Genomic DNA, 72089 nt, shown 5'->3' with positions numbered 1-72089 from the left:
GACAGATCTTGCACCAGTGAGACCTCTAGTGATCTAAAGGGATGACACCAACTGGCAAGCTAAGCAATAGTGGAGAGACCACCTTAAATGTCCATTCCTGATAATGAACTTGATATCTATAGCCATCTTAGAACCTTCATCCAGTGACTGATGGAAGCAGAGGCAAACACCCACAGTTAAACTCTGAACTGAATCTATGGAACCCAGTGACAGAGAGAGAGGAACGATGAGCAAATTGGCAAACAATGGGCTGGAAAACCAGCAGAGACAGCTGATCTGAGCAAGGGAGAGCTCTTGAACCCCAGACTGACAGCTGGGAGGACAGTATGGGACTGATCCAGACCCCCTGACTGTGAGAGTCAGTGAGAAGGCCTGGGCAACCTATGGGGCCCTGAGCAGTAGATCAGTGTTTATCCCTGGCTTACAAATAGATTCGTGTGTCCATAAAACAAAGAGGGGTGCTCTCTCAGCCTGGACTCTTAGGGGAGAGCCTGGAACCTGCCCTGAGTGAAATGAAAGACTCTAGATATACCCCGTGTGGAAAAAAGTGGGGATGGGGAGGGAAGCTGGGGATGATGGGGGGTGCAGGAGGAGGGGAGGGAGAGGGAACTGGGATTGACATATGAAACAAGCTATTTAAAATTAAATTTAAAAAAACACAGTCTGAAGGAATGCTGGAAATAGAAAAACTGGGGAAAAGGTCAGGTACTACAGACGCAAGCATAACCAACAGAATAAATGAGATGGAAGAGAGAATCTCAGGTGTTGAAGACACACAAGGAGGAATAGATTCATCAATCAAAGAAACTCTGAAGTCCAAGAAATCCCTAACACAAAATATCCAAGAAATATGGGACACTGTGAAAAGACCAAACCTAAGAGTAATAGGTATAGAAGAAGGTGAAGAAACCCAACTCAAAGGGACAGAAAACATGTTCAATAAAACCATAGAAGACAACTTTCCCAACCTAAAGAAAGACATGCCAATGAAGGTACTAGAAGCTTACAGAACACCAAATAGAGTGGATCATAAAAAAGTCCCCTCACCACATAATAATCAAAACCCCAAGCATACAAAATCAAGAAAGAATACTTAGGCAGCTAAGGAAAAAGGTCAAATAACATATAAAGGCAAACCTATAAGAATTATACCTGACTTCTCAATGGAAACTCTGAAAGCCAGAAGGTCCTGGATAGATATTCTGTGAACACTAAGAGACTATGGATGCCAGGACAGACTACTATACCCAAAAAAAACTTTCAATCACTATACATGGAGAAAACAAGATATTTCATCACAAACCCAGATTTAAATAATATGTATCCACTAACCCAGTCCTACAGAAAGTTCTGGAAGGAAAACTCCAGTCCAAAGATATTAACTACAACCAGAAAAGCATAGGAAATACATAACACCACTTTACCAATACCCAAAAGAGAAAAGGGGTGGAAATCCACATACAATTCCAAAACAAACGAAGACACAACTAAGAAAGAGAACTTCAGACAAATTTCCCTCATGAACATTGATGCAAAAATACTCAATGAAATACTGGCAAATCGGATCCAAGAACACATCAGAAAACTCATCCACCATGATCAAGTAGGCTTCATTCCAGGGATGCAGGGATGGTTCAACATATGAAAATCTATCAATGTAATCCACCATAGAAACAAGCTGAGAAACAAAAATCACATGATCATCTCACTAGATGCTCAAAAAGCCTTTGACAAAAATCCAGCACCCCTTCATGATAAAGGTCCTTTGACAAAATCCAGCACCCCTTCACGATAAAGGTCTTGGAGAGATCCAGGATAACAGGAACATACCTAAACATCATAAAAGCTATATACAGCAAACCAACAGCCAACATCAAACTGAATGGATAGAAACTCAAGGCAATCTTCTAAGATCAGGAACAAGACACGGGTGTCCCCTCTCCCCATACCTCTTAGATATTGTACTTGAAGTTCTAGCTAAAGCAATAAGACAACAAAGGAGATCAAGGGGATACAAATTGGAAAGGAAGAAGTCAAATGTTCACTATTTGCAGATGATGTGATAGTTTACATAAGTGACCCAAAGAACTCTACCAGGGAACTCTTATAGCTGATTAACATCTTCAACAAAGTGGCAGTATGGAGATTCCTCAGGAAAATGAGAATCAATCTACCACACGATCCAGCAATTCCACTCTTAGAAATATACCCAAAAGATGCCCATTCATACAACAAGGATGTCTGTTCCACTATGTTCATACAGCATTATATGTAATAGCTAGATCCTGGAAGCAACCTAGATGCCCCACAACTGAAGAGTGGACAGAGAAAATGTGGTACATTTACACAATGGTGTGCTATTCAGCAGAAAAAAAACAACGGAATCTTGAAATTTGCAGGCAAATGGATGGCACTAGAAGAAACCATCATGAGTGAGGTAACCCAGTCACAAAAAGACAAACATGGTATGTACTCACTCATATATGGATTTTAGACATGGATCATGGGAGTGTCAGCCTACATTCCCAGTGCCAGTGAGTCTGGGAAACAGGGAGGCTCCCAAGAGATATGCATTATACCCCAGAGAAGTGGAAAGAGGCAAGATCTCCTGAGCAGATTGGGAACATGAGGGGAGAACAGAGGGTACCAGGAAAAAGAGAGGGGGTAATAGGAGGGTAGAAGGAGGACATTGGGGAGCAGGAAGGCTGAGTCGGGGTAAGAATAGAGAGACCAGGATGAGAGATACCATAATAGTTGGAGTCATTATAGCTTTGAGGAGAGAGCTGACACTAGTGAGATTCCCAGATATGTACAAGGATAACACCAACTGGAAAACTAAGCAATAGCAGAGAGACTACAGTAATAGCTCCTACCTGATGATAAGGTTGGTGACTACCTTATGTGACATCCTAGAATCTTCATCCAGTGACTGATGGAAGCAGAGACAGATACTCACAACTGAACACTGAACTGACCCCCTGGAACCCAGTAACAGAGATGGAGGAGTGATGAGTAAGGCGGTCAAGACCATGCTGGTAAAACCCACAAAGACAGCTGACTGGAAAGGGGAAGTTGTTGAACCCCAGACTTTTGACTAAAATGCCAACAGGGGACTGATCCAGAATCCATGACTGTAGTGTCAGTGAGGAGGCCTCAGAAATCTCTGGGGCTTTAGGTAGTAGACTAGTTTTCACCATGGCATACAAATGAACTTTGGGAGCCCATTCCACATGGAGGGATGCTCTCTCAGCCTGGACTCATGGGGAAGGGCCTAGGTCCTGCCCTGGATGAAATGACAGACTCTGGAGTGATATAACCTGGTAATGAAATTCAGCTTCACTCTCCACAGAGGAAAAGCCCATAAAGAGACAACCATGTTCCATATCTGTAAAGGCCAAACGGTGCTACAGGAAGAGATGTCATTAATTCATGGGAGTAGTTCTTGTCCCTCCTAAGAGCATTCATTGAATCACATGACAGAATTTCTTTTAAATATAAAGATAAGTAGCTTAAACCTAATCCTCAAAATCAGAAGTAGCCAGTAGTTTCATGAGCAAAATGGCAACATATTTTTAGCAATACATTAGAAGCTTAGTCAGCAGTGAGCACTGAAGAAAACAAGGAAGTCACACACTAATCTCCCACAGTGGCCCAGGCTCTAAGCCACAACGGTATAGAAATTCATGTTGGCTTTTGTTAACTTACATTCTACAACTACAGAATATCAGGAGTGAGATATTTATGTTAGTAAATTAACAGATATGTCAAAATTTTATATATTTGAAGACAAAGTAAGATGAAAAATGCAATATATTACTTGAACAAATAAGACAATATTGGTGGTCTGTTAGTAATAAAAATGTGTTTGATGTTTCAAAAATCATACATTATAGACTCTGATATTCGATGGCTAGATTCAAATGGTTGTTAATTTTAAAAATACACAAACATTCCCAGTGCCAGTGAGTCTAAGGGTATTTGATAGTTTATACTGGTTGTCAGTTTGGCAAGACCTAGACACACCTGTGATATGCCATCCCAAAAAAGTGGCATTTTCAGGAAGTCTTCAGAAACCTTGTGCTATGAACACTTGCACACCTGACTTCTTCAGACCATGACAAAGTGAGATACATAGGAGACTGTAGTGTGGAACTTCTACACACAAATTATAGACAAAAGTCAGATAGTCACAATCTGTGTTCGTGACACTCTAGAAAACCACAGCAAAATCAAATGTATTCCACACAAAATGTCAAATTATAGGCATAGTTTTTATAGGTAAGAAACATGTTGCTTGCAATCTAGGAAATCCTAGGACATGGGTCGTTTATCCAAGTGACAGACGCCAGTGCTACCTCCATAAGTGATGTGTACCTAAGCCATAGCAGTCTGATGTTGATGCAGCAGGCCTCTGACACACTCTTATTTTTCTCTTAAATCTTTTTCCAATTTCAAATACTATGTTTTCAAACCACGGAGACTAGAGATGTCTGAAGATGAACATCACTAATTAGAAACAAAGATCAGAGTGGTAATTGACCCTTTTCCCAATAGTGTCTTGTAGATGGATGATGCTAATACTGGGAAATAACTCTTACATCATCCCAAAGGTACCCTCTGAGCAAGAAGGCTTTGCTCTGTGAAACAGCACTCAGAAGTATCTCCTGAACAAAGGGGCCTTCTTCCACAGCCCCCAAAATACAAACCTTCAGTTTCGCCCATAAGATCAAAGTTCTTGTTACCCTGCCTTGCCCAGATTCCAAATCCTTACAGATTTTATCTTAGCAAAGCTAGCATGCATCAGGTCACCAGTTCTTTCCTATTTACTATCAGAAAAACCCGAAATGTTGACTCATTCTGATTCTTACATTCAATTTATAAAAAGCTGGCTACAAATCATATACTTAAAGAGCATTTAGCTGGTGCCAACTATAAGCCAGACAGTGCTGCATGCTATGAAAATAATAAGATTTGAAAGCACAGAAAACCTTCTAAACAACACATAGGCCTTCGCTGTGTTGATAGTGTTAGGCCAGGAAGCAGATAAACAAATGTTGCCATAAATACATGGAGTGGAATAATGTAAGTCCTAGTGACAGACACACACAGCTAAGGGACTACCCTGTGCTGGTAGAAGAAGAACTTCTGAGGAGGGTGGCTTCAGCACATGCCTTAAAGCTCACATAAGAGTGGCCTAGTCACTGAAATTAGAAACAAAGGCTACAGCAGGAATATAGAAAGCAAGGCATAGAGTGGTTTTAAACTAAATGGAATTAGATCCACTAGCAGGAAGCTGATCACACAAATCCTATAAGCTACTTTAAGCATTTCCATCTTCAAAGAAAAAGCCACTGGAGGAGAGGGACATCATTAGATTTGCATTTGAGTGAGATCTCTGGGTTCTCATGAAGCACCCAGTTGGAGAAGCCCCAAAATGGAAGTTACAGAAAACCTCATTGGGATGGTTTGCCCTCTCCTAGACAGGCTTTCCATTTAATTTATGCAAATCAATAACATTTTTAATATAAAGTTTCATATGTCATAGAGTTTCTTGCTATTAGGCAGCCTCACATCAGAGATGGGGTCTCTCTTATGTAACTCAATGCTTCCAAATGGCCTGAGAGCATATGTACTAGGTAACCCTCCTACAGTCCCCTGGATGGACCTGGCACAGGCTGAAGAATATCTGCCTCTATTCCACAGCTCACCTCATCACCTTCTAAATGGTATTTCAACAACAACAAAAAGCCAGAGTGTTCTGCTAATCTGTGTCTTTTTTGTCATTGTTTTGTTTTTTGAGAAAGGGTTTCCCTTTGCAACAGCCCTGGCTGTCCTAGAACTCACTCTGTAGACCACAGGCTGTCCTCAACTTACAGAGATCCTCCTGCCTCTGCATCTCAAGAGCTGGGATTAAAGTCATGGACCACCCTGCCCAAATAATGTATGTCTTTTCAACCCTAACTCCGAAAGCTTCCAGGGAGAAAACGTGAGAATTGCTTTGTGCTGACACAGAATAAAATTCTTGACCCCGCTCACCAGGAACTTTTCCCTCCATTGACTAATTCTCTGCTTAATGTCATGCCTCCACTTCAAAAGCAGATTATTTCCAAAAAAGGAAAATACTGTTCAGCACCAACCCTTGTCCTAGCTCCTGAGACAGCCTACCTTCATGTTACAGCTTAAAATCTGGCACCAACTTCCTGTCATTGTGACGGTGATGCTACCATAGATCCTACAATGTCAGAGATTGTGTTAAATGTCTGTGAGGAAATTAGACATGATTTCAGTTCCAGCTCTGCAGATGTGTTTCTCTCTGATATAACACAAAACCATTATTAATATGCTATGAAAGGAGACATCTTCAGGACACTTAGTGGAAGGCCTTTAAGGGGCAACCCTTTTGAAACCATCCTTCAGAAAGACACCATGCATTTGCTGTACAAAACCCATGAAATTCACAAACACTGCCACACAACAGCAGAGCGACTGTTCCAGTATTTCCCCCAAAAGTATCTTCGCTTTTGATGATTATGGAAGTCTTATGTTTTAAACTTCCTGCCAACAATGTGGCTTTTAGTTGCCTTGGACTGAGGACAAATTGTATTATAATGTATGTTGACAGTTTAATAACACAGGTTACCATCCTTGGTGTACTTTATGATGTAATACATCCCAGTGGGTGTCTCTGGAGAATAAGGCTATGATTTCCAAAGCACAGAAAAGTCAATAAACTAAAGCGGTCTCAGTCAGACTTCTGCCTTCTGTGGATTTTGGATGTGTTCCTAAAAATTAAATGGGTGTTACCCTTCGAAAATATTTTCCTGGCATGATTTTTTCTGTTTTTCTTCTCAAGCTATAGATTGTAAGAGTGGAATGGTACAATTCTTATTAAATTGTATGTTAAAAATGTAAAAAGCATTTCTTAATACAATAAACAGGTATTTTTTCAGGTCTCAGAGGTAAAATTCCACTACTATAAAAAGCTGCAATTGTGGTTTTCAAAAAGCTCATTAAATATTTAGATCTTTTAGAGCTCAAGTGTTTTCTGTCGAGTTTAAAACACATTTAGACTAATTATTTCTAATGTTTTGACCATTGTATAAATATATGTAGGATTAAGCAGCTAACAGCATAAAACAAAGTAGTAAGTCGTATGAACAGAATTCTTATAATTACTGTTGGATTTTCCTTTCACCACGATATTGTCAATGAAAACAAAATGACAATATGCTACATTTTTTAAGGCACTATAAAACATCGTTACCAAATGAACTGGTTCTACACACACATAGCACTTTAAGTGATCTTGTTTCCAGTGTGATTGCATCTATATGGCCATTTAAAAAAAGAACAGATTTCAGTGTAATAAAGTCAGTAGGATTCTAGGATGGACAATTGCCTGGACATTTAATGACTTATAGAAAGGAAAGCATACTATAATATTCCTAAAAGAAACAATCTTCCCATCTCAGTTTCTAAAAAGACTCAGTAATTTTGTTATCCTCCCCTAACTAAAGTAAAATAGAATTTAGAGGAAATATTCATAAATCACCATGTTTTGGAAGTACTACCCTTCATTACTATCCCCCCAATGATTTATCTTTATCTTATGTACATTGGTGTTTTGTCTGCACATATGTCTGTGTGAGGGCATCATCAGATCATGTAGATCTGGAATTACAGTCATGAGCTGCCATATAGGTGCTGGGATTTGAACCCATATCCTCTGGAAGAGCAGACCACTGAGCCATCTTTCCAGCCCCCAGGTTCAGTTCCCCTTCTCTTAAAATAAACAGAAAAAACACAAACTAAAAAAATACACAAGGTAACTTTCTTAACCTAAAAGCAATTTTATTAAATACTGTCTATGTTGCACGCTGTATAAAATATTTTACTTAGTCTCCCAAATGACCATTCCGCCAAATTTCCTTCTAAATATTTATGCTTGTCACCATAGACCTGGTCTGCTCTCAGTCTTTGTCAGAGAAGCTTCTTCTTGCACCAGGCAGCAGTCAATGAAGAGATGTATGATTTCCCAAAGCATGAAAAATAAGAGACCCAGTGTACAGCTCTAAACAGGGCATCTTGATGCATTCCACCACTATCAAAGCAGAACAGAGAGAACACTGCAGAAGAGGTGGGGAGAATATAAGGGCAAGAAGAAGGGGAGGAGTCGTGTGAAATGTTGCCCTCTGAACAGTACATGGCCATTGTACTCATAAACTTACAGGCGCCTGGGTCTACCAGCTTAAGAACAAGCCAAGCAAAATCCCAACATTGACGGGGTAGATGACCTCCAGGCCCCAGCCCATTCTGAGGAACTGTTGGCAGTGGACAGTTGCTGGGAGGGAGAATCACTGTCGGTAACGGAAGAGAGTCAGGAAAACTGTCTACTTGAGATCATAAACGGAGAAGTCTGGCAAAGAGCTAATTGAAACAGTACCTCAGAAGGTGGTTCAGTCAGCCTTTCCCCACTTGGAAGACATTGATATTGACTGTAACAACCCATCTACTGTTGTCCCATTGAAAATTACTACAAACTGATGTGAGAAATGCTACACGGATATAAATTCTGCTTATTGTTTAAGAACTATAATATGCACTTATCTGGGAAATTCATATTAAAATTCATGAGCACTCACTCTGAATGGAGCCATGTCCCTGCTTCCCAACAACTCCACATTGCCACTCTGGAAATCCTAGGCTGCTGCAAACACTTCCTTGCTTTTATCATTCTTACTATACTTTTTAATACCAAGTCAGAGTCGAATGATCTGTATACTCACAGCAAATATCCATAAAACGGGTGCTTTAGCTTTGCCAAAGCCCCCCAAAAGCTGAGCACTCAAGATGTATGAACTGAATTGGTGTCTTGACTATAAGGCTCAAGTCAATTGGAAAAAAAAAGTTATTGCCCTTGAATTCTGGCCCACATTGATGTTTCTGTTTCCAATGTCATTGTTGCTTTTTCTAATTTTTTGGCCTACAGTTCGTGTGCGTTCCTCCTCCCAGGGGCTCCGCCAACCAGGCCTAGTTGGAAGAACTCCCAGTCGAGAGCAAAGGTCTGAGGATTATTGAAGTGGTTTTCTTTTTAATCACTTATAAAAACAGAGGCACAGCCAATCACAAGCCATGCAATTTTCTCCAAATCACTGGGTCTTGAAATTCCCTGAAGAAACCCAAAATCAGCTCTTTCCCAACAATGTGGTATTTTGAGCTTTCTCTCAGGCCTGGAGAACCTTACAGCCTTGGGGAGAAGAGGAAGACAGGAAAAAAATACTGCTTGAACACGTTAATAAAGCAGAGAACTTAGCAACACTGTTACGCTTGGGCAGAGCACATGGTTGTATGGCTACTCTGTTCCTGCTTTATTTCCTGGTTGACAAAGCTAAGAGCACTCTCCATTCCTTTCCCTCATCACCCTCTGATTTTTCTTCCACAGGCTTTGCAATCAGAAAGTGTTCCACGAAATCTAAATTGGGAACAGAAGAGACTGAGCTAAATCGGATTGCATTGGTCCTTACCACAATTCGATTAACTAGTATTTGAATAAACACTCTCCAGGCAATTGCAAAATTAAGGAGGCAAAGAAGCACTAAAGGAGGTGATGTTGTGGTTTCAGAGCACCAACTGGGTAGCATTTTGCCAGACCCCTCAAAAACATAAAAAAAGGGAAGCAGCAAAAGTTCATGTGAGCCACACAAATGATTGTTTATTGTGTGTTTGTAACTCTCGAGATTTTAGTTCATGCTCATCCTAAGTGACCCTTCTCCGCTTGAAATAAAACAGTCCAAAACCCAGACAACATGTTTTTCAGATTCAGTCGGCTCAGAGCCAGCCACAAGGAAGCCATTTTAACTCCGAGATGTCGATGTTATCTCTCTTCCTCTGAGGCATGCACCAAATGCTAGGAAAGTAGTGTGCACACAGAGAGACCCTGCAGGGCACACCAGGCTTTCCCTTTATGCCTCAGTGCAACACACTATGAGTGGTAGCAACTTCACTAATCTATGTGTCATTGGATTGGTACATGTCCCTACTGGTTTCTTGATGTATCTCAGTGCCTTCCCCTTTAAGTTGTGCTGTTTCCATGTTCTAAATCTGCATCTGGCTCCTCCACATATCTTTCCCCAGAACTAGACTAGAGCCAGTTCCGGAGACCTATTTTTCTGTTCTCTTCTAAGTGAAGTCTTTGAGTCACAGCACGTGTTGTCTCAGGTCACACTGCGAGGTTCTGAAGATACCCTGAGAAACTGTTAGCTCAACTGCATATTTAAACTAGAGGAGGAGAATTTAGAATCCATCCTACAGCTTCGTCAATATGCAAAGTCCAACTGACTATTTGTCAGTAAGGATCCAAAATGTCGTCTGCAAGACTCGAAGTCCTTAAGAACCTTTTAAAGAAATGTTGCATGCATAATTAAAAGATGTGTATTTGACCTTGAAACAATGAAAGATGTGGATTAAAAAGAATCCATCCATATTCTAACATCTCCTATTCACTAAGACAGGATTTCTGTTCAGTAAAAGAAGTTGATGCAATTGTTAATGAGAGAGCCAAAGCACCCCACCAGTAGCTCATGTGTCCGTTCCAACGTTTTTTATTTATGATGTTTTATTTGTACTTGTATTCTCTAGAGACCAGGGAAACAACAAAATTCCAGAAAGCAAAAGCAGAATGACACACACGACTTTTCCCAGTAGGTAATTCAAATGAATTGGTACTATCTTCTGAATGGAAATGAAATGCACATTCATCTATCTAAGCCTTAGCTCATGGTTGAGTGATTTCAAGTGAAATGCAATCTTTAATGGAAGAGAAAGAGCCACCAGTCGCTATATGGATGACATTAGTCAACTGAATAGCGAGGGCCAAACTGTGAATTTGTGACAATTTCCTTGCTCACAGTGGCTATGAGAAAAATAAGAAACTGATTGAATCACAATCACAAGAGCCATTGTGAAGCCCTAAATATATAATTGGCAGGGTTGCTGTAAGTTAAAAGTGCTAATCTCTAGTACACATCGGCTCTGGCTTGCCTTGTCTTGTTAGGTAAACAAAATGTGTCTTGCCTGTCATTGCCATAAAATATTAATGCACTGGAAGTCTCTAAACCATGCTAAGCATAAGGCCTATTATCACACTTAAGAGCAAAGCAATCTAATAAATCGCTGGCTGTATAAAAACTAAGTCAGCTGGCGGAGGCAGTAATCTCCCCAAGGGATAGTAAGAGCCTCATCTTCCAATGCGGCAGCTGCAGTTGCAGAGAAATGAGGCTTCTCCTGTTCAGCAAAAATGCATTTGTGCTGAATTCTGTTATTTAAACTCTAATGGAATCATTAGGATTGTCCGTACATTATGAGTAATAGAAAAATTAACTAAGAAAACCATCTACAGTGCTGTCCTAGAGAGGACAGAATGTTTTCATTAGGTATATTTTTAATGAGCTAAATATGATAGGAAACCAGGCTGCTTATTTCAAATACATTTTCTGAAAGAGTTTGAATGCTGCCTCATTCTTTAATCACCATCCATGAATGTTGAGTACTGGGCTGATATCCCTAATTGAAAGGAATTCACTTGTGCAGCCCTGGTATCAGGTCCTCCAGGCAGTAAATAAACACAAATGAAATCTCATTGCTCTACATTTTAGAAACAATCCTAAAGTCATTGTTGGGCTGCTATTTTATATGACACCTAAGAGATATCCAAAAACTTTAAGAATGAGATATACCTTTCTCAACTCGCTCAGCATGCACTGAACTAAATAAATCAGTATTCTTCTAATACTAGAGAAGATGGGCAGATACACTCTTGAAAATACAACAAGTAGTCAGGTGCATGCCTTTTGTCTCAACACGCAGAAGGCTGAGGCAGGAGGATCTCTGTGAGTTTTAAGCAACTGACTCCACCACATAGTAAGCTCCAGACCAGCCAGAGCTACATAGTAAAGAAAAAACACTACAGTGACAAGTAGTTTTAAATATTTCATTTACTTTTCACAATAATTCAGTAATGTAAATACTTCTCAAAAGTGAAGAAATAGCTAAATTCCTCATAATCAACCAGGTATTAACATGAACCACCAGAGCCTGAACCAGGGGAAATAGACAGTGAATTGATTTTTTTCCTACAGAAATCTGAAAAGAATTTAGAGTACTTACAGTGACTGTTATCCAAAGATACTAATCTAAGGTGATATGATTAATTAATGGAATGTGCCTCCCATAGAAGGTCCAGTAACAAGATGCTGAAGATCTACATATGTGAAAATATGAAATTAAAAAAACTTCTTTAATTAGAAGTTATATTAGAAAGTGAAAATATATTAAAATTAAAAATGAAGATAAACACATTTTTGATGCATATTGAATTGCAGCCTTGAAATTTACATAACACACACACAAATTAAGGGAGTCTCAGTTAAGGAACATGTTCCTTATGTAAAATTTATGGTGACAACTTTGTAAGACCACATAACTTTCTCTATGTTAACAGTTACTTCAGTGTCATAAAACTAAACAAAGTTGTCATTATAATTAGACATGCATTCCTTCATCTCTTAGGAAGAACTGAATCACAGAGCTGTCAAAGGATGTCTGAATGTCACATGTACATTATGGTGCTGGTTTACCTCTCTGAGTTCCTCATCCTGCTCAGCCAACAAGTGTGCACTGAGGTTCATTCAACATAGCATGAATAGTTACAAAAGCAATTAAAATCCAGCATCTGACTGTCCTTAAAGTGTCCACACATTTTTAAGAAATGAGAAAGCATAAAGTAATGCATTCACATTGGTGATTGAGATTTTTGTGGTGATATATTAACTATGATTTAATGAAATATCAGAATGCAAAGCCAGCTACTATACATGCTCAGGAGACAGAGACAGGTGAATCACTGTTAGTACAAGGTCACACTGAGCTACATGAAATTGATCCAGTCTAAAAGAGAAACAGCTCATACAACGGTGATCTCAGCACTTGGAATCCCACACCATTAATCCCAGGATTTGAGAGATATAAAAGGAAGAAGCAAATGCTCTCACATGGGAATTAGTCTCCAGTCATGTTGAGGAGAGGCAACACTCTGGAATTGAAGTCTGAGGTTTGGTGGAGACACGATCACCCATTTCAGATTGAGGTAGAGGTAAGAGCTAGTGGCTTGCTGCTTTGTTTCTCTGATCTTCAACCTCAAACTTGAACTCCAATATCTGTCCTTGGGTTTTTATTTTTCCTGTTACAAACGATATAGTCAATGATGGGTAGGATGTAAACGACATACTTCTTAAATTTCTAAAATCTAATCTAATTGAGACCCCCAAATTCTGTTTGCCACTGATACCTGGAAAGGCATCATTGACCATACAAGTTCCCCCACTCCCATTCTCTTGGTCCCAAGAAAAGAGCAGAGTACATTGAACCTTAGAAGATAGTGTTCTCTTTATGCTACGGCTCATTCCTTCATACTCTGCATTGTCTGACAATTCTATCATCCACCTTCCCCTCTGATCTTGGTGGGGCTTCCAGAGGCTAACATACTCACAATGTCTTAAGAGAGGGTATTATATGTAAATGAGATCATTATCTACCTCCCTCATCCCCTAAACATACACCACATGCTTGGTTGCATCATTTCTTCTCTATTGAGAACAGCCATCAGTAAGAATAACTGTTCTCGGAGGAATCTCCATACTGTTTTCTAAAGTGGCTGTACAAGCTGGCACTCCCACCAGGAGTGGAGGAGTGTTTCCCTTTCTCCACAACCTCTCCAGCATAAACTGTCATTGGTATTTTTGGTTTTAGCCATTCTGACAGGAGTAAGATGGTATCTCAGATTTGTACTTCCCTGATGGCTAATGATGTTGAGCACTATCTTATATGTCTTTCAGCTATTTTAGACTCCTCTATTGAAAATTCTCCATTTAGTTCTGTACTCTACTTTTTAATTGGATCCCTCGGTGTTTTGAAGACTAGCTTCTTGAGTTCTTTGTAAATTTTGGAGCTCAGTCCTCTGTCAGATATGGGGTTAGTGAATATCTTTTCCCATTCTGTGGGCTGCTGTTTTTGTCCGGTTAAGAGATCCTATTTATTGATTGTCGATCTCAGTGTCTATGCTACTGGGTCTACGTTCAGGAAGCAGTCTCTTTTACCAATTCATTCAAGGGTACTTCCCACTTTCTCTTCTAAGAAGTTGAGTGTGGCTGGATTTATGTTGAGGTCTTTGACCCATTTGGACTTAAGTTTTGTGCATGGCGATAGACATGGATCTATCTGCAGTCTTCTACATGTCAACTTCCAGTTATGCCAGCAACATTTGTTGAAGATGCTTTCTTTTTTCCATTGTATAGCTTTAGATTCTTTATCAAAGATCAGGTGTTCATGGGTCCAATGGTTAATATCAGGGTGTTCAATTCGGATTCCATTTGTCTACCTGTCTATTTCTGTGCCAATACCAAGCTGTTTTCATTACTATAGATCTACATTGGAGTTTGAAGTCAGGGATGGTGATGCCTCCTGAAGTTCTTTTATTTCATGGGGTTGTTTAGGCTATCCTGGGTCTTTTGTTTTTCCATATAAAGTTGAGAATCCTCCTGAGTGGATTGGGAACACAGGGGGAGTGAGGGAAAGAGAGAGCTGGGAGAAAAAGAGGGGGAGAAGAAAAGGGGAGAGGAGGACATGGGGGAGCAGGAAGGTTGAGTCATGGGAAAAATAGAGGAGAGCAGATATAAGCTACCATAATAGAGGTAGTCACTATAGGTTTGAGGAGAGATCTGGAACTAGGGAGATTTCCAGAGATCTACAAAGATGACACCAACTCATTATCTAAGCAATAGTGGAGAGGTTACTTTAAATGCCCTTCCCCAATAATGAGATTGTTGACTACCTTATATGCCATCCTAGAGCCTTCATCCAGTGCCTGATGGAAGCAGAGGTAGATACCCACAGCTAAACACTGAACTGAACTTCTGGAACCCAGTTGCAGAGAGGGAGGAATGATGATCAATGGTGTCAAGACCAGGCTGGTGAAACCCACAGAGACAGCTGACCTGAACAAGGGGGGCTCATGGACTCCAGACTGATAGCCAAGAGGCCAGCATGGGACTGATCCAGACCCCCTAAATTTGGGTGTCAGTGAGGAGGCCTCAGCAATCTATGGATTAGAATTTATCCCTCGTGTAAGAATAGACCTTGGTATTTCTCATCCTTCTCTCCTCTCCTCTTTTCCTGCTCTCCAGTGTCCTCTCCCATCCTTTACTCCCCCAGAGGGAGCCATTATAAGTTGGAGGAGAGATCTGGCACTAGTGTGATCTTCTCAGATCTACAATAATGACACCAACTGGCATTAAGGCTACCTTAAATGTCCTCCCGTGATAATGAGATTGATGACTACCTTATATGCCATCCAAGAACCCTCATCCAGTGGCTGAAGGAAATAGAGGCAGATACCCACAGCTAAAAACCAAACTGATCTCCTGGAACCCAGTTGCAAAGAGAAGTGATGAGCAAAGGAATCAAGACCAGGGTGATAAAACCCACAGAGGCAGCTGACCTAAACAAGGGGGAATGCATGGACACCAAACTGATGCCTGAGAAGCCAGCATGGGACTGAACCAGACACCCCTTCCCCAGAACCTGGGTGTCAGAGAAGAGGCCTTGGAAATCTATGGGACCTTGGAGTAGATCAGTATTTATTCCTAGCATACAAATAGACTCTGGTAGCCCATTGCACATGGAGGGATGCTTTCTCAGCCTGGACACATGGGGGAGGACCTAGGCCCTACCCGGGATGATATGACAGACTCTGAAAATCCCTCATGGAAGCCTTTACCCTCCCTGGGGAGCGGAGGGGGGATGAAGTGGGGTGGGGACCTGGGAGGATTGGGGGGCCAGGGGAGGAGGAGAGGGAGAGGGAACTGAAAGTAACATGTGTAAAAAGTTACATTAAAAAAAAAAGAATGGACCTTGGGAGCCCATTCCACATGGAGGGATGCTCTCTCAGCCTAGACACATGGGGGAAGGCCTAGGCCCTGCCCAGGATGATATGACAGACTCCGGAGATCCCCCAGGGGGGAGGGGAGGAGGGGAGGGAGAGGGAGCTGGGATTGACATGTGAAGCAAGCTTGTTTCTAAGTGGAAAAAATACATAAAAGCCATAATTTACTTATATCCAAAATCAAAAAAAAAAAAGAAACGAAAAAAGAACTGTTCTCTTATAAACCATGAATAAGACCCAGTATTTCCTGGTTGATTGGTTCTTTTAATAGTTGAGTATAATAACATAGAAATGGCTCATGGAGTCAGACTTTGAACAGAGAACCAGTGAACACCTGTTGACTCATTCTGGGAGGTGAAAATATCCATTCAAGAAAGATGAACTAGTTTCCTGTCTCCAAGGACAAAACTAATAATTTTACACTCAGAACATGAACAGTGTGATTCATTTGGTGTGTTCCATGCTTTTCAATTATCAGCTCCTTTCTTTGTTACTCTTATAACACGTGCTCAAAGGGATGCAGGTAAATCATGTTCCGTGACTTTTAACTATGCCATGCTTTTCCGTAGGCTCATTTCCATTGTGCAATACTTCCTCACATAAACTAAAAGCCCTTGGTGTTGATGACTCAGTTCCTGTCACACCATTTCCATGAATTAATTTCAAACATTTCTAAGCATAGTAACCTCTTACTCTGCTTCACCATTAAGTTGGAATACTCGTATCCTATTAAAAATCAGAGAAATGTTGCACAAATAACATTACAGCTATATATAAATTAACTGAGGTTCTACTGTGGGTTTACTGTCCCATCTTATCCATAGATTATCTCCTTGATGACAGGCATTATTTTGATTTATATCTGTGTTCCTGATGCCATATAGTGTCAGTGTTGGGACACATAGAATGACAAGACTGAGCCCCTCCAAGACCCCAACCCAGCGAGCCCAGCTTCAGGTGAGATTGGGTCTCTGGCTGGGACCGCCCGCCCATCACCCATCCCCCTCCATCTTCGGGGCCGCTCCCAGGTTCCAGAAGAGCCACCCACACAGGAAAGAGATCAGCCCCTCCAAGACCCCAACCCAGCGAGCCCAGCTTCAGGTGAGATTGGGTCTCCAGCTGGGACCGCCTGCCCATCACCCATCCCCCTCCATCTTCGGGGCCGCCCCCGGCTGCCAGAAGAGCTGCCCACACAGGAAAGAGATCAGCCCCTCCAAGACCCCAACCCCAGGGAGCCCAGCTTCAGGTGAGATTGGGTCTCCAGCGGGGACCGCCTGCCCATCACCCATCCCCCCACGATCTTCTGGGCTGCTCCCGGCATCCAGAAGAGCCGCCCACACAGGAAAGAGATCAGCCCCTCCAAGACCCCAACTCCAGGGAGCCCAGCTTCAGCCCGCAGTAAGGAAGGAGACCAGTGGAGACAGAAAGACCCCACCAGCACCCACTGGAAGAAGAGATGGGAAGAAGACAGAATAAGAGATCACTCAGCAATAGAAACACCAACATGACCCCACCAGAATCCAGGGATCCAACACCAGCAAGTCCCGAAAAGCACTACATAGATGAAGAAGAGGAGACAGACCTTAAAAATTATTTCATGAAGATGATGGAGAGCCTCAAAGAAGAAACGAGGAAATCCCTTAAAGAAATAGAAGAAAAAACAAACAAAAAAATCCATGAAATGGGGGAAAAATTCAAGAAATAAACAAATCTCTCAAAGAATCTAAAGAGCACCAAGAAAAAACAACCAAGAAAATTAAGGAAACAGCTCAAACAGTTGAAGGATTGAAAGCTGAAATAGAAACGATAAAGAAAACACAGAATGAAGGGATGCTGGAAATAGAAAAGCTCGGTAAACGGTCTGGAACTACAGATGCAAGTATCACCAATAGAATACAAGAGATAGAAGAGAGAATCTCAGGTGTTGAAGACTCATTAGAGGATATAGAGTCGTCAACCAAAGAAAATCTCAAAACCAACAAATCCTTAACACAAAATATCCAGGAAATATGGGACACCGTGAAGAAGCCAAACCTGAGAATAATAGGTATAGAAGAAGGTGAAGAACTTCAACTTAAAGGTACAGAAAACATATTCAACAAAATCATAGAAGAAAACTTCCCTAACCTAAAGAAAGATATGCCTATGAAAGTACAAGAATCTTACAGAACACCAAATAGGCTTGACCAGAAAAAGAAGTCACCTTGCCATATAATAATCAAAACATCAAACCTACAGAGCAAAGAGAAAATATTAAGAGCAGCTAAAGAAAAAGGCCAAGTAACATACAAAGGCAGACCTATCCGAATTACACCTGACTTCTCAATGGAAACGATGAAAGCCAGAAGATCCTGGTCAGATGTCCTACAAACGCTAAGGGAACAAGGATGCCAGCCCAGACTACTATATCCAGCAAAGCTCTCAATTACCATAGATGGAGAAAACAAAATATTCCATGACAAAGCCAGATTTAAACAATACGTATCCATGAATCCAGCTCTACAGAAAATGCTAGAAGGAAAACCTAGAGCCAAGGAAGATAACTACATTCACAAAGACACAGGCAATATATAATCATACTTTACAAAACACTAAAAGAAAAAGGGAGGAGAAACAACACAAAATAACTTCACTAACAATAAATCAAGCGCAAACAAGGATCACCAATCAATGGTCATTAATATCCCTCAATGTCAACGGCCTCAACTTGCCTATAAAAAGACACAGACTAGCAGAATGGATACGAAGACAGAACCCTTCCTTCTGCTGCACACAAGAAACACATCTCAACAACAAAGACAGACGTTATCTCAGAGGAAAGGGCTGGGAAAAGATCTTCCAATCAAACGGCCCCAAGAAACAAGCGGGCGTAGCAATCCTAATATCTAACAAATTAGACTTCAAATTAAAATCAATCAAAAGAGATGAAGAAGGGCACTTCATATTCATCAAAGGAAAAATACATCAAGACGAAGTCTCGATTTTAAACATCTACGCCCCAAATACAAAGGCACCTACATTCGTGAAAGAAACATTACTAAAGCTCAAAATGCACATAAAATCTCACACACTAATAGTAGGAGACTTCAACACTCTGCTCTCACCGCTAGACAGGACCTCCAGACAGAAACTTAACAAAGAAACAAAAGAATTAATAGAAGTTATGACCCAACTGGGTTTAACAGACATCTATAGAACATTCCATCCAAATACAAAGGGATATACCTTCTTCTCGGCACCACATGGAACCTTCTCTAAAATTGACCACATAATAGGAAACATACCAAATCTCCACAGATACAAAAAAATTGGAATAACTCCCTGCATCTTATCAGACCACCATGCATTAACATTAGAATTCAACAATAACACAAATCGCAGAAACCCTACAAACTCATGGAGATTGAACAATGCACAATTGCACCATCCCTGGGTAAAGGAACAAATAAAAAAAGAAATTAAAGACTTCCTCGATTTCAATGAGAATGAAGACACAACATACACAAACTTATGGGACACTTTGAAAGCAGTGCTGAGAGGAAAGTTTATACCACTAAGTGCCCACATGAAAAAACTGGAGAACAGTCATACTAGAGAATTAATAGCACAGCTGAATGTTCTAGAACAAAAAGAAGCAAACTCCCCCAGGAGGAGCAGACGCCAGGAAATAATCAAATTGAGGGCTGAAATCAATCAAGCAGAAACCAGGAAAACACTGAGAAGAATCAATGAAACAAAGAGTTGGTTCTTTGAGAAAATCAACAAAATAGACAAACCTCTGTCCAAACTAACCAAAAGACAGAGAGAGAACATGCTAATTAACAAAATCAGGGATGAAAAAGGGGACATAACAACGGACTCTGAGGAAATCAAGAGAATCATCAGGGCATACTTTGAAAATCTGTACTCCACAAAATTTGAAAATTTAAAGGAAATGGACAATTTCCTGGATAGATATCACTTGCCAAAACTAAATCAAGAACAGATAAATAATCTAAACAGACCTATAACCCCTAATGAAATAGAAGCAGTCATCAAAAGTCTCCCAAACAAAAAAAGCCCAGGCCCAGATGGCTTCAGTGCAGAATTCTACCAGAAATTCAAAGAAAAGCTCATTCCAATACTCGTCAAAGTATTCCACACAATAGAAGCAGGAGGCTCACTGCCAAACTCTTTCTACGAGGCTACAATTACCTTGATACCCAAGCCACACAAAGACACAACTAAGAAAGAGAACTATAGACCGATTTCCCTCATGAACATTGATGCAAAAATACTCAATAAAATACTTGCAAACCGGATTCAAGAACACATCAGAAAAATCATCCACCATGATCAAGTAGGCTTCATTCCAGGAATGCAGGGATGGTTCAACATTAGAAAATCTATCAATGTAATCCACCATATTAACAATCTGCGAAAGAAAAACCACATGATCATCTCACTAGATGCTGAAAAAGCCTTTGACAAAATCCAGCACCCCTTCATGATAAAGGTCCTAGAGAGATCAGGGATAACAGGAACGTACCTGAATATAATAAAAGCAATATACAGTAAACCAACAGCTAACATCAAACTAAATGGAGAGAAACTCAAAGCAATTCCTCTAAAATCAGGAACAAGACAAGGCTGTCCACTCTCTCCATATCTCTTCAATATTGTACTTGAAGTTCTAGCTACAGCAATAAGACAACAAAAGGAGATAAAGGGGATACAAATAGGAAAAGAAGAAGTCAGACTTTCATTATTTGCAGATGATATGATAGTTTACATAAGTGATCCAAAAAACTCCGCAAGGTCATTCCTAGAGCTGATAAACACCTTCAGCAATGTGGCAGGATACAAGGTAAACTCAAAAAAATCAGTGGCCCTAGTATATACAGATGATGAAGTGACTGAGAAAGAAATCAGAGAAACATCACCTTTTACAATAGCCAAAAACAGCATCAAATATCTGGGGATAATGTTAACCAAGGAAGTGAAAGACCTGTATATCAAGAGCTTTGTGTCTTTGAAGAAAGAAATCAAAGAAGATACCAGAAAATGGAAAGATCTCCCATGCTCTTGGATTGGTAGGATCAACATAATAAAAATGGCAATCTTGCCAAAAGCAGTCTATAGATTCAATGCAATCCCTATCAAAATTCCATCACAATTCTTCAAGGACCTGGAAAGAACATTAATCAACTTTATATGGAAAAACAAAAGGCCCAGGATAGCCAAAACATCCCTATACAATAAAGGAACTTCAGGAGGCATCACCATACCTGACTTCAAGCTCTATTATAGAGCTATAGTCCTGAAAACAGCTTGGTATTGGCACAAAAATAGGCAGGTAGACCAATGGAACCAAATCGAAAGCCCTAATTTTAACCCACACACCTATGAACACCTGATTTTTGACAAAGAAGCTAAAACTGTACAGTGGAAAAAAGAAAGCATCTTCAACAAATGGTGCTGGCATAACTGGGTACTGGTATGCAGAAGACTGCAGATAGATCCATGTTTATCGCCTTGTACAAAACTTAAGTCCAAATGGATCAAAGATCTCAACATACATCCAGCCACACTGAAACTTTTAGAAGAGAAAGTGGGAGATACTCTTCAACGAGTTGGTACAGGAGACCACTTCCTAAACATAACACCAGTGGCACAGGCACTGAGATCGACAATTAACAAATGGGACCTTCTGAAACTAAAAAGCTTCTGTAAGGCAAAGGACACAGTCAAAAAGACAAAAAGGCAGGCCACAGATTGGGAAAAGATATTCACTAACCCTACATCTGACAGAGGGCTAATCTCCAAAATTTACAAAGAACTCAAGAAACAAGTCTCCAAAACACCAAAGGATCCACTTGAAAGGTGGGGTACAGAGCTAAATAGAGAATTCTCAGTAGAGGAGGCTAAAATGGCCAAGAGACACTTAAGAAAGTGCTCAACATCCTTGGCCATCCAGGAAATGCAAATCAAAACAACTCTGAGATACCATCTTACTCCTGTCAGAATGGCTAGAATCAAAAACACTGAAGACAATTTATGCTGGAGAGGATGTGGAGAGAGAGGAACACTCCTCCACTGCTGGTGGGAATGCCGACTCATACAGCCTCTTTGGAAGTCAGTATGGAGATTCCTCAGGAAAATGGGAATTAATCTACCACTAGACCCAGCAATTCCACTCTTAGGCGTTCATCCAAATGAGGCAGGTTCATACAACAAGGGCATCTGCTCCACTATGTTCATAGCAGCATTGTTTGTAATAGCCAGAACCTGGAAGCAACCTAGATGCCCCTCAACTGAAGAGTGGATAGAGAAAATGTGGTACATTTACACAATGGAGTATTACTCAGCAGAAAAAAACAATGGAATCTTGAAATTCGCAGGGAAATGGATAGCACTGGAAGAAACCATCCTGAGTGAGGTAACCCAGTCACAAAAAGACAAACATGGTATGTACTCACTCATATATGGATTCTAGATATGGATCAGGATAGTGCCAGTCTGCACTTCCACAGATAGAGAGTCTGGGAAACAGGAAAGAACCTAAAAGATATGCATATATGCATAGTACCCAAGAGAAGAGGATGGAGACAAGATCCTCTGAATGGATGGGGAACACGGCGAGGGTGGGGGGAGTGGGACCTGGGAAGAATAGAGGGGTAAAGAGGAAGGGAGTTGGTCATGGGGGAACAGGAAGTTGAGGGGGTGGGGGTAGAATAGGGGGAAGAGGGAATCATAGGATCGAAGACAGATCAGGCACCAGAGTGACCTCGAGTGATCTAAAGGTATAACATCAATTGGCAAGCTAAGCAATAGTGGAGGGACCACCTCGAATGCCCATTCCTGATAATGAACTTGATGTCTATAACCATCCGGGAGCCTTCATCCTGTGACTGATGGAAGCAGAGGCAAACACACAACTAAGCACTGAACTGAACCCAAGGAACCCAGTGACAGATAGAGAGGAGTGATGAGCAAATTGGCAAAGAATGGGCTGGCAAAACCAGCAGAGACAGCTGATCTGAACAGGGGAGTGCTCTTGGACCCCAGACCGACAGTGGGGAGGCCAACATGGGACTGATCTGGACCCCCCAAATGTGAGTGTCAGTGAGAAGGCCTGGGCAACCTATGGGGCCCTGAACTGTGGATCAGTGTCTATCCCTGGTATACAAACTGTCTTCATGTGCCTATAGCACAAAGAGAGATGGTCTCTCAGCCTGGACTCTTAGGGGAGTGCCTTGACCCTACCAAGAGTAAAATGACAGACTCTAGATATCCCCTATGTGGAAGGATTTGGCAATAGGGTGGGAGGGGGGGGGGAAGAGGAGTGCGGGAGGAGGGGAGGGAGAGGGAACTGGGATTGACATGTAAAACAAGCTATTTAAAATTAAAATAAAAAATGATAAAAAAAAGAATGACAAGACTAGGATAGTAGAGATGTTAAAGCAAGAATAGCTAAAATCAAATCTACAAGTGGGCCAATACCTATGAATGCTGACCATTCATTCAAGAAATATAATTCAGTGGGGGTTGAGAAGTGTTCTCAATAGGACTTCTTGAGCGATGTCACAACCTGTCACCAGGCTAAAAGCATTATTTAAATAAAAAGCGTTCTCATGGGTTGAATTTAGACATTAGGAGGTACTTGTTGTAAAGATGTTCCAGCAAGAAACTTAGAGATCAGAGCAGGAAAGGCACAGAAAGACCTTTGCTCTAGAAATAACAGCATTATCTTTGCATTTATAGTAAAAGTAATCTACCTTTATAATAATAAACTGTACTGGCATCAAAAATTGATAGTGATGATCATTACTATTTCAGGCAGCCATTATCTGAAAATCCAATATCTGCAACATTAGAAAACCTGAAACTTTTTATGTGAAAAAGTTGATTCTGATCACATGTGACTGGTGTCAGTCAAAACGTAAACACACTGAAAGTATATAAAATTATCCTCAGGATAACTGAATGAAACCTAAATAATTTCATGTTTAGATTTTTTGCCCCATTCCCACAATAACTCATTTTGTATGTTTAAATATTTCACAAAGTAGCAAAAACTAAAACAACCTGTCCCAGGAATTCTTACAGTTAGTCATCTGTGCTATCAATGACATCAGTAAAGAAAAGTATATCTAAAGTCCTAGCATACCTCTCTTCACATCCTACCAGCCAGAATGAGCCAATCAAGACAGCTCATTCCAATTCACTGATGACAAGGACGGAAGGCACAGTGATGTGAAGATGGGACACAATACATTCCTTCAGCCTCCTAAAAATAACTCTAGTCTGAATGCCAAGATTCCATTTGCCAGCACTGTCAAAGGACACTGACAAATATATCAGTCGTTCTCTTCCTTACTGCCCCTGCTGGTCTTTAGAACATTTGAGAGCATAGGGTCATATAGCCTCTCCTAGATGTTCAATGTCAGTTGAACCACATTTTAAATTTATTGTTATTTTTTTATTGAGATTTCATATGTGAGTACCGTGTTTATATCATCCCTCCCTACCTCTGTTCCCTTCTGTGTATTCCCTACCTCCTTTTCAAATTTACAGCCTTATTCTTCAATCATTATTGAAATTGAGTTGTCTTAATTTCTATAGGTCTGTGTACATTGTTATTCAAAGACATGGAAAAAGCTGTTTCATGGACCACCGGTTCTACCTGCCACCAGATTTATAAAGAGCACTGCCCATAGATTATAATGAAGAAACCAAAAGGCAGGAAGAATAAAAGAGGTTTTAAGAAAATGGAGACTGCAAAAGTCAACAACACATAACATTTTATAGTGGGAAAAAAATACCTAAACAAGCACAAGATGTTTTAGGATAAGTAACCATTTAAATTTGTCAGTACTAAAGAAAAATTTAAGAACTTAGATCAAAATAATACATAATGACAAACTAGACAGATAAGAATTCCACACTGAGACATGTTAGCAAGGAAGCACATTGAATAAAAATAAACATTCCCTGAGGGCTCAGGGAGGAAAATCTAATCACAAACAAGTTAGAATCACATTGACAGTAAAATTCTTAAGGATAATATTCAATTTAAGAAGACTATAGATTTTTATTTTAGCACTGAAGGAAAAACACATTAAACCAGAATTTTTTTACATCTAAACATTTTATTTAACCCTGATTATAAAATATAAACCAAGGCACATAAGGCTTCTAAAATCTTATTGTGTGGAAATCCTTTTGACAACTGAAGAACACATAAGGAAAATGTGCAACATACACATGAGAATTAAGGGTGAGTAAAAAAATCTTGGGATAATATTTTATGATTAAAAAAATCAAAGACCTTGTGAAAAGGAGATCTAAAAAGGGGTAAATACCTATGACTCAGAATTAAACTTCAGTGTTCTTAATAGCGATTCATTAACTTATTCAGCTAGAAATTATAGATAATGATATAATTAAAGTCACCAGAAAAACTAAGCTTTAGTTTAAATTTGCACAGAGGATAAGTGTTTCTCAAACCAGCAGAAGAAATTTCACTATATTAAGTAGATACTAAAAAAATATTAAGAGAAACCAATAACTCCAAATTTAAAAAAACACAGTGAGTAGTAAATCTCAGCTTAATAATAGGAAATGTTAAAATAGTCATGGTAACTTATCAAAAAGCCTCTGGTAATTAAAAAAAAAGATTCAGAGTATTAAAAGCAAAGAACATGAAATATGGAAAGAGAAGGATTAGGGATGAACTAGACAAAGTCAAAGAAATCAGAATTAGGCACAAAAATTGAAAGTAAAAACAATCGTGAAAAAGGAATAAACATACCATAATTATTGTGTATAATCACTATGAATTTATGCACCAAACGTTATGGAAGATCTTAGGCAGATATTAGCAGAATTATAAGAAATGCCTCAATCAACAATGATAGAAAAGCATTATTAACAGCTACTGAATAAAACAGATTCAATAAGACAAGTATGCTTCTCATAGACTAAGAAAAAAGACTCTAATAGCCTTTGTATCAAATGATTACATATTTTCTTCAATAAAATTATAAAATTTAGTACAATTAACCTTATACACAAAGTTTCAATAAGTTTCTAAGAATCAGCTGGATATAGGGTTGTACATATATAATCTCAGCACCTGGAAGGTTGTAGTTGGTAGATCATGCGTTCAAGCCAGACTCTGTTTCAGAAAAATATATTCTTAGCATTGCTGTCATATATCTCTCATCTATAAAGCAATAAAAATATATCTCAACACTAAAGAGATACCAATAAAATACTACCTGTAAGGAAATACTTCTGAATAACCTTGGATCTACATCTGAACTTACAGCAGGATTCATCTTCCTTGTAGTGCTACCACAGGAATACAGTTCATGTTATTCAAAAGGGCTAAAGGGACACCAAGACCTGGCAACAAGCAGGACCTGGAATATTTAATAACGAAATCCGTGCCAGTAAAAGTATCCAAAAGCACCTGCTCAAAAATAGCTAATGACTTACAGAGGAGGCATTCAAGCCTCGAGAGGAAATGAACCCATCTCTTATCTAACAGAAGGGACTCCTATAAAGAATGAGTCAATTTAGTACAGGTCACTTCTCCCTTGGCTTTCAAAGTGTCTGAAGTCTCTATTTTCACTATTTAAAATAATCAGCTTAGTAAAGTGGGAGTTGATTCTTACAATGGTTTGTGATCAAGTAAGTATACAGAAAAGTGATTTCCACCGATATATATTTGGTTTTTGTTAGTAGGCAGACTTGATAATGTAAGTAATTACCCACAGTTCTATTCTATACCTGAATGATCCTTCAATGCTACAAAGAAAAGAAAAACTCTTCAGGTAGAGTCCCTCTTAAAAAAACTTAACAACTTCATATATGTGTGTGGGTACATATATATAGGTAGTGTTTATGATTTAATAAAGCTTGCCTAGGGATCAGAATGCAAAGCTAGCCATAGTCATAGAAGCTTGGAAGTGGTGACATACACCACTAATCCCAGGCTCAGGCAACAGGCAGACAGAACTTTGTGAGTTCAAGGCCACTCAGGGCTACATAAGAGTGAAACAGTCTAAAAGAGAAACAGATTTCAGGTCTTTAATTCTAGCACTATAGAGTTTAAAGTTGTTCAGTGCAGTCTCAGAGAGCAGTCTAGGATTCTGAGAGTTTGTGGAGAGCAGTGCAGTCTAGAGATGCAATCTGAGATTCAGTGGATCACCCCTTCGTTCTGAGCATTGGTAGAGGTGAGAACTCTCTAGTGACTGGCCGCTTTCCTTCTCTGATCTTCAGCTTGAACCCTAATATCTGTCTCTGGGATTTTATTATTCATGCTACATGTATATATATAGAGAGGGGTTTCTGATTAATTAACTCCCACCTTTTCTATAATCTCTTTCCCATTCCTATTACCGCGCCTACAAGTTCTATTCCTACATTCATGTCTTTTTTTATACCAGTTGAGTTTAACCAGGATCATTTGTGTAACCCTGAATTTGAAACTATCCATTGCAGCCTGGTGATCTCCCCAGTGGATGTACAACGGAAGACTACCCTCCCCTAGAATCTATCAATGAGCAATAGTTCAGAAGGGAGGGGTAAGCCCCATGATCCCCTTCCTGCTTCATAATTAACTCTTTATAGGTCCAGTCTTGCATAGGCCCATGCAAGCATCTGAAACAGTTGTGATGTCAAGGCTATAATCATAAAACAACATTTCACATCCCTTATCTTTCATCTCTTGCATTCTTTCCATTTCCTTTCCTACAATGATCTTTAGAAAGGTGGTATAAATGTCCTACTGGGGACTCAACACTCAGCCATCACTTATTCTCAGCATTTTAAGCAGCAATTATTTTCAGCATTCATCACTGTTCATTGCCATGAAAAGGTTCTCTGATTAAGACTATTAAGACTGGGGGTAACATTTATTTGTGGAATGAGAAGGGAGATGCCCTTAGATGATAATGACCTTCTCTTTGTATCAATAATGTTAGAAACTATACGTCACAATACAAATATGAATTGTTAATCCTATTATCATCATTGACAACTCATTAGGAAAACCATGCAAGAGATGAGGGCTTTCAAGGTCAAGTATCTTTTTAGGGCAAGACCTCAGTAGTTTAAGTGTGAGCATTTTGGGCAGAGTATCCTTCCCTAGCACATGGAAAAGAAAAGTGCTGCAGCATAATGGATGTAGAGTGGCCATTTCCAGGCACATATTCCCATTATTCAGTCACTTATATTCTACATAGCAGACATGTTACTGTCATGATGAAGAACATGGACATTAGTATTAGTCTAAATGGTTCAGAGCAAATCTCTGCAACATAACAGGCAAGAAACTCTAGGCAGGTGGCTCCATGTTCATATACTCTCAACCTCCAAGTCACCTCTCCAGCACCATGAAGGTATTATTATTGAAGATGATAAACTAGAACCTACTAGGAAGAGAAAACCACAACTGACAATGGCCTGGATCAGGTTGACCAGTGAGCATGCATGTGGAACTTTGTCTGTATTTCTGTTGATGTAGGAAGACCCAGCTCACTGTGGGTAGTACCATCCCTTGGCAAGTGAGCCTGGCCTATAAAATAAGCTGGCTGAGCATGAGCCAGGGAGCAACCAATAAAACATTAAGAAGCATTTTGATATGGTTTCTACTTCAAGCTTCTGCTTTGAATTCTTGTCTTGGTTACCTACCCTCAATGATGGACTATAACCTGTAATCCAAACAAACTCCTTCTGCTGCCAATTTGCTTTTATCATGGTGCTTATGACAACATCATAAACACAAACTAGAACAGAGATCAAATTAGCCTCTGCTCTCTTTGGTATCTCAATGCTTCTTTCCAGTCACTGTAGGTCAAAAGTTACACACACACACACACACACACACACACACACACACACACCCCTAATGCATCATTGAAATTTGCATGTTGTTCAACAAAAGTCACTTAAATATTCTACTACTTCAAGTTTGGCATAAAAGCAAAGGACTTTTGTGTGAGGCAGGGTAGCAGGTAGCACAAACCTATAATACGAAAACTTGTGAGACTTTGGTAGGAAGACTGCCTCAAGTTCAACGCTAGCCTGAGCTACAGTCTTATCTCAAAAAATAGGATTCCCAAAATCCTAAGAATCTTGAAGTAGCTCAAACATGCTAAATCACTCAGTCCACATTATATGTCTAACAATTTATTGCACAGAAAAATATAGATACCTTTTAATTTCTGATGTAAAAGAAAAGTAATTCTTTTGGTGAGATTGGCTGCAGCCTAGAATAAGTTTTCCAAAGAAGTGGAGAAAAATGTTGAGGCCTTTAAAATAAAACCACAGGAAACAGTGGGAAATGCCCACAGTGTGAGGTAAAACGCTGCCCATGTTCTCAGGGGCTGCAGCTGGAAACTGAATGGTCCTTTCAATCTCCAGTCATTATGATTCTCTGACATGATTCTAAGAGATGAAAGGAGTGGGGTTTCTTTCCACGTTGAGCTTCTATTGGTCCCTTGAGGAAATGGGGGTTCTATAGAAAATGTGGGCTCTCTAAGTGTTACTGGAATGACCATGCTTAATTTCCTCCTGAGCAGGGCATCTAATAATAGCAACATCTTCTAATAGTAGCAAAACTACAGAGTTGTACATATTAGACCCATTGTCCTCTGCTCAGCCAGCAAAATCCTTCAATATCCTTGTCTTTTCCCAATTTGCCAATTTTCATAGACCATATTAGCTCTTAAATATTTGATTTTACATGTTCTCTTTACTCTGACACAAAGCTTCAGTGTGAAGTTGGAGACATGCAAAGAGGAGAGAGCCATGACTGCCACCTTACCATAAACAAATCCACTGAACTGCAAGTCTACCTCAAATTTAATAACTCAACCAGGTAGCACAATGGTAAGGTCTCTAGAGTGTTCGAGCATTATGAGTGATTGGGGCTGCTGCAATAATAAGCTTTCCCACAGCTAAGCCAAAAGGTTAAAAGTATACATAGAATTTTCAAGTAAGCACTGTTTACAAAAAGCTGAAAAACCAAAAACGTGACAGAACCTCCTTTTGAATGAATGCCTCAGTTTCAAACTCTTCCATTGAGGAGATAGGACTTTGTGGAAAGATGTGTTCCCTGGAGCAAGTTTACAAGAAGTGGGATTAGTGATGGGGCTGGAGGGTCTGACTGTTCCATGCCAACTTGCACCTCATCTACAGTATCATTAGCTGGCGTTTATATAGTGAAGATTGAAGATGGCTGGACGTTGTGCGATGAATCAGCAATTCCCAATTAGAACAGCAGCATGAATTATAGCCTTTTGGAAGCATTATGGAAAGCAAATGGAAAAGTGACTAACAGACTTTGTTCTGCACCAGTTATGGGGCGGGGGATTGCATTGGGAGCCAAATTTCCAACGTAAGGCATAATGGACTTGCCAGCAAAGCTGTTCACACCCCCACAGAGACCACAAAACCCTGCAGCTGTAATTTCAGAAACACACATGTGTATAAATCAAGCAATTGAACACCTAACTATCCATCTGAGGCTGTGTGCCTGGGTTTTTCACAGGTGCCCGAGGCACTTGCGATATTTGGCTTTAGAAGCAGGGTTTAGTTTAATTGACAGGATACTATCAAATTCAAACTGACTTAGACAGACAAACCTCAACACATGGTGTACAGCATCAGGTACCACCTGTGAGTGGTCCACAAGAGTTTTATGCATGGTCCTTGCAGCTGGTTGGATTTTAAAGTACAGGAGGAGACAAACTCCAAATGCTGACTGAATTCTAATTCATGAAAGTGTTTTTTTTCTAGAACATCAATGGAGCAACATCATTTTCACGCATTATTGCTATTTGCTGATGAGCGATGGGGTGGGGTAGAATGAATTGAGTATTATTCCACTTTTTATAGAATTGCTTTCAGAGCGAGTGAGAGGGTGCTTTGCGTCTATTATCCAGACAAGCATACAGAGCCATGGCTTTGTGTTCCAGCTGGCTGACATCCCAGCAGACATCCACAAAGCATCCAGCCAGCTGCCTAGGAAAGACTCATGGTGACAGAAGATCAACCCATGGGCTATGTAGCTGGGCTCCAATTCTTTCAGAAGAGATCCATACTAGTGGGACTTCAGACAGAAGTGGTCACTATGAGCTCTCTACAGAGTCCAAAGGTGGAATTAATGCTGAATCAGTAATCGCCTCTCCAAATTCTGCTGTCATTCAACACATGCATCCATTTCAATTTAAATTGCCAACCTCTCATTACCCACCAAGAAATGTATAGACTAGGGGTTTTCAAACACACATATGCGTGTGCGGGCAAGCAACACACACACACGCACACACACACACACACACACACACACACACACACACACACACACACACACACAAGACCAGCCAAGGAACAGTTCCAAAACTCTCTATCCAACATGAAGATGACCCACTGCCCATGCCACTCCTATTCCTTCCCTAAAGGCCATGAGGATGATAATGACAAACAATGAAGTACTGAATAAGGCTCTAAATGGTCTATACAAAATTCTACATCAGCAGTCAGTGCATCTGGTTCAAATTCTAGTCCTGAAAATAAATAGTCAGGGGCCATTTGAAATTAAAAGAGTATGGTATGGTAACTATAGTTAAAATCAGTCTTACAATAAAGTATCCCAGAAGAATGATTTTGAGGCAAAATCCAGTAGTCAGCCAGAGCAAGTAAAAGAACTCTCTGCAAGAATTTTACCCAGAGTACCTTGTGAATAATCTCTTTGGTCTATTCAGGTCAATTTTCCAGTAAGTCTTGCTTTCATAAAATGATTATCAAAGAAACTCATTATATTTGCATGTAATACTAACCAAAAATAACATTTCAAAGTGACAGCAAAAAAAATTTAGCTGTTCTAATGACTTCCAGATTACCAGTATTATTAAAAACTTCAGTCAGAGGTCCGACATACCTCTTTGGCTTTGTTATCAAGAAAGCTGCAAACATACAGAGTGTTTATAGCCCATTAAAGAACCATTAGGCCATAAAAAGTAAGCTACCTATAAAAACAGACAAGGAATCTGAAATGTATGATGTTTAAACTACAGCCTGATCCCTGTGGAAGGACTAAAATGAAAAGCTATAGGTATCTTTCCCATTGAGCAAACATACTAAGTTCCTGATTAATAGTTTTAAAAATAACTTGACTCTAATATGAAAGACAAAGAAGAATGACAACCACTGACTGCACCTTTTACTACATCTCTGTATATTGGGGAGAGTGGTACAGTGAACCAATGTCATTAAACTTACTACTCATTAAGACTCTGTTCCTTTTCCCTTGCTTTGATTTATTGAGACATGATCTTACTAACATAACCCTGGCTGGTCTCAAAGTCGTAATCCTCCTGCCTCAGACTTCCAAGTCTGGGAATTTCAAGTAGGAAGTACCCCATCCAACTTCTGTTACTGTCACATATGATAGTAATGTCATACAAGGTATTTTTTAGTAAATGATATAATAATAATAACTATACTTAAGTAACTCACAAAAGTAATATTGAAGTGATATACATATACATAGTTGTAGAACTACAATACTGCTGCGAATTAATTCTTAAACTGTTATGTATTACACATTCATTTGACTTAAACTTGTCTTACTTTAAAATACATAAGTACAAAACTTAAGGTTGCTACTATAAAAATATCACTATAATTAAATTAATATTCCTAAAACATTCCTCAAAATCAGAATAAAAAAGACAAGGAGTGCACTTACACTAATTATTTCTTGAAATTGTTTTGGTAGAATAACAGGAAAAAACGTAATTCCCTAAAGGAAAGATGACATTATTTTAATTGTTTTAGAGATTAACTTCATGATGTGTTTCTCTCTGCACCTCCTCCCATGTGTGTGCATGTATGCATGTGTACGTGTGTATGTGTATGTATGTGTGTGTATGTGCATGTGCACATCTTTGTGGGTACACGTGGAGGCCAGAAAAGGGTTCTGGATCCCCTGGTATAAGACTTAAAGATGGTTGTGATGTTTCTGACCTGGGATCTGGGAACCAAAGTCAAATCCACTGCAGGATGAGACAGCGCTCTTTCTCCAGATGTATTTTATTTTAATCCTCTTAAAAGAAAAACGTGTTAATGCAATTTTTAAAATTAAATTTAATAATAACATTTTAAATTGTAAAACAAGGAAGGCAAATTAATCATTTTAATATAGAACAAATGATTAACCCCTATGGAAATAGAAACAGTCATCAAAAGTCTCCCAACCAAAAAAAAGTCCAGGTCCAGATGGCCTCAGTGCAGAATTATACCAGAAATTCAAAGAGCAGCTTATACCAATTCTTCTCAAAATATTCCACACAATAGAAGCAGAAGAGTCTTTGCCAAACTCTTTCTATGAGGCTTCAATAACCTTGATCCCCAAGCCACACAAAGACACAACTAAGAGAACTTCAGACCAATATCCCTCATGAGCACTGATGCAAAAATACTCAATAAAATACTGGCAAATCAGGTCCAAGAGTACATCAAAACAATCATTCACCACGATCAAGTAGGTTTCATCCCAGGGATGCAGGGATGGTTCAACATATGAAAATCCATCAACGTAATCCACCATATAAACAAGCCGAAAAACAAAAATCACATGATCATCTCACTAGATGCTGAAAAAGCCTTTAACAAAAATCCAACACCCCTTCATGATAAAGGTATTGGAGAGATCTGGGATAACAGGGACATACTTAAACATAATAAAAGCTATATACAGTAAACCAACAGCAACATCAGACTAAATGGACAGACACTCAATGTGATTCCACTAAAATCAGGAACAAAACAAGGCTGTCCACTCTCTCCATACCTTTTCAACATGGTACTTGAAGTTCTAGCTATTGCCATATGACAACAAAGGGGGAACAAGAGGATACAAATTGGGAAGGAAGAGGTCAAACTTTCATTGTTTGCAGATGATATGATAGTTTACATCAATGACCCAAAGAACTCTACCAGGGAACTCTTACAGCTGATTACACCTTCAGCAAAGTGGCAGGCTACAAGATCAACTCAAGAAAATCAGTAGCCCTACTATATACAGATGATAAAAGGGCTGAGAAAGAAATCAGAGAAGCATCACCCTTTACAATTGCCACAAACAACATAAAATACCTTGGGGTAACGCTAACCAAACAAGTGAAAGACCTGTATGGCAAGAACTTTGAAACTTTAAAGAAAGAAATTAAAGAAGCCCTAAGAAAATGGAAAGATCTCCCATGCTCTTGGAAAGGAAGGATCAATGTAGTAAAAATGGCAATCCTGCCAGAAGCAATCTACAGATTCAATGCAATCCCCATTAAAATCCCAGCATAATTCTTCACAGACCTTGAAAGAACAATAATCAATTTTGTATGGAAAAACAAAAGACCCAGGATAGCCAAAACAACCCTGTTCAACAAGGCAATGTCCAGAGGCATCACCATCCCTGACCTCAAGCTCTATTATAGAGCTATAGTCCTGAAAACAGCTTGGTATTGGCACAAAAATAGACAGGTAGACCAATGGAATCAAATTGAAAACCCGGATATTAACCCACACACGTATGAACATCTGATCTTTGACAAAGAAGCTAAAAATATACAATGGAAAAAGAAAGCATCTTCAACAAATGGTGCTGGCATAGCTGGAGGGTGGCATGTAGAAGAAGGCAGATCAATCCATGTTTATCACCATGCACAAAACTTAAGTCCAAATGGATCAAAGACCTCAACATAAATCCAGCCACACTGAACCTCTTAGAAGAGAAAGTGGGTGGTACCCTTGAACGAATTGGTACAGGAGACAGCTTCCTGAACATAACACCAGTAGCACAGGCAGTAAGATCAACAATTAACAAATGGGACCTCCTGAAACTGAGAAGCTTCTGTAAGGCAAAGGACACAGTCAGCAAGACAAAAAGGCAGCCCACAGAATGGGAAAAAATATTCACTAATCCCACATCTGACAGAGGATTGATCTCCAAAATTTACAAAGAACTCAAGAAGCAAGTCTCCAAAACACCAAAGGATCCATTTAAAAAGTGGGCTGCAGAACTAAATAGAAAATTTTCAATAGAGGATTCTAAAATGGCTGAGAGGCACTTGAGAAAGTGCTCAACATCCTTGGCCATCCGGGAAATGCAAATCAAAACAACTCTGAGATACCATCTCACTCTTGTCAGGCTAAAATCAAAAACACCAATGACAATTTATCCTGGAGAGGATGTGGTGAAAGGGGAACACTCCTCCATTGCTGGTGGGAGTGCCAACTTGTTCAGCCATTTTGGAAATCAGTATGGAGATTCCTCAGAAACATGGGAATAAACCTACCACAAGACCCAGCAACCCCACTCTTAGGTATATATCCAAAAGATGCCCATTCATACAACAAGGATGTCTGTTCCACTATGTTCATAGTAGCATTATTTGTAATAGCCAGAACTTAGAAACAACCTAGATGCCCCTCAACCGAAGAGTGGATAGAGAAAATGTGGTATATTTACACAATGGAGTACTATTCAGCAGAAAAAAAAACCAATGGAATCCTGAGATTTGCAGGCAAATGGATGACACTAGAAGAAACCATTCTGAGTGAGTTAACACAGTCACAAAAAGAGAAACATGACATGTACTCTCTCCTATATGGATTTTAGACATAGATCTGGGGAGTGCCAGCCTACAATCCTATGGCCAGAGAGTCTGTGAAACAGAACCTTCATTCAGTGGCTCATGGAAGAAGAGGCAGACTCCCACGGATAAGCACTGAGCTGAACTCAAGAAAGCCAGTAACAGAGAGGGAGGACTGATGACCAAAGGGATTAAGACTGGGCTGGTTTAACCCCCAGAAACAGTTGACCTGACAAAGGTTAGCTCTTGAATCCCAGACTGATGCCTAGGAATCCAGCATGGGACTGATCAAGACCCCCTGAATGTGGGTGTCAGTGAGGAGGCCTAGGGAATTTATTGAGCCTTGGGCAGTAGATCAGTACTCATCCCGGACTTTGGACTCCCATCCAACAATGTGAGATGCACTCTCACCCTGAACTCTTGGGGGAGGGTCTAGGCCCTGCCCTGGATGAAATGACAGACTATGGACACCCCCATGGAGGGCCTCACCCTCCCTGGGGAAATGAGGGGATAATGGGGGGGATGGGGGGAGGGCACGGGAGGAGAGGAGGGAAAGGGAGAGGGACCTGGAACTGACTTGTGAAGCAACCTTGTTTCTAATCTAAATTTAAACTTAAAAATAAATAATAAAAAAAGAAAAATGTGTTAATGCAAATTTTTAAATTAAATTAAATTTAATAATAACATTTTAAATTGTAAAACAAGGAAGGCAAATTAATCATTTTAATATTAATCATTTGGTCTATATTGTAAAACATTCTTTTCCTACTTAAGAGTTCCCCACACACACATAACATTAACACTTTACTGAAAATAACAACTGAATTTGACAATGTCTGCTACTTATTGAGTATAAAATACATTATGCATACTCAATGGTCCCATGCTGGATTTTTAAGGTACTATATGCTGATTCTCAGGTAGCATCATGACACACACTCTCTCTAATAACCTGCCATGGCACAAGACCAGTCCACCCATCACATAATAGCTTCCTCATTGCTTTCTGGTTTCTCTACCTCTCAGATATATTTCAGAAGACATATGAAGCAAGATAGACAATGAAGGGATTAGTGCCATTATGATGCTTTGGGTTGTATCTAAGTGAGAAAATGGAATTCAGGAAGTGAATGCCTTTTTCATCCATAAGACCTCTCAGCACCTCAAGGGAATCCATTCAACATTTGTTAAATAATTACTTCAATCTGGAGTTATCGAATCTGAGACAGCCATAGTTCAAGCGAAAGAAGCCATTCCATGGGCTCTTTGAGGGCCCAGTAAACAGTGTATTGTAACAGCCCAATTGTGTCCTGAGAAAGTGGTGAGAATCGCAGGGTTGTAAAAAGCAAAAACTGCAGCTGTACAAATTGGTCTAGACAGACAATTGGTTGTTTATTGCCACTCAGCTATTTCTGACATGGAAGGATCAACAAGTCATCTTCTAGAATGCTGTGATTCTGATGTTCAGCCCAGTCAAAAACAGGTTCATTTGAGAGAGACATAATCCTTGATCTTTAAGTGGCTCCTATGATTGGTTTTGGGGCACTAAACCAAAGTGCAGACATTTTGTGATTATAGTTCCCAACACTGATACATATTTTTGTGGAGACAAAGAGGAAAAGACAGAAACACCAGTATTGTTTGAAACTCAATCTTCTCATGAATATTTTAGTTTTTAAATAAGCCAAATAAATACACTGCCCTGTATTCATACAAAATGTGAAGGTCGTGAGAACATCTTCAAACATTCATAACAGTATAAATGGCCGAGATGCACATAAATTTAAAAACAAGGCACCAGGAACAAGAATGTGTGCATACGAGCTTATACAAGCTCAAGAACAAAATTGCATTCTGGTTTTAAGGGCAAGGATACCATTTACCAACTGGGCACAGCGGCACATGACTGTAACCCCAGCACTCAAGAGAGTAAGGCAGGAGGACCGGGAGGTCTAGGCTACACTGAGCTACACAATGAAAAACAAGAAGAAAAAGGTAGTACCCTTTTTAACACTTGACAAGGTATAGATGATACCTGTGGGTGGCTGCTGCAAGAGAAAAGTGGACTTCTGGTGTCTTATCTATACTGTTGCTGGGTCACTTCCCATCGAGTGTTTACTTAAAGAGGGACACTCACATTCTGTGTGCTTTCATACACCCAGCTTTTCCATCATTTCAGAGCTTCTGTTTAAAAAACATTCTAAAGGAGTCAAGATATGTATGTGGTTGTACTTTGAATCACAGACAAGGGTTAATAGCCCTTATATAAGAACAACCACAAAATGTTATGTAAATATTAAGGACCTCCCACATATGACTAGGAGAAGATGATCCAGAGGGGTAAAAGAAAGTTACAAGCTTTATTTTCCTTTGCAGTGACTCAGGAAGGAAGAGAAACTGGACAGCTTTATAGGGAATGGAGAGGGGGGGGTGGTTCAGAATGTTAGCCCTGAAGGCTCTAGGCATGGAGATAATGACTAGAAACAGCCCATCCTATGAGTTGGACAGAAATGCATTTGGGAGCTTTCTCTATTTGTTTCTCAAATGGAAAGTTGTTATAAATAAAGTATTGTATATTTTGATACAATTGCTATAAATTTTTATTTGACTTTTCTTGGTGCACACAGAACTTTTGACACCTCATGAGATGGTTGTTCAATAAGCCAGTCAACCTCTGAATAAACAAGAGCTGAAGCACTGGAAAAATACAACTCACAGGAATAAGAATGAAAGGAAGGAAGGAAGGAAGGAAGGAAGGAAGGAAGGAAGGAAGGAAGGAAGGGAAAAAGGAGTGAGGGAGGGAGAGAGGGAGGGAGGGAGGGAGGGAGGAAGATCTCTTTACCCAAACTCATAAGTGCTAAAATAAAACAAAACGCCTCACATTTAGAATATGGTTCAGACTAACAAAGTGGACACAACACAGTCCAGTAACCACAGAAACCAAAAAGAGTGGACACTTCTCCAGGAAACCCTGTACTGGTATAGGAGATCCTGAAGCCAGTGTGCCAGAGGATTGACGAGAGAAACTGCCAAGAAAACCTGGACAATTTCCTCACAATGAAACCTTCACAGGCACGTTTATTTGTCTTTGCTTCTGCATTTCTATCAATTATATCTCTGATACAAGGCAGAGGGAACCTGGAAAATCTCTCCAAAGTTCTGGCTGGAGCTATAAATAAATTTGTCTCCTGTCTCTAATTCCCATCCCCAGGGTTGTTTGGGAAAGCTGCAAAGAGCAGACCAGATGCTGATGATAACAGTGATTTTGTGCCCTCCTTAAGTTCCCTTAGTTATTACTCCTAGAAACGGGTGCAGAGGGGCAGCTGCCTCTAAAACCCTGCATGCTCACCACCTCTGTCTTTTCAAATTTCCCAGGATATACTCAACAGGGATGTGGAGCCTGCTTGACTTCACCCCCACACAACCCACCCAGGCCAAGCCATCTTTCCACCTCTGGTCATGAGGAAAACTCCACAACTGTGGCCTTCCTGAACATTCATCAATACATATGTCTATATGAATATATATGAAATAGGCAAAAATGAACCCCCAAATGCACAGAAATTTGAAAACAAACAGGACTTGATATAACATTCCACCTCTTTTTTTCATTCCACAGACTACTGAGATATAGATCTTAGTATCCAGCCATCAGAATTCTCTTGAGTGATGTTTGCTGTGTGATCTACTGTGCCATTTCCCAGCCAGTCAGGAAGCAAGTGCACAGCAGCACGATAGCTCGTTATGCCGAACTCTTGTTTCCATTTGTGTCTTGTCCCTCACTATCCTCACCCTTTGGACTTGCTCCTCATCGTTAATAAGAAATATTGATCTTTCCCCCAAGCTGTAAGCTTTAAAGGAATTAAATAAAATCACCAGACAACCTGAAGACCCAGTTGAGACAATGAACAATTAATCTGAAATGGGAACCTATTCACTTTCTTATGGTGGTTCCTCGGTAGTATAATCTCCCTCGGTTGCCAACACAGACAGGGCAAAAGCAGAATTATTTGGTTCATGCAGGAATGGGATTTTGTGCAAAGCATTAATGAGTTTTTGTCACAATTTAGCCTGTTATCCTCCACACTTCAGGCATTGTTTTTTGACCTGGATCCTTTCTACCTGTTCTCCCACTGGAAGCAAGTGTCAATGGTGATCAGTTGGAAATACGGTTGCCATAGCAAGATCTCACCCACACAATATATTATTTTATCAGAAACAATAATACACAAGAGGAAAAAAAGGACCACTGTCCTGATTGCCACTTCATGGTAACCTGTGAAGGGATCAATCAGGGAGCAGCATGCAATAGCGGGGTATGGCTGGATTTTAGAGGGAGAAGTTTCTCTCTATCCACTTGAAAGAGAAGTAATGATTGAGGGCATTTAAGAAGAGTATGAAGACACTGGTATCAGAATCTGAGGTCCACTGTTTGCAGCTTTACCGAGACTTTCAAACCTTTCTGATTCCTCTTGTTTTGTCTAATGTCTTAGTTAAGGTTTCTTTTTTTTTAAAGTAAAAATTAAGTTAAATTAAAAGCAATCGTATTTCACATACCAACCCTGGTTCCCTCTCCCTCCCATCCTCCCATGACTCTGACAACCCCTGCCTCACCCCCCATCCACTCCCCAGGGACCCCAGGGGTCATCAAAGTCTGACACATCATTTGAGGCAAGACCTAGGCCCACCCCGTGTATCTAGGCTGAGGGAATATCCCTTCATAGGGAATGGGCTCCCAAAGCCCATTCATGCATTAGGGATGAATACTGGTTCCACTGTCAGAGATCCCCTAAACTGTTCAGGCCTCCTGACTGACACCCACATTCAGGGGGCCTGGTTCAGTCCTATGCTACTAGTGGGAGTGCAAACATGTACAGCCACTTTGGAAATCAGTATGGCATTTTCTCGGGAAAATGGGAATCAGTCTACCTCAAGATCCAGAAATTCCAGTCTTAGGCATAAACCCAAAAGATGCACATTCTTACCACAAGGACATCTGTTCAACAATGTTCATAGCAGCATTATTTGTATTGGCTAGGGTTTCTGTTGCTGTGATAAAACCCCATGACCAAAAGGCAAGTTAGGGAGGAAAAGGTTTACTTGGCTCACACTTCCACATTGCTGTTAATCACTGAAAGAAGTCAGGACAGGGACTCAAACAGTAGGATCCCGGAGGCAGGAGCTGATGCAAAGGCCATTGAGGATGCTGCTTACTGGCTTGCTTCCCATGGCTTGCTCAGCCTGCTTTCTTATAGATCCCAGGACCAGCGGCCCACGGATGGTACCACTGGCAATGGGCTGGGTCCTCCCGCATTGATCAGGAAATGCCTCAAGACATTTCAACTGAGGCTCCTTCCTCTGATGACTCTAGCTGTGTCAAGTTGACACACAAAACCAGTCAGTACACCTAGGATACATTTAAACATCAGCCCGTGCACATTGTGGCATTGTACTGTTCTCTCAGAACTGAAGTTACCTCCAAATTGTAAGAAGAATTTTGCAATATGAATCAGGACTTGCAAATATAAAACAGCTACTGTATCTATAATTGCTTCTATGTAACAAAGAACTTGGGTGCTGACACTGGAAGAAACAGTGAAGTAATGTTCTATACATTTTAATTAAACTAACATTTATTGAGCATCTCTTACAGACCACATAAAATAAATAGCACTTAGGACATAAAAGGGAACTAGGACCTAGTTTCAATGTGTATGAGGAAGAACCCTGTGGAACAGAGAAAATAAAAGACTTTGATGAAAAAAATAATCTACTTACTGTGGACTTGTAAAAAATGGTAAATACATAAGGTTTGGAGGACAATTAGGTGCTAGGCAGGCAAAAGAGGGAACATTTGGTGTACCCAAATGACCTTGGGTATATGGTCACCATGCTACTTGCTAAGGAGTTAAATAGTCTTCAAGAAAATAAAGATTTACACATCACTCTTAAAACCTCATTCTTTTTCCCTGCTTTGTTCTTCAAAACAAAGAAGCCAAAGCAAAAAAAAGTTGCCTTGAACCATACAGTACTGAAATGCAGTGCTGTACCACTGAGAGAAAAAAAATTTGACCATTTTCAAAATTTGGAATGGGGTTTACATTTAAATAAATACATTAATATCCTACTGGGGGCTGCTTGTCAACTATGTGCAGGATTTTCCCCAGGTACACCTATTTTCAGCTCAAGTTATTTAGATGGTTAAATGTATGCCTGGAACCTCATGGGGAGATATGAAAGACGGAGAGAAACAGGAGTGACAGAGAGCAAATGATTTTCATTTATTTACATATTATAAAAGGATTTGCTTCAGGAGTCTTACCACACTACCAGCACTAGGCTCCTTTTCTCCCTTAAAAGAATGAGGTCTCCTTCTGAGTCAAACAATAACATAAGCCAACCTACTGTGAAAGGCAGCAAGGCATTTCCCACAATGCACCTGGAAGTTTCACCTGCCTCTATACTTTGGTACTGTTAATGACAGAAGATACAAAAAGAACCAGCTATATAGGATCTTCTATTTCTAAAAGCTAATGATTACAGTGTATTATGTATGGACAACTTAGTGTGATTATTTTCCCATCTGTTATTTTTTGCACATTTTCACTTTCTCTTCATCTCATGAGTCTTAAGGACAAATCACTATCAAATGGCATTGTCATTGCAGTTTTCATTTTTCCCTTATATTTGATGTGCATTGCTGGTGAATCTTTAAAGCATCTAATCTGGAAAAAAATGATACTGGCTAGTGAATGTAGGTTCTCCTGGACAGGGTGGAGGGACACAGTGTACACTACATACCTACATCACCAAGTTCTGTATCTCATGACCAAAGTCATGTGGAAGCTAGGGGTACCAGATTAAATGTTTAGGACCTTGCCTAACAAAGGTCAAAAAAGAAAAGCGAAACCTAAGAAGTTCCCCTCAGTTGGAGGGTGGATTGGAGAATCATCCTCAATGGGAGGATAGATTAAAGATGGGTAAATTAAAAAATTGGTAAAGTTAATAAATAAGGCCAGTCTTTCACCTGATCCACTGAGGTCAGGAAAGTAAAGGAAAACTCAGAGGTCTAAAAGGATAGCCAACAAGTAAGGCTATAAGTATGTATTAAAAAGGGGGTACCAGATTAAATGTTTAGGACCTTGCCTGACAAAGGTCAGGAAAGAAAGGGAACCTAAGACATCACCCTCAGTTGAAGGGTGGATTGGATTAAATGCTTAGGCCCTTGCCTGACAAAGGTCAGGAAAAAAAGGGAACCTAAGAGATCACCCTCAGTTGAAGGGTGGATTAGATTAAATGTCTAGGCCCTCACCTAACAAAGGTCAGGAAAGAAAGGGAACCTAAGATAAAAAGTTGCCCTCAGTTGGAGGGTGGATTGGAGGATCATCCTCAATGGGAGGATAGATTAAAGATGGGTAAATTAAAAAAATTGGTAACAGTTAATAAATGAGGTATTAGTATTCAGTAAAGAAAAAGACAAAGGTATATAAAATAAAAATGTTTGGTTACATTTATATGGGGTAGGTTATTGATACAAATTTAAGGTCAATTTTGTAAGTCATCTCTAAAAACTTTTGACAAAAGCCTGGCCTTTCCACTTTGCATCTACAGAATTACAAGGAGTGGGTATGGCTGTAGCCCCTGAGTGTAGCTCAAAACCTCTCTAATGAAGAAATGATGAGGGACATACAGGACTTTTTCAACCTTTTGTCTTAATTCAAAGATTGACTGGAGTTGTTCTGTTAAAGAAGTTTCAGTTCAACAAACTAATCATAACCTAGGCAAAAGAAGAGATATGTATGCATGGTCTGTGTGTATGGACGTGGCCATGTCAGTATGTATGAAGTGTGAAATGTAAATGTGTGAATGTTGACAAAAGCAACTGTTCTAATTGCCTTGGATATGATTAAAGGGATACTTAAATCCCTTCAAACAGTTAAAAACTACCTAAATCGATTTAGATATAGCCAAAAGAAACATCCAGTCAGTTGGTTAATATCTTAACAAAAAATTCAAGTTAAGCCCTCAGAGCCAGTCCAAAAAAAAAAAAAAAAAAAAAAACAGAGAGAGAGGTTTTCTCAGGAAACTGTCCGGCCGCTTTGGCAGGCCCCACCCCCAAAGGTGTCTGTGTAGATGCAAACGAGGCCTTGTCAGCTAGTGAGAACTACAGGTTAAAGCAAAAAAAAAAAAAAAAAAAAGGGGGGGGACTATTTGGGACATAATATAGTTTACAATCCTTAAATGATTCTCAAAGGTACTTAATGGTTATGTCCCTTTTAAAGGACATCTACTAATAATTTAAATAGTGATCCCAATTCACCTAGATAGTTGACTAAGGAGGGTAGACAAATCCTTCTACTGTTATAGTCCAACTTCAACAGTTCATACAAAATTTAAAAATAAAAAAGGGGGAGTAATGTCCCCAGTCCCCACATGATTCTTTGAATAATCCACTCCTCATTTTAAAATTTTTAAAATGTAAATGACAGTGAGCAATCTGCTTCAGACAGATTCAGGCATAATGAAACTTGAGCAACTATTGCTCAGGTCAAATGGAAACATCCATACACTAGACAGTGGAAAAGACCCTAATTTGGCATGTTAAAAATATGGGTTAAGTAAGTTATAAGAACTAGTTGGAAACAAGTCTAAGATAAAGGTCAAGTGTTCATAATTAATAATCATCCCCTGTATCAGTATTTGTGGACTGGCAGTGCCACAAAGGAAAGCGTGTCTACATATGGCACCCAACATGGGGCTCTAACCCTCAACCCTGATAGTAAGAGTCCCATGCTCTACTGACTTATTCATGCAATATTTGATGTGTGTACTAGTGGAAAGGACTTTGTAATGAACTTGAAGGAACATTATGAAGGCTGAAGCTTCCACATGACTTTGGTCATGAGAATACAGAACTTGGGAATGTAGGTGTGTAGTGTACACTGTGTCCCTCCACCCTGTCCAGGAGAACCTACATTCACTAGCCAGTATCATTTTTTTCCAGATTAGATGCTTTAAAGATTCACTAGCAATGCACATCAAATATAAGGGAAAAATGAAAACTGCAATGACAATGCCATTTGATGGTGATTTGTCCTTAAGACTCATGAGATGAAGAGAAAGTGAAAATGTGCAAAAAATAACAGATGGGAAAATAATCACACTAAGTTGTCCATACATAATACACTGTAATCATTAGCTTTTAGAAATAGAAGATCCTATATAGCTGGTTCTTTTTGTATCTTCTGTCATTAACAGTACCAAAGTATAGAGGCAGGTGAAACTTCCAGGTGTCGCACCTGCTGTGCAGCCTGTATCCGAGAATGTAGCGAGGTAGTCGGGATAGATGACACAGAGACCGGTCGGTTGCTTTAAGAAAACTTTATGCTTCCCAAGTCAGTTTAGGAGAAGACCCCAAGTCCGCTTAGGAGAGAAGTCTCTCCAAGAAAAAATGCTTCCCTTTTTAAGGACTTCTGCCATCCATCTACATACAATTCTTTCCAGACTTCTCACCCTCCTGGCTGGTGGTTTAATCTCCGGCCCCAGAATCGGGGAGACACAGCAGGGGGGACAGGAAGAAGCATCTAGCCGTAGGGGGTGTCAAAGTCATGGTGTTTCAGTGAGCAAGCCCTTATCTGAGCCCTATCAAGAGCTTTATAGCACTGAATTGTTTTCAGTAAACATTATCTCACAGCTGCCTGCTCCCAGGCCGAAGGGGAAATGGGTTTCTGCTCAAGATCTGGTGTCCCCACAATTCACCCCTTTTTATTTTTAAATGAGGCACTCCTGGCTTAGGTCAAGTAGGGTCACCCTCCCTTTCCCGTCCTCGGGGGACCTTGAACCCCTGTCTTAGGTGGGAGGGGGACTTCCCCACAGGTTGCCCGTCAACAGAGAGCCCCATGTTGGGTGCCATATGTAGACACGCTTTCCTTTGTGGCACTGCCAGTCCACAAATACTGATACAGGGGATGATTATTAATTATGAACACTTGACCTTTATCTTAGACTTGTTTCCAACTAGTTCTTATAACTTACTTAACCCATATTTTTAATTTGCATTCTGCTACATGGCTCTTTACCTTTCCTCAGTATGGTGCATCCCAAATCTGCCTGTGAAATCCATGCACCTAGATTCCTCCTCCCAGTTCCTCTTTCTGCCCAGAAGTACCGCCTATCATCTCCTACCTAGCTATTGGCCATTCATCTTTTTATTAAACCATTCAGAAGGCATCTTAGGCAGAGACATATCTTTACAGTGTACAAAAAGGTTATGCCACAACTGTTCATTTTGGTCATCACATCCGTAGGATTCTTCCAGTGCTTAAAATCCCCAAGGCTTCTCTGCCCCCATCTCTTTCCTCCCCACTTCCAAGAATGCTCCATTGAATATTGAGAATATAACTGAAAACCTTAAGCATCCTCGGTGTATCTATAACTCCTCTGAACATTCACAATGACTTCTTGCAAAATCTAACTCATCTATAAGGACAGTGCCTTCCATTCACCCTTTCAAATGGCAGCTATTTACTGCTTTCAAAAAGCTTTGCATTACTGATCTTGGAAATAAAGTGGCCATCCTCCTTGCTTCTGTTTCTAATCTTGGGCTATGCTCCTCACCATGGCAAAACTCGCTGCCAGGATCTGCTCTCTATTCATCTGATAACCTAAGGTCACTCTTCTCATTATTTGGAGATGTCATCTGCTTCTCATCAGCACCCCCTCCTTCTTACATGGCTGCCGTCCCAATGTTACTTGTTTTATGATATTTTTTCCTTAGGTCCACAGTAACTCTCAAAGTCATTCCAGCTTAGGCAATAAATCACTTTGCCCACAATCACCGGTGTTTCTGAAAACAAATAGATGTTCCTTCTGACCATAGACCTTCTAATCTTTTATGTTTTTGTATCTAATAGCATTGTCCTATAGTCAACAACTATATCCTAGATCTTTGTCTCTACCAAACATTAACCCCTCTCTTATCAAATTGTCGTTTCAATCTCTCCATTCTCCTCTTTCCAAGTCACACTCATTGTTTCCCAAATCAAAGCAATCATTACTGCTTAAGAGTTACAGTTCCTGCTACCTAATCTTTTTCTGTCACTTCCTTATGTATTTATTCCCCTGCACATGCAAATTAAACTACCTAACTAGACATGAAAACCCATTCACTGAATATATCTTCAGTTTTTTCTTTCTCCTGCTTTTACTCTTACTGTCTTGAGTAAACAGAAACTTTAGGTAAGTTTGTATTTTCTGCCTCTTTTGTACCTGCATCCAACTACTTCAACTAGATAAGAAATACACCACACAACACACACACACACACACACACACACACACACACACACACACACCACTGTTGTAACTAGGCTGACTAAACTATGTGTCAACTTATAAACACTTTAAATAGGCCCATTACACTACAGAGCAACTTGGGTATATTTCCCAAGATCACTCACTCTTCCATTCACCTTGGTGGTTCCATTTATTAATTGATGTTTTGGGGTTTCCTTTTTAATTATTCATGTTGAATTTGGATCCTATTTCACTGTGGGAAGAAAAGTAATCAGAAATGAGACATAATTCAAGTACACCCCCCTTGCATTTAGGTACTATCTTCCATCTTTGTTAACTGCACAGGATCTTTCTTTTTTTTAATTTTTAGTTTATTTTTTAATTCAATTTAAATTAGAAACAAATTTGCTTCCCATGTCAATCCTAGATCCCTCTCCCTGCTCTCCTCTCCCACCCCCCTTCAACCCTCCCCAAACCCCTTCCCCAATCCCTACTCCACTCTCCAAGGAGGGTGAGACCCTTCTTTGGGGATCTCAAAAGTCTGTCATATGATCTGGGGCAGGACCTAAGCCCTCCCCCATGTGTCCAGGTGGAGACAGCATCTCTCCATGTGGAATGGGCTCCCAAAGTCTATCTGGATGACAGGGCTAAATGCTGATTTATTGCCTGAGGCCCCAAAGGATGCTGAGGCCTCCTCACTGACACCCACGTTTAGGGGATCTGGATCAGTCCTTTAGTGGCCTCTCAGCTATCAATCTGGGGTCTATGAGCTCCCCCCTTGTTCAGGTCAGCTGATTCTGTGGGTTTCACCCACCAAATCATAACCCCTTTGCTCATCATGCCTCCCACTCTGCAACTGGGTCCCAGGGGTTCAGTTCAGTGTTTAGCTGTGGGTATCTGCCTCTGCTTCCTTCAGTCACTGGATGAAGACTCTAAGATGTAACACAAGGAAGTCGTCAATCACGTTATAGGGAAGGGCATTTAAGGTAGCCTCTCCACTATTACTTAGATTGCCAGTTGGTGTCATCCTTGTTGGCCTCTGGACATCTCACTAGTGCCAGATCTCACTTCAAACCTATAATGGCTCCTTCTGTTATGGTATCTCTCATCCTTCTCTCCTCTATTCTTCCCTCTACTCAACGTTCCCGCTCCCCCATGTCCTCCTCTCCCTTTCTCTTCACCCCCTCTCTTTCTCCCAGCTTCCTTACCTGCACCCCCCCCCCACCGTTCCCCTTCTCTGGGTTACTGTGCACAGGATCTTTCTAAAGGTCATTTCTTTCATTGATACATTAGACCTCATCTAATCTTCTAGAAGACAAAAGACAGTGATGTGGCACACCACAGATTCAACAGACATGACTCCAACTCTCTTTTCAAACACCGGAGAACTATACAAAATTCAGGATCCAACTGTGTCTACGGGAGATGACCTCATCTCAACACAAAAATCTATTTTTGTGTAAACCGTAACCTGAATAGTAGGACACAGTGACTACTTTAATGTTTCCTCATTTCATCTATGATCCCCATTCTTAGTTAGGTGCAACTAGAGATTTAGTTTGTACAATTTAGCAGATTGGCTTTGCCTTTTCATAATAACTTGTCTTCGTTACCTTTATAAGTTACTATTAAATTAACTATTCACTAAAATGCTTCTTAATCTTTGTCATCCAATGGATATTCAATACATGTCAAAACCTTGCAGTCCATGTAAGTTACAATGTTTCTCCCCAGTATGTCCACAGTGGAGAAGTCAGCTAGCAGGGTTCCTTGAACAGATACCTATGATCTGATCCCCTGTTCAATTATTAATGTCCTAATGAAGGTGGCAGGAGAAACATGATACATCACACAAGCAGTTCTCATTTCCTCAAATACCAAAGTGGAAGAAAAATATGTCAATGACGTTTTACAAACTAAAGTATTAAAATAATGTACCAACTGGTTTTCAAAAATAAAAGAACACACTATCAGCATATGCAGTTGTCCAATTAATGGTAACATATCAAGGAAGTCAATTTCACAAAGTTGGCAAGAAAGAAATTTAATCTATTTTGATTGTTTTGTCTTGTTTTCCCTAAAAATTCTTTCTTAATGTAATATAATGTTTTTACTTATTTGATGAGAATTTCATGTACGAGTAAAATGATCTTATCCATCCTCCACTACACCCCTCCAACTTCTTTCAGATGTCTCGATGTACATTGCCCTCTCAGTTTCATTCCGTGTGTGTGTGTGTGTGTGTGTGTGTGTGTGTGTGTGTGTGTCCCACCGAACCCAATTACTGCTGCCCATATGTGGGTGAGTACAGAGCCATCCATTAGAATATGGCCAATTACCAGGATTCATATCCCTGAAGAAAACTGAGACTCTTCCCCAGCAGCTACCAGCTGCCAATAGTCCCTAGTCTAAGGGTGGAGCCTCATAGGCCCTTCCCACATTCATGATGGAATTTTTTTATCACACTCACAGATATTTTAGTAAATGTAATTTATACACCAAATGTAATGTACAGATTAGTACATCATAAACCTTAGAAAGTAACCGTTAAAACAAACCCCCTAATACTGAAACATAATTTTATTCTTTTTCATAAATACATGTAGAAATCTGACCCATGACAACTGAAGAATGAATATACTCTAAACTTAATTTTTTAAGATTTGCTTTAAACTATATTTATACCCATGAAGGACAAAGAGATCAAACTCCTGTAGGGCTTAAAGGCAGTTGTATATTGCCCATGTGGGTTCTGGGAAATGTACTCAGGTGCTATGCAAGAGCAGTATGTGTTCTTAACTGCTGAGACCCCTCCATCTCTTAAACTTAAATTTTATTGTGAAGGGCTTGCAAACAATCTCTCAGTCTTTTTCTTACCAAGAAAAAATGGGGCCTACATTTTCAAAATAACATGTCCATAACTTCAATAAATGTTTTCTTTAAGCATTCAAGAAATGTGTGGCCAACAAACTCTTTCTATGAGGCTTCAATAACCTTGATCCCCAAGCCACACAAAGATACATCCAAAAAAGAGAACTTCAGACCAATATCCCTCATGAACATTGATGCAAAAATACTCAATAAAATACTGGCAAATCGGATCCAAGAACACATCAAAACAATCATTCACCACGATCAAGTAGGTTTCATCCCAGGGATGCAGGGATGGTTCAACATACGAAAATCCATCAACGTAATCCACCATATAAACAAGCTGAAAAACAAAAATCACATGATCATCTCACTAGATGCTGAAAAAGCCTTTGACAAAATCCAACACCCCTTCATGATAAAGGTCTTGGAGAGATCAGGGATAACAGGGACATACTTAAACATAATAAAAGCCATATACAGTAAACCAACAGCCAACATCAAACTAAATGGACAGAAACTCAACGCAATTCCTCTAAAATCAGGAACAAAACAAGGCTGTCCACTGTCTCCATACCTTTTCAACATGGTACTTGAAGTTCTAGCTATTGCCATACGACAACAAAGGGGGATCAAGGGGATACAAATTGGGAAGGAAGAGGTCAAACTTTCACTGTTTGCAGACGATATGATAGTTTACATCAATGACCCAAAGAACTCTACCAGGGAACTCTTACAGCTGATTAACACCTTCAGCAAAGTGGCAGGCTACAAGATCAACTCAAGAAAGTCAGTAGCCCTATTATATACAGATGATAAAAGGGCTGAAAGAGAAATCAGAGAAACATCACCCTTTACAATTGCCACAAACAACATAAAATACCTTGGGGTAACGCTAACCAAACAAGTGAAAGACCTGTATCGTAAGAACTTTGAATCTCTAAAGAAAGAAATTAAAGAAGCCCTAAGAAAATGGAAAGATCTCCCATGCTCTTGGATAGGTAGGATCAATGTAGTAAAAATGGCAATCCTGCCAAAAGCAATCTACAGATTCAATGCTATCCCCATTAAAATCCCAGCACAATTCTTCACAGACCTTGAAAGAACAATAATCAATTTTGTATGGAAAAACAAAAGACCCAGGATAGCCAAAACAACCCTGTTCAACAAGGCAACGTCCGGAGGCATCACCATCCCTGACCTCAAGCTCTATTATAGAGCTATAGTCCTGAAAACAGCTTGGTATTGGCACAAAAATAGACAGGTAGACCAATGGAATCAAATTGAAAATCCGGGTATTAACCCACACACGTACGAACATCTGATCTTTGACAAAGAAGCTAAAAATATACAATGAATAAAGAAAGCATCTTCAACAAATGGTGCTGGCATAATTGGAGACTGGTATGTAGAAGAATGCGGATCGATCCATGTTTATCGCCATGCACAAAACTTAAGTCCAAATGGATCAAAGACCTCAACATAAATCCAGCCACACTGAACCTCATAGAAGAGAAAGTGGGTGGTACCCTTGAAAGAATTGGTACAGGAGACAGCTTCCTGAACATAACACCAGTAGCACAGACAGTGAGATCAACAATTAATAAATGGGACCTACTGAAACTGAGAAGCTTCTGTAAGGCAAAGGACACAGTCAGCAAGGCAAAAAGGCAGCCCACAGAATGGGAAAAAATATTCACTAATCCCACATCTGACAGAGGGTTGATCTCCAAAATTTACAAAGAACTCAAGTCTCCAAAACAGCAAAGGACCCAATTAAAAAGTGGGCTGCAGAACTAAATAGAGAGTTTTCAATAGAGGAGTCTAAAATAGCTGAGAGGCACTTGAGAAAGTGCTCAACATCCTTAGCCATCCGGGAAATGCAAATCAAAACAACTCTGAGATACCATCTCACTCCTGTCAGAATGGCTAAAATCAAAAACACCAATGACAATTTATGCTGGAGAGGATGTGGTGAAAGGGGGACACTCCTCCATTGCTGGTGGGAGTGCCAACTGGTTCAGCCACTTTGGAAAGCAGTATGGAGATTCCTCAGAAAAATGGGAATGAACCTACCACAAGACCCAGCAACTCCACTCGTAGGCATACACCCAAAAGATGCCCATTCATACAACAAAGATGTCTGTTCCACTATGTTCATAGCAGCTTTATTTGTAATAGCCAGAATTTGGAAGCAACCTAGATGTCCCTCACCTGAAGAGTGGATAGAGAAAATGTGGTACATCTACACAATGGAGTACTATTCAGCAGAAAAAAATAATGGAATCATGAGATTCGCAGGCAAATGGATGACACTAGAAGAAACCATCCTGAGTGAGGTAACCCAGTCACAAAAAGAGAAACATGGCATGTACTCTCTCATATATGGATTTTAGACATAGATCTGGGGAGTGCCAGCCTACAATCCTATGGCCAGAGAGTCTGGGAAACAGAAACTTCATTTAGTGGCTGGTTAAGTACTGAGCTGAACTCAAGAAAGCCAGTAACAGAGAGGGAGGACTGATGACCAAAGGGATTAAGACTGGGCTGGTTTAACCCCCAGAAACAGCTGACCAGACAAAGGTTAACACTTGAATCCCAGGCATCAGCCTGGGAATCCAGCATGGGACTGATCAAGACCCCCTGAATCTGGTTGTCAGTGAGGAGGCCTAGGTAATCTATTGAGCCTTGGGCAGCAGATCAGTACCCATCCCAAGTATACACACGGACTTTGGACTCCCATAGAACAATGTGAGGTGCACTCTCACCCTGAACTCTTGGGGAAGGGTCTAGGCCCTGCCCTATATGAAATGGCAGACTATGGACACCCCCATGGAGGGCCTCACCCTCCCTGGGGGAACGAGGGGATAACGGGGGGGGGATGGGGGGAGGGTACGGGAGGAGGGGAGGGAAAGGGAGAGGGACCTGGAACTGACTTGTGAAGCAACCTTGTTTCTTATCTAAATTTAAAAAAAAAGAATAAAAAAAAAATACATCACAAAAAAAAGAAATGTGTGGCCAAATAGTTGAGTAGAATTTTATTCATGATGTACAACATTACAAGAGATTTTTAAGATTTAATTTAAAAAGTTCTACTGAACAATCTTCTTGAGAGTGGAGACAGTTGAGCCTAGGGTCTAATCATCAATCAGAACAAAAACCTTCTCCATCTATTATCTAGAATTGTTATTTGTTAATACAAATTGTTAAACTAAACCTGATGTAAAATGGATTTTTCTTACTTCTTGGGTATGAAGTTTGAGAATTCATTCTCACGCACATTTCTTGCATCTCTGGTCCTAGAAATTACAGAAATTCCTTTGCTTTTCAGTCCTTCCCTTCTTTCCGAGTTTGATTTTACAACTGGACCCCTAGGTCCACCCAGGGTCTAACTCTTCCCACATATCTGCTTAGGCTTGGGAATAAAGGGAACAGTGCTTATTTTAAAAGTGAACTCCTACAATGAAGTGAGCTATATTATCTTCAAGCAAGAAGAGACACTCCTCAGTGAACTAGGGGTAGAGATGGGCTTAACCAATCAATGAAGGCTCATGAGATATGACTATCCTTCAATATCCTAATTGATCCTACTATATTGATGAGACCTACTCTTAATTAATACCCTGACAAGTACAGAATAGATCTAGTGAGGCTAAGGTCCAAATAATGTATTGCAGCAATATCATGAACTTTTTCATTTCATCGTTTTTATTTTTATTTTTAATACATTTAATTAAAACAGAGTGTGTCACTTTCACCCTTCTGTTTCTTCCCTCCAACCCTTTCTAAGTAGTCTCCCTCCAGTCCTACTCATGATCACCACCCTCAAATTTATACCTGCTTCTCTTGTGACTATTATTGCTACATAGCATTATAAATATATACAAATGTATAAATAAAACCTTCTGAGTTTACTTTTGTTGACTGTGTGTATATGGCTTCAGGGCTGATCATTTTGTACTGGATAACCAATCTGGGGGCTCATCCCTAGGAGACACTAATCTCCCCCCTCCGCAGCAGTCATTAGTCACCTATAGTTCCTTCCCCAGAGATGGGACCAAAAGTAATTTCCCTTTTCCGTGTTAGCATGTCTATTGATGTTGTAGTCATCACTCCAGCTTGTTAATGAAGTCATTTCTAAGAGAGACAGCCTCACAGCAGATTTCTTGGTGTTCTGGCAATCTTTCTATCCCCTCTTCTGTGATATTCCCTAAGCTAAGGATGCAGGACCTGTGACGTAGATGTATCCATTGGGGCTGGGATCCCCACAATTAACTGATTTTTGCATTGTGTTCAGTTGTGCCTTTCTATAATGGTCACAGTTTGCTGTAAAAAGAAGCTTCTTTGGTGAGGGATGGTGGCTATCAGTGGATATAAAGATAAGATTTAGGATAGAGTAAGGAATTGTTCTGGTCTATCAAAGTAGTAGTGTGTTCTTTTCTAAGGTCCATGACTTCACTAGTCCTGGGAAGACTGGCTACGTCTCAAGTACTAGGCATGATTTCCCTCCTGTTGAGTGCGCCTTAAGTCCAATTAGATGGTTGTAATTACCACCAACATGTGAAAGCCACTTATTACACCTTTGCAAATATCTTGTCATGCTGATCATTGCTATGGTTCATTGAAATTGTAGCTGGGTATGACTAGTAAATGCTTTCCTCCTTTGGAAGCTTGCACAGTATTTTCTGGTACCAGGAAAGCTAGACCACAAGATGGGGGCTTTCAGATTAGATCAAGCTTGAATAATCTCAATAGATTCAGAAAAAGGTTTTGATAAAATCAAACAAGCATTCATGATAAACATCTAGAAAGAGTAATAGTGAAGGAAACAAACCTCAACATAATAAAGACTATATATGACAAACCCACAACTAACATTTTCCTAAATGAAGAAATCCCCAAAGCAAGCCTGTTAAAATCGGGAAAAAGACAGAGCTGTCCACTACCCCAAGCACTAGAAAGTGCAATTAGGCAAGAGAGGGAAATTACAGGGTTGCATATGGGAAAAGAAGTCAAATTACCCCTATTGCTGATGATATTTCATCATCCATAGGAGATCCAAAAATTCCACTAGAGAACTTGTAGAAACAATCAAGTTTCAGCAAAGTGCTAAGTACAAAATCAGAAACCTTCCTGGACACCAACAAGCACACTGAGAAGGAGATACTGGGCACATACCCATTTACAGCCACCTCAAGGAAAATAAAGTATTTTGGAATAAACTTAACCATGGAGATGAATGACCTCCACAATGAAAACTGCAAATCTTTGGTGAAAGTGATTGCAAAAAGGCATTCTATGTTCATGGATAGGTAGAAGTAATATTGTGGAAATGACCATCCTACTAAAAGCAAATTACAGATTCAATGCAATCCCAATCAAAAGACCCACAGCATTTTTCAAAGGAATAGAAAAAAATCCTAAAATTCAGATGGAACAATAAAAGACTCCATATAGGCAAAACAATTCTGAAAAATATTTTCATCGAAAATATCGACAAGTGTATTAATTACATTAGAAAAGAAAAAGCTCAACAGAAAAAATAGACAAATGTATATAAGCAGGTAACTCAGAGGAAAAAACCTGTTTCATAAAGCATAAAAATGATATTTAGTCCTTTAGAAATAATGGGTATTATTTTTACCTATTACTTTGCATCAATTAAAATACTCTGAAAAATGTGAACACTCTCACGTTACTCTCACAATAATATATAATTTCAACATTTTGAAACAAATACAAAATATTTATTTAAATTAAAATGAGAAAACTACCTGCAACTCTGACTCCAGAGATCACACCTAATGAAACAATTATTAATACATGCAAGAGAATAGAAGTTAAGGTGTATATTACTAAAGTGGTTGTAATAGGAAAAATAAGAGTAATATCATTCTTGCATAGAAAGATTACTAAATATATTTCAGAATCTTTTTTGGTTGTTTTAAATGGGAGTGTGCAATGGGATAAAAAATGTCAAGCTATGAAGAGTGCATGAAGTTTTACAACATTCACATTAAAGCTATATAAGGTACAAAACTTAATTCAAAGTGATCCAGGTGACAACTTGAAACTCTCTGTGGAACTGATAAAATCATTTTCTTTAGTGAAGATAATGAAATTGTATATAGTGGGGAAAGTGTACTCATATGCACTTCTACTTTTTCAATATTTTGTTTTGTGTTTTCAAACATGTGCTCTGGGATAAAATTATTTACTAAGATGGGATAATTACTGATAAATACATAAGGTCTATAGCCTGACCTTGGAAGCATAAGCCTAGTGCTGTGTCAAATGGCATGAAGGGAGACTAAAAATATAGGGACTTTGGGACAGGCACTTGATTAATAGGAGTTCAATAATGATAGATTAGTAATGGCTTACAATTACCTTACCCTGTTTACAAGTGTCCTACTGTGAAAACAGATGTCTTTATGTTCCTACTATTCCCACACCCCTGTCGAGCCCATCTCAAAATTGGGAGAGATGAAAACAAACTCTCCTCCCTCACTTCAGCAATATTCCTTAAGCCTTCAGGGCAGGAACTTTGTTTAGACATATCCACTGGATATGGGTCAGATGAGCTCTGCATTTTAACCAGTTGTGGGGTTCTGCAATGGTCTCCATCTTCTGCAATGAGAAGCTTCTTTGATGACAAGTGAGAGCTACACTTCTCTGGAGATATAAAGATACACATTTAAAGTGCAGAAGGAACTAAGCTGGTCTAGCAAAGTGGCAGTAGTAAGTTCTTTGCTAAGATCCATTATGCCAGTATGGGGCAGTTGTAGTACCAAGTATGATTCCCTCCTACTGAGTGGGTCTAAATCTAAATAGAGGGCTATTGGTCACTGCCAAGATACACGTTTAACTACAGCATCATTAGGGTTATCACAACATCCTACGTGTTGTTGTGGTTCATAGGATTTTTGTAGGACTGATGACTGCTTTCTCCCTTGGCAGTGTGCATAGCACCCTTTAATCCAATGAGAACCAGGCTTCAGGGAGGAGGCACTCAGGTCAAATCCAGATTGGATCTTCTTGGTTGTTTTTTAAGTAAATGGTGTCTCCAGAAAGAGGGAGTTGCCTTCAACTCTGGGAGGCGACCAAGTGCAACAGCAATAGCCTATATTGTTTAGGGAGTCTCTTGGAACCTCCTGACCAACAACCTGAAAGATGCTTTTCATGCCTTGTGCTAGGGATTTTGTTAGGTGGTCTATGGTTCTTGGGGGAGCAGTCATTTAAGATATATGTGTAGATATACATGTTTATGTGTAAGATGTATATACGTATGTGAATAGGATATATGTATATATTTATGTTTGTGCATAAGATACACACACATACATTCATACATACATACATACATACATATATATATATATATCATGTGTAACTTTAGGTGATATAAAATAATATGATTCTTTAAGGGTTTTCACACAAACATTTTGTTAGTTAACTGCCCTCCCTCCTTTTCCTTCTATATTTACTTCCCTCTCCTTTCCCCAATTGAAAACCCTTCTTTATTTTTCAATTTCCCCCTTCATATTACTTTATTCTGCTATTCCCCTTTCTAAGGCTCCCTCTATCCTGTGATCCATTTTTATTTTTCTGGTTTCCATGGTTACTTCAGGTTATATACCCACATCTGAAGATTTGGAACTGGGAATAACAGAAAAAAGTGAGCATGTAGCATTTGTCTTTCCGGGTATGGATTACCTCGCTCAAATAATCTTTCCTAGTTCCACCCATTGTGCTGTGCTTTTAAAATCTATCCAAATAATGTCAAAAGATGTAATAAAACTATACTGCAGAGTTCACCATCACCAAAGCTGAGAGGTGTCCAGCCACCTCAACAAAGAAGTAGCAGCCTTCTACTTCTTATTAAAAACATCTGAACACTCTAGACATACTTTCCAGTAAAAAAATCTACTGCCACATCTGAGTTCATGATTGAAATATTTATAGCTGTCTGCTAGGACTATGAAACGCCTGTAACCAATTCAATGGACTCCTGTGGAGTATCCCAATTTTATAATAAATAAATGAATTATCCTAACCATTGGAGTATGATGTAAGGCTTCTATTTACTGCCATCAATTCCAGTAGATGTACTTGAACAGAGACCCCACAAGAATACCCCACTTTAGAGCTATCAGTAGTTACCTAAGATTTTCAAGTAATGAATCATGTTATGCTTTGTAGATAATATGACCCATATCACATCTACTCAACTCTTCCATTATAGCCCCAAAACAACTATGATACCTAAGTGAATATGACTGCTTTCAAAAATGCATTTTAAATACTAAAAGTTGAATTTCCCATTATTTGTGTGTTAAGAAGAATTCTCACAAGTCACACAAAACCTGGTGAGTACAGAATTTTTATCTAAACTTTAGAAGACAAAGAACTTACTTCCATTTATCATCTAAGCAAAAAAAATGTCTTTAACATGTCTAAAATTAATGGTCCTTTTGTGGACCAATTCATAAGTGACTGACTAAAATTAATGCTGCTTCAAACATGTGCTCTAGGATAAATTTATTTATTAAGCTGGGATAATTACTGCATTTTCCCTCACAGATCTCCATGGTGAATACATAAGGTCTACAGCCTGACCCTGGAAGTGTAAGCCTAGTGTTGGGTCAGATGGCATGAAGAGGGACTAAAGGATAGGGACTTTGGGACAGGCACCTGATTAATAAGAAGTCAATAATGATAGATTAGCAACAGCTTACAATACTCTTATCCTGTTTACAAGTGTCATCCTACTGTGAAAACAGATGCCTGTAGCCACAGCCAGCCCGTTTCTACTATTCCCACACCCCTGGCAAGCCCATCTCAACAGTGAGAGAGATGAAAAGAAACTCTTAAATTCATGTAATTCTCCCGATTATTATTCTATTCTTGTCATCAGGTATCTTCTCACAGTAATGTGGCTGCTCGTGTTGTCTATTTTTGTAGTTCTAGGTTTTAAATCCTAACACGGAATTAGAAGTATTCATTCCGGCATCATATTATTCTATTCTTGTCATCAGGTATCTTCTCACAGTAATGTGGCTGCTCGTGTTGTCTATTTTTGTAGTTCTAGGTTTTAAATCCTAACACGGAATTAGAAGTATTCATTCCGGCATCATATTCTGAGATCCTGAGGTGTTTGCAAAGATTCTCAGGGTGATAACGGATGCCTGAAGCTCAAGGGTGGGAATACCCACTGTGGGGTGGGGAGGTCCACCTTAAGCATGTGATACTTCCACATCATCACCTCCATGTGGTTAAGAGTGTGGCTGCTAGGCAGTCCCACCTAGCTCCAGGTACGCACCTGGGGATGCGCGCCCAGCGTCAGTCCTCAGTCCTTTGAGTGACTCCCCACCCAAGAACTGGAAAGGTTTAGGTGAGAAATCTTTTGGTAATCAGATTGTTCCACAGAGTGGCAAAATTGTGACTAGGAAGAATGACTTTTAAAGGGAAAGAAATAGAGAGAGGCATTTTTAAACCTGCTTCTACCTTAAATTAACTATTACTAAAGCAGCAGTGAATGCCCATCTATTGAAGAGTTTTAAAAACGCATGTTGTTTCCTGGCTTCATATGCAGACATTGAAAAGCATTTCTGATGTGCTTATTGGTCGTCAATATAAAAAAAAACCTCAGCTGTCTTTGGGGGATTATTTTAGGCTGTGGGAAACTGCACTGAACTGACTAATGAGCGTTTGTGGTAGAAGCAAGATGCTGCCAGACTTGGATGTTTGTTACCGCTTTACAATTTCTCCATCTACCTGACCATGTCTGTGAGCTTTCTTCCACCGTCCTTCCAAACCAGTGATGGAGACTTTCAGTCAGATTTTCATTACCAATGTGCTTCTCATGCTTTCCTTGCATCATGAACATTTTTTCTTGTATACACAAGATAAATGCCTGCAAGGGGAACCAGGCACTCTCAGAGTAACGGACCCATTTAGCAGTGCTTGGCTTCCTGTGCTTGTCAGCGGCAGGTGACATTTAGCACAGGCTTTATCTCAGTTGTGGTAATTACTGGGCTGACATGAGCGCTCATACACACTGCAGATTGTTTTCAGCAGATGATGCAACCAAGCAACCCTGCTTTCTCTGGTGCAGTTTATCTGGCTTCCAAAATGTGATGTTCTAAGCACACACACACACACACACACACACACACGCACACGCACACACACATGCACACACACATACACACGGCAAGAGACACAATGCCATTTTTATGAAAATACTCACCCTTTGTTCCTCTGACTACATTTAGCTTATGCCATGGAGTGACGGCATGGGACATCTTCATTGTATGCAGCTTCTACATTACAAGCTGTTATTATACCCTATTAAAGAAAAAATCCATTGTAGTGTCATGTACCTCCATAATACATCACATGCTAATTTAATGATATAATTAATGCGCTTGTATTTATCACTTACTTTTCTTAAATACCAATTGTGTGACTGATGGCATAAGATGGTTCAAACTTTTATTTTTGTTTATATTTTTAAGACTGTGTAATGTGAGGGGGTACACACATGTGCGTGCAGGTGTCCACAGAGGCCAGAAGTGTGCGTTGCTGGGTCCCCATTGACTGGGAGACACCAGACATGGGTGGTAGGAAGTGAACCCGGGCCCTCTGTGAGAGCGGCATTCCTAACTGCAGATCCCATTCTCCAGGTACCCTCAATGATTGCGTCTGAAAATTCCTGAGAGTGGCATATTTTTAATAAGATGGTATTAAAAGAAATATTTTCATTTACAAAGGCAGTCGCAATGACAAGCATTTAAATATTCATATCAACTCTAACCTAGGACCAGAGCAACTTTCCTAAGTTAGACAGTTATTGAACATCCTTTCTAGCGTTCCTCCTTAATACCCAAGCATTCTCAAGCAAAGAAAAAAAAATACCCTGGCCTTTCAATATTTCGCATTTTAATTGACACACTCATATTCCCAGACTCCAAGATTAGTCTGGTCAGTTAGCCATTACATTATACAAGCACACATTGGGCAGAACTGTAATTCGAAACATGCCAGTTAGATTATCTTTGCTGTGAGCTATAATTATTTAAATGTGCACATTTCCAGTTAACTTAATAGAGGGTTGTTCATGGTGTTTAAAGTGCAGAGACAAGATGAAGAATTACTGTGAACAAAGCGCTCCACTGTACATTGTGAAATGTATGCAGGCTATGAGCCAACGGTGCTCAGTCCAGCAAAGGGCAGGGCTGGGGACCATACATTAAAATGCTTGGGTTACATCAAGATGAAGTAGTTAAATGAGAACTTAGCTGGGCGGAAGAGGGTCGTCCAATTATGCTACAATGAAAGACAGAGGGCAGAGAAAGAGGAAACTCTTGGACATGCTCCTTGAAAACATTTTTCTACAATGGTGAAAGAAAAAGGATTTTAAAAAATCCTAGAAGTTTCTCCAAGACCATTAAATGTTACAATTAATGTTGGATAAATTGAGGTTGGATCCAATTATAATTATGCAAAATAAATCTCTTTGTAAGTAGGATTTTCATAGGAAATTTAAGTACAAGGCAAGAGATGGGGTGCCGTCATGAACAGTAAAACTGAGCAAGATATGAACTTAATGACGACAACAACAAAAAAACCACCAAGAATTTCTACCTTGTCCTTAAGTTCTGTCAGAGAAATAAATGTGTTATAGGAAAGTATCTGCCACCTGATATGCTATGCAATGATGTAAAAAAAGAACTACTGACAGTCGCATATAATCCTTTTCCTACATTATGAAGGAAGCTGTCATTTAGCGGAAGTCACCTATATTACTTAAGGCACTTTAAGTGGAAGCTACCTTTTAAGTATGCATTTACTCATAATGCCATTTTTAAATGACAGAATGTTGACTGAAATTAAAATCCCATTCACTTGACAGATTCTGCCTCTCTCTTATAAAATTCCTCCAGAGCAAGGATATTTTCAATTCTTGCAGCAAATGATAATTGACCTCCTGGTTAGAACGGATGCTTGCCTGGCTCTCTGTCACAATACACATGTTGATTAGCATGCCTGCAGAGAGAGGAATAACATTTGTATTGCTTCTTTTGGTGTTTTCTCTGAGGAAAACCAGATGGGCCAGGCAAAGAAGGAGAACGATTTATAGTAACAGGAAACTAGAAAGAAGTTCAGATGTAGCTGTCATTGTATGCCTTCCCAGTCTTGAAATTCTTCATTATGGAAAGTCTTTGATATTTGTCCCTTACCCCCTGCTACACACACATACCCATTCAGTGGTTAGCACATAATCGTGTTGGTCTATCTACAATCTTTACAAGGAAGTCTTGATATCACTTTAAAAGAGCAATTCACTGGAGTTTAATCTCGGAAAATCTCCTAACAAGCATTTCCCATATAAAACATCCACCCTCTTTGAAAAGCAAATTCCAGGCTTGGGGGGAAAATCACCCTAATAACAGGGCTGCAAAGGGAATCTTTCCATTTGTTCTTTATAGACCACAAGAGAGAGGCAAACCACGCTGTAAGTATCCTACCAATGAGATGAAAGGAAGCAGTCTGTCAGCAGTTGGGCTCACAGCCTACATCAGGCCACTGACAAATGAGATCAATGTGCAACCTATGGGCCGGGCTTTAAGAGCCCCCCGTCTTGCAGCCCATCACTTAGAGCTCATAATGTTTTAGTGGCTTTTCTCTTTGAACAAAATAAAACCTGCAGATTGTTAAAGAGAATGAAAGTTCAGTTTAAAGCGATGGGCTGGAAGGAAGGGTGGAAGGGAGTTGATGGGAACCAAATGTCTCCCATCTGGTTCTGGTTCTGCGTGGAGTGCACAGAAGGCCGTATTAAAATAATAAGAAGAATAATCTGACTCATACAATTCTGTGCAACTACATGCACATAATAAAAATACGAGTGGAATGAGACCTGTCTATGCTTTTGACAACACTGTGGGATTCAACATCAACCTGCCTTTACCACTGACTCTGAGGTTTGCAGTTTACTATGCTGTTTTTCCTACATTGGAGGCATGGGCACAGTAATGGTAGGAAGCATCTCTTTCCATCTCGAGAACTAAAGGGCTATGAACATTTAGCACTGCTTTGAGAAGCAGTATAATTTTCTAGCATGTATACACTTGGTGGTTATTATTTCCCATGTATGAAAAGAGAGCTGGATTCTTCTACAAGGTAACAAAGCATTGTCATCCATTAACAAAGCACTCTGGGAAATCTGAGTCCTCTTTTTTTGGACCTGGTTTTCACCTAAACACTTGGGATGGCAACACTCTCGGGAGATGGTTTTACAGATAATTTTACTAAAATCAAATGGCAAGCCTTCCACCAATGCGGCTCCAACAAGATAAATTGAGGAAGCAGGACCATTTTTTTTCATGCGCACTGAGCACAGTGTCATTTGTCTTTCTCTGGAAAATGCATGGAAAAAGAAATGAATCCAGTTGAAACATGAACCAAGTGAATAATTCAAGGCCTGTAAGCCAAATTGCAGACTGCATAGGAGCCATCCAGACACTGATATATTGACTTAACTCTGAGATGGATGTCAATCAATAAGAGGATCTACAGATTTTGAAAGAGCACTACCTCCTTCCAAAGAGGGATTTGGAGTTCTGCAGAGATGCATCCTGCAGACAGGAGGCCAAGGTTCTATGCTAAATACTGTACGTTCAGGATTCTAAACATTTAAAAATGTCACTGGGCCCCTTAGGAAGAATTAATCGCTCTCTAATATTTGCTTTCCTAGCAATTTTACACCTGTCAATTAAAACACTTTCCAGCCTAATTATAACTATTAACTTGTCATTTTCCCTTGTGTAACTGTGAGCATTTTGAGGCTACTTACTGTCTTTATCTTTCCCAAATCCCACACTCTGCTTGCAGCCTAGTGGCACTTGGTGACCTCTTCCTCTATTGTCCACGTCCATTTCCAGACACTGCTTTGAGAGTCAGAATCCAAAAGATCCAAAACCCTTACCTAGTGGGTGCACAGCCCAGAGAGGACACGCCAGAACAACCCACTGGAATGGCATTGCCGAGGACTGTGTGGGGTCACATCCCACAATCTCGTAGAGGGCAATGGCTCTCCGGAAAGGGTAATGAGCATATCTTACACTCATGAAGAATATGCTCTGAGCAAGGAGAGTCAAAGAGACCCTTTCATTAGGCTCTGCATTTTAATAGTATTAGTTCAAAAGAAATAAACAGGATTATCAGAATTATGAGACAGTTGCATACCCTTACCTAAGAAACAAATTATTTAATGAACAAACAACAAATAAAAATATCAGAGTCCTAAAGTGAGAAAATGAATCAATGGCATTGCCTGCTGACTAGGCTGAGGAAAGTCATTAGAGAGCCTGTGGATAAAAGTCAGGAAATAACCCAGCCTGTGTGACATAGCGATAGTACAATCAGTGGGACAGTCTCCTACTGTAGTTAGCAAGCATGATGATTAGAAAATAAGAAAGTGGGTCAAAACCACGGGCTGAGCTGCAAAGAGGAGGAGCAAGCAGCCTCCTCCAATGGCTTTCACCCTCTCCTTCCCATCACTGCAGAGGCGCATCCTGACTGAGCCCAGACACAGAGGCAGGGCTCACCTGACCTTCATAAACTGTGAGGACACTGTCATACATGGGAGCTTAAAAGTACACACACATACACACATGCACTCACACACACACTTATGCATACAGACACGCACTCACATACTAGACACATACCGACATACACACACTTAAACACATACACATAAACACATACATGCATACATGGGGGGATGATGTTCTGTAATTTAAAGTTGGAATCAGAATGAGTCCTCTGTACCTTTCTAAATTTAACAAAGACAACATGAGTCACATGTTCTCCTGCCTGAGCTGCAAGCTAGTTGCAAGCTATTATTTTATGCATATGAGTGTTCTGCCTACATGTATATGCATACACCGTGTGCATACCTAGTGCCCACAGAGGTGAGATAGTACTTCAGAGTCCCCATGTCTGGAGTCACAGATGGTTGTGAACCATCATGTGAGGGCTAGGAATTATACCTGGGTCCTCCTGCAAGAGCAACAAATGCTCTTAACCACTGAGCCAACTCTCCAGCTCACCAGATAGGATCTTATACATCAAGGAAAGAGGCATAAGATTGGAGGACAATGGTAAAACCTTCTAGATTTCCAAAACGGCAGTGTCCTAGCAGATATTACTATGTTTGTTGCTCACCTGTCCACATCCAACTTGAGAATAAAATCAGAGGTGGGAGGACCCTTAAAAAATCACACAAGAATCTCCATTGCACTAAGGGTGTGGTGGAGAAATAAGCAAGAGAACAGAGTCAATGCAGAATCAAGAAGCAACCTGAGGAGACAAGCCAGAACAAGACACTTGGAAAGGAGAAGAAAGCTGAATCAATGACCAGGCCAGAAAACATAGTAATTTTTCTTTACCAGAAATGTGAAGATCTAGTTTTAAGTGTTTTCCTCTACCCTGACATGCCCTTCCCCTCCTCAGTCCTTCCCACTGCTGCTTTCCACATCTTTGAATGCAGCTGATCATCATTATCCATAGGTTCCAAACCTGAAATGCCCATGCTTGCCAAAATATATATGCAACACCAAAATCATTATGAGAGGCATCTTCAGCCAATGGCAGACATGCTCGGGAACCAGTGAACAATTTGTGTTGCCTGAAGCAAGCACTCCCTGCAGAGGCTGAGCAAGGTGATGCTCTGCTTTCTGGCTTCCGCTCTCGTGCAGCAAATTAACACCCTTATCCTCTGCACGTGATGTGGATTTTGCACACTTGTGGCTTGTCTTGTTCCACTACTTTAAAATCTGCTGTTTATGACCTCCAGGTACAGTGCCAAAGTGCCGTCTCATGTCCCTAATCACGTGAGGCTGTGCTCTACACCACAGATAAGCATGCCATTCAGGCCTGAGTGCACATGCTGCTGGCCATGAGCTCAGTGTTAATGAGTAAACAACACAAGGCTCTCAAAAGGTGTCCTTCAGCCAACACACAAGAAACAAGGTGATCAAAATTTTACTATTAGTTCATGGAAACCCACTTCTGTGGTTCCCATGGAATCTGTAATTCTGTATTTGTTAAGTTGGTGCGCTAAATACCTTTGAAATACCTAGAATAAAAAGCATCAACTGTCTATGTAGAGGACTTATAACCATCCATCTTTGAAGAGAGATGGGTATACATTAGTGAAAAGAGTGTGTTTGCCTTCTACGTTGTATTGATAAAACCAAGGCTTCTGCTCCTAGATGGTGATGCTAGGCTCAAGAATACCAGCCCCATACGATGTGGGAGCTCCTAAGCAGAGCATGCGTGTGACAGGCAGTCACGTCATGCCTCTATGTGCTCAAAGGCTCTCTTCATTACAATACTAGCTTCACCTGGAAAATGAACGGTATACCATCTCGCTATCTTGAGGAAATGCTGGCAGCCGAAAGGCAATAATCTCTAAAATGTGGTGCGAATGGTTTTTTTTAAGATAATAATTGCACTGATGTAAACTTCTTAATTATGTGGATATAATAAAATATTGTTCAGTTAAAATAGCATGTTATACTACATTGGCACTGTATAATCTATATTGCAAAAGTCAGTAAATAGCTTTTAAAAACAGGTTATCAATTTTTACTCTTAAATGCCAGAATTTTAGTACCAGTTGCCAAGTGTGATGGAATAACCATTTCTATGAAGTTCTCTGGAAGCAGAACGGGCGGTTATGCTACTGCCTTTCATATCACTCCAAACAGAAAATGGCCAAAATTGAGACAGAAAAACGGTAATGTATAAATGAAACCCCAACATCTGACCAGTCCTGCACCTGGCATGCATTAAATTATCATTTTTTCTCATAAATTTGAGCCACAACCAAGACTTTCTGTAAAAAAAACCAACAAAATGACATGTTGTGATACTATTAAATGGAGGACACTCCCCATTGAATATCATTTAGCTTGAATCTGTGGTAATGCTATTAATTTCTCCCCTGTTAATGTACACGTTAGCTTGCACATGACCCATACCAGGGAGTATCAGTCACACTCCAGGGACCAGACATTAACAGTGTGCGCTGAGTGGTTTATTTTGCGATTGCTGTGCAATAAAAACCGATGGAAAGGAGCCGCTGGTGAATTACTCTCCAGGAAAAACAACAACATTTGTATCACTACTGAAAAGCATCCTCCCAAAAGGGAAATGCTGCCAGGGCATCCTTGTTTTATCCTCCCAGAAACCAAGCTAAGATGATGGAACCAAGCTGAGGGAGGGAACAAGTCTACAGTTGTTTATTGCATGAGACAGAATATATTTTAGAAGCTGAGATCTAGTACCACAGCTAATTAAAACAGAGTTCACATGCTTACACATGGCAGGGAAGGGGTGCGCACATACAAATAAAGTAATAAAATGAAATGTAATTCCCAAGCAAACTACAGTTCATCGGGTCTTTCTTCTCATAAAATCAAAAGAAATAGGCTTTCAATCTTCTGATGTAGGTGATATTTCCAGAACTATACAAAGGAGGAAAATTAAAATCGCACAGCAGGATTTTCACAGCAACAATTTATCCCTTTACTAATTTAAGAACATTATTTCTTTCTACATGTGTCTTCTCTACTAAATGTGGCCAATATCCAAATTAGTTATAGCCTCATAGAAGGTATGCAAATGGCCTCAGATATTGGAGTACGCTTGTGAAAGTGAACAGTATAGGGCTGAGGAGGATGGCTCAGTCATTGCACAAGCATAAGGAGCTGTGTTTAAGCCCCCAGGACCAGTGTAAAAGCTGCTCATTTGTTTTTTATGGTGTTATACATCTGTAATTCCAGCCCTGGAGCTTACTGGCCAGTTAGTCTATTCTAATTGTTGAACTTTGGGTTCAGTGAAGACCTTATTTTAAAAAATAATCTGGAGAGTCATGGTAAAAGGCACCTGACATCAACCTCTGGCATCTACATGTGCACACTTGGGCAAACGCACCTGCACAAACAAAGGCATATTACACAAGAGTGTGCGCCTGTGCACACACACACTATAATAACTCTGTAGAATGCATAAACAAAAGCCTTGTCTGCACTGGAAAGATGCACCTGATTGATTTAAATGCAACATTCAAACATAATTTCAATTACTCTGCGGTCCTTGTTCTAAACTGGATTTAATCTGTTAACCTCTCACCTTCCTTTAACAGGAATAGAAGCTATCAACAGGGGTGAAAGAAAATAAGGTTTTCAAGAATCAGATGGCACTGTGGTATGTACTAAAAGCCAGCAGACCCAATAATTGTCCTGCTCCCAGGTTTACACACACACATTTGTCTGTGATTAACCGAATCCTATAGCTGTAGCTTCTTTTACAGAAAAGTTTGACCTTTTGCTTAAGTCCAATCTAACAAGAGAAAATCATTATTCATTTCTCTCCCTCTCAAAGTCTAGATGAATATTTGAAAATGTTATTTACTGCCTGGCTGTTAGTCTTTAACACCGAACAGTTACCACTAAAAGAGACAGCTAACTGCATCGACCTATCCTTTACTGCCCCCAAGGCCACGCATATCTAATTCAAGGATATCAGATAATGGTATGTGGCATGATTTACATGTAGAGAATTCAGAATTCATTGTGAGCCTATTTATAACTACAGCACCGTCGATAGAGAAGATGATTTAATAGCGCTTGTAAGGGTGTTCTGACAAGAGGCATTAATATTAGAACCTTTTCCCAGGGTGCTGCAAACAGTGGCATGGAGATACAGCTTAACTGAGTTATTTTTCACTGGCGACCCTCTTTGTGTTCATTAGCACTTACAATTCTAGGGTTGAGAAGCCACTGTTTTAACTCTAATTTGTATGTAATGAGCATATTCCATGCACGGAGACTCTCTGTCATTAATGAAGCTGGGGAGGGGGGATAAAGTAGAGAGAGAGAGAGAGACTGGGGACTCAAATGACAAAGGAAACTTAGCAAGTCCAGTTTTTCAGGCAGTATTTGAAGACCAAGGATCTGCTGTCTAGACAGTCAAGGTAGATAATAAAGATTCTATAATACCTTTCAAATGAGGTAGGGCAAGCTGTGCTGTCTGCCAATACAGCTCCCTTCAATAATACTAATTCTAACAGAGGGGGCTACCTCTGGATGATATACACAGGCATGTCAGTACTGCCAACAACCAGTCTTCTAACAGTTTATCTGAAGAGTCATGAGAATTAAACACACATCTGAGGAGGAAGTTTAATGAAGCATGTTACCAAAGAACTCTTTTTCTGTTAATAAAATGTCTGGTTTGCAACAGAAAGAGCAAACCAGAACCTTTTTAATCTGAAATATAAAATCCTACTTCAAAATGAAACCTAAAACTACAGTTAAATCTTTCTCTAAAACACACAACCCAGGATAAAAAAAAATAGAGTTCAAGGAATGAACATGGCAGAATCATGGAAGGAACTTTTGCTAAGTAAAATAAGAACAAATGTATCCTATTTTTGTGAAAATGATGTATTTCATGATGCTTAGAAAACATGTTATATTTAACATTATAAAAGCCACATGATGCAGTGACTTAACCAGCCATGGTCTGCTCTCCCTAGTCTGGCAAAAGAGTTTGACAAACAACATTAATTAGGATGATTACTTTTGTGTCATCTATTCGTTGTGTTTATTTTGATAAGCTCTATTTTTCATATCATTTATATAACAATGAAATTTTGAAGTACAATCCCAACAATTTTAGCACTTATTTGCAAAGTAGGGCACCATAGTCACAGCCTAACTTTGGCATATTCTGTTAACTCTGGGAAAACACTTCTTATCTGCATTCACTCCTCATTACTGCTTAGACCTTAAACATACATTCATCATTTTCATTTTTTTCTGAATGAATACATGAGAACATAAACATTGTACATGTTAATGGAGTGGCATGTAACATGTGAGTGTGACATATGCTATATGTGTGTATTGTATATATTAATTATGTCAAACATGCCTCTAATAATTTTCCAGCAATCTTCTTTTAAAAGTCCTTCAAGCTTTTTAAAATATACACTGCATTGCTGTTATCTATAGTCTCCCTGTTATATAACAGCATGCCTAACCATCTTGCTTTTGGTTAAATGTAACAATGTCAATTGATCCACCATTACCCATATTTCTCTGCTGCTCAAAGTTACCATTCAGCTCTCAAATTCAAGGAGCTCAACAGTTCTTTATTTTACCCATGAGTAAGATCACACAATGCTTGTCTTTCTGTGTCTGGCTTTATTTCACTTAACACAATCTTCAGTTTAACATCACAACCTTCATCTATAACATTGTAGTATCTTGTATTTAAAAAAGTGTTTAATACTACATAGTCATTCATTTGCAGACCAAGTATCTGGAAGAGTGACTATTCCCACCAAAGTATAAACAAACCTTAGCTCAGAATGAAACTGCCTTATATTGTTTCTTCAAGCATTAAACAAAAGAAGGGATGGGGAGGAGGTAATAGTAAGGTTTCACATAAACTGGCTTGTAGCTTTGAATATGCAGAGAGTGTCTGAACACTTACTGATTCTAATTTAATAATTCTCAAATGATGAGGGAAAGAAGAATGCAGGGACACTTAGCAAAATGTGGGGGAAATGAGCTGTGACACAACTTTCAGAGGGAGGCTCTGTGGGCTGTCACAATCGTGGGTGATAAGCTCATGATAGTCTCTAATACAAAGATTCAGGGAATTACTCAAAACATCCAATTAACACAAAGCATCCTCCATAGTAACTAACCAACTCAAAATGCCAAGCAAGTAGGAGACTGAGATACTGTCTTCTAGTTATATGTATAATAACAATTAAACATAGAATCTTATATTCTAATTGATTCTTACAACATATGACATTTTATTTCTAAGCACTCTGTTAATCTTAGTTTTTTTTCAGTGAGCACCAAGGATAAATTACTGCTAGATATATATTATTATTGAAAACCATTTCATAGGATTATTTTGATAGCCAGGGCAGTAGTGGAGTACGCCTTTAATCCCAACACTCGGAAGCAGAGGCAGATCTCTGTGAGTTTGAGATCAGACTGGTCTACAAGAGCGAGTTCTAGGACAGCCTCCAAAGCCACAGAGAAACCTAAAAAAAAAAGATGCATTTTGATCATGTTTCCCCTCCCCCAATTCCTCCCAGATTTTCCTCCCTTAATACCCAACTCCATGTTATTTTTTCTCATTCTCTCTCTTTCTACACACACACAGACACGAATAATTGAATAAATAAACAAATACATAAGACAAAAAGTTGCTTAATAAAAAGCAAAATGAGATTTTATAAAGTCATTGATTTCATTATGTGTTGGTCAACTATTGCTTGGCATGAAATCAGTCCTGAAATGTGGTTATTATACCCAATGAGATTCCATTGGAAAATATAATTTTTCCTTTGTCAGTGGATATCAATTGCAAATAGCTTCTTGATTACTGGAACCCATATCTGCTTTCCCTTCTCAGTGCTGGGACCCGCATCTGGCTTAAACCTCTGCAGGCCTTTTCCATGCTGCCATAGTCTCTGTGAATTCATATATGCATCAACCCTGTTGTGTCTGAAAGACACTATTTCCTTTGAGTCATCATTATCTCTGGCTCTTATGATCTTTCCAATCCACTTCTTCATAGAGCCCTGAGTCTTGAGGGATGGGAGTTGATGAAAACATCCCATATAGGACTGAGTGCTCCAAAGTCTCTCACTCTCTGTGCATTGTCCCCTTGTGAGTCTTTGTATTAATTCCCCATTTACTGTAAGAAGCTACTCTGATGAGGATTGAGTAAGACACTGATCACTGTGTATGTTATTGGGAGTCATTTTATTGCTATGCTCATTTTAGCAGAATAATAGTAGTAGGTTTTCCCATGCGCCTATGACTAATCTTAGGTTCTTTGCCATTTTTGCAATGTCAGGAATGGGTTCCCTCTCATGGAGTGGGCCTAATCCATCAGAAAGAATTTGGTTACTTCTATAACATTTATGCCACTGTTACACCAGTATATCTTTCAGGCAGGTGAGTGTTATAGGTCACAGCATTTGTAGTTGGGAGATATTGATGATTACCTTTCTTCCCTCGTAGCATGCAGAGTATCTTCCAGTACTACAAATGCTAGTCAGTAGTGGGTAAGGCATCTAGTTGGGCATCAACTCAACTTTTCAGTGTTTCATGATGTAAATAAGCATTGTCCTCAGCAATTGGGACTTGCCATCAGGTTATAGAGAATAA

The sequence above is a fragment of the Mesocricetus auratus genome, unplaced genomic scaffold (genome assembly GCF_017639785.1).
Source record: "Mesocricetus auratus isolate SY011 unplaced genomic scaffold, BCM_Maur_2.0 Super-Scaffold_6730, whole genome shotgun sequence".
Lineage (NCBI taxonomy): Eukaryota > Metazoa > Chordata > Mammalia > Rodentia > Cricetidae > Mesocricetus > Mesocricetus auratus.
This window is presented reverse-complemented; position numbering follows the sequence as displayed.